The sequence below is a fragment of the Schistocerca serialis genome, chromosome 2 (genome assembly GCF_023864345.2).
Source record: "Schistocerca serialis cubense isolate TAMUIC-IGC-003099 chromosome 2, iqSchSeri2.2, whole genome shotgun sequence".
Lineage (NCBI taxonomy): Eukaryota > Metazoa > Arthropoda > Insecta > Orthoptera > Acrididae > Schistocerca > Schistocerca serialis.
Window position 1 is genome coordinate 275659848 of NC_064639.1, and position 72089 is coordinate 275731936.

The 72089-nt window shown below is 40.9% G+C and overlaps 2 protein-coding genes across 3 annotated transcripts; both read left to right on the forward strand.

The window, feature by feature from the left end:
• The first annotated feature begins 10183 nt into the window (after positions 1-10183).
• LOC126455902 (uncharacterized) lies at positions 10184-10801 on the forward strand. The gene has a single exon (XM_050091660.1). It carries the CDS (start codon positions 10184-10186, stop codon positions 10799-10801), a length of 618 nt encoding a protein of 205 aa, XP_049947617.1.
• Positions 10802-28072: 17271 nt separating this feature from the next.
• LOC126455519 (glutathione S-transferase 1-like) lies at positions 28073-57566 on the forward strand. 2 transcript variants are annotated; one of them, XM_050091270.1, is made up of 6 exons: positions 28073-28117; positions 44908-45096; positions 46481-46539; positions 48444-48582; positions 52436-52597; positions 57397-57566. In XM_050091270.1, exons 2-6 carry the CDS (start codon positions 44953-44955, stop codon positions 57544-57546), a joined length of 654 nt encoding a protein of 217 aa, XP_049947227.1. In that variant the 5' UTR covers positions 28073-28117; positions 44908-44952; the 3' UTR covers positions 57547-57566. The 2 variants fall into 2 exon arrangements, 1 of the variants encoding a protein (XP_049947227.1); XR_007585332.1 differs by lacking the exons at positions 28073-28117; positions 44908-45096; positions 46481-46539; positions 48444-48582; positions 52436-52597 and adding an exon at positions 54410-54520 and having other exon boundaries at positions 57397-57533.
• The last annotated feature ends 14523 nt before the right edge of the window (positions 57567-72089 follow it).

The following is a 72089-nucleotide window of genomic DNA, read 5'->3' on the forward strand; positions in this document are numbered from 1 at the left end:
CACGGTACAAAATGTGGCGATGCAACGGCAGGGTGTGGGTACGGAGAATGTCCAGTGAACGACATCTGCCAGCTTGTGTAGCACCAGCAGTAAAATTCTGAGGCTGTGGTGTTATGGTGTGGTCGTGTTTTTCATGGAGGGGGATTGCACCCAATGTTGATTTGCGTTGCACTATCACAGCACAGGCCAACATTGATGTTTTAAGCAGCTTCTCGCTTCCCACTGCTGAAGAGCCATTCGGGGATGGCGACTGCGTCTTTCAACACGATCGAGCACCTGTTCATAAAGCACGGCCTGTGGCGGAGTGGTTACACTCACCGACCGACATCGATACCTCTCCTCGGTGCAGTATCCGTGAAGAATGGGCTGCCATTCCCCAAGAAACTAATCAGCACCTGATTGAACGTATGTCTGCGAGAGTGGAAGCTGTCATCAAAGCTAAGGATGGGTCAGCACCATACTGAATTCCAACATTACCGATCGAGGGCGCCACGAACTTGTAAGTCATTTTCAGTCAGCTGTCCGGATACTTTTGATCACATAGTGTATTGTATTGTATGTTAACCGGGGGCGTAGAAATAACAGAGATGCTCCGTCCCCGCCGCAGCCGCGGTGGTCCACAACCCACGACGACTACCACTGTCCACTTCACCCCTCCGCCGCCTCACACCGAACCACCTCTTTCAGGCTTGTTGTGCGGATTCGGCCTCCGGTGCACCCCCCGCCCCCCCTGCAGGGGACGTCGCACACCAGGAGAGTGTACCGCCTATGTTGGCGTGGTAGAGTAATGGTAGCGTACGCGTACGTGGAGAACTTGTTTGTGCAGCAATCGCCGACATAGTGTAGCTCAGGAGGAATAAGGGGAACCAGCCCGCTTTAGCCGAGGCAGATGGAAATCCCCCTAAAAACCATCCACTGCCTGGCCGGCTCACCGGACCTCGACACAAGTCGAGCGGATTCGTGCCGGGGACCAGGCGCTCCTTCCCAATCCGGAAAGCTGTGCCTTAGACCGCACGTCTGACCGGGCGGGCTATCACATAGTGTACTATCAGCAAGTATTGTTTTACAATAGTGCAGATTATCCGTTAGTATGTTTACAGTCTCTGTCTTGATCTACAGCTTTTGCGCTCTACAGCTCCCTCTAGCACCATGGAAGTCATTCCCTGATGTCTCAACAGATGTCCTATCATCGTGTCCCTTCTCCTTGTTAGTGTTTTCCACATATCCCTTTCCTCTCTGATTCTGCGCAGAATCTCCTCATCCCTTACCTTCTCAGTCTGCTTAGTTTTCAACATTCGTCTGCAGCACCGCATATCAAATCCTTCGATTCTCTTCGTAACCATCAATCCTGAAGTTAAGTTTCTCACTCTCAGTCCGTATTCTGTACTCATTAGACTGTTCATTCCATCCAGCAGATCATGTAATTCTTCTGCACATTGACTGAGCATAGCAATATCATCATCGAATCATATCATGGATATCCTTTCACCTGGAATTTTAATTTCAAAATGTTCAAAAAATGTGTGTGAAATCTTATGGGACTTAACTGCTAAGGTCATCAGTCCCTAAGCTTACACACTACTTAACGTAAATTATCCTGAGGACAAACACACACACCCATGCCCAAGGGAGGACTCGAACCTCTGCTGGGACCAGCCGCACAGTCCATAACTGCAGCGCCTGAGACCACTCGGCTAATCCCGGGCGGCTTTTAATTTAACTCCTGAACTTTTCTTTTATTTCCATCATTGCTTCTTCACTGCACAAACTGAGCAGTAGGGGCGAAAGACTGCATCCCTGTCTTACGCCCTTTATAATCCGATCACTTTGTTCTTGGTCGTCCACCCTTATTATTCCCTCTTGGTACTCTCCTTATAGCGTACCCGTATTTTTCTCAGATTTTCGAACATCTTGCAGCATTTGACATTGTCGAACGCTTTTTCCAGGTCGAAAAATCCTATGAACGTGTCTTGATTTTTCTTTAGTCTTGCTTCCATTATCAGTCGCAACGTCCTTTCCCTTCCTAAAGCAAAACTGATCGTCATCTAACAGATCCTCAATTTTCTTTTCCATCTTCTGTATATTATTCTTGTAAGCATCTTGGATGTATGAGAAGTTAAGTTGATTGTGCGATAATTCTCGCACTTGTCAGCTCTTGCAGTCTTCGGAATTGTGTGGATGACATTTTTCCGAAAGTCACATGGTATGCCGCCAGACTCATACTTTCTACACCAAACCGTGAATATTCGTTTTGTTGCCACTTCCCCCAATGATTTTTGAAATTCTGATGGAATTTCATCCATCCCTTTCACCTTATTTGATCTCAAGTCATCCAAAGCTCTCTTAAGTTCTGATCCTAATACTGGATCCCCTGTCTCTCCTATATCGACTCCTGTTTCTTCTTCTATAACATCAGGCAAATCTTCCCCCTCATAGAGGCCGTCAATGTTATTCCTTCCTCCTATCCGCTCCCTCCTCTAGATTTAACAGTGGAATTCCACTATTAATGTTTCCACCTTTGTAATTTCACCAAAACTTGTTTTGGATTTCCTATATGCTGAGTCAGTCCTTCCAACAATCATTTCTTTTTCGATTTCTGCACATTTTTATGCGGCCATTTCGTCTTAGCTTTCCTGCACTTCCTTTTTATTTCATTCCTCAGATACTTGTATTTTTGTATTCATGAATTTTCCTGAACATTTTTGTGTTTCCTTTTTTCATTGATCAGCTTGATTTCTTCTGTTGACCATGGTTCCTACGCAGTTCCCATCTTTGTATCTACGTTTTTCTTTTCAACTTCTCTGACTGCGCTTTTTAGAGGTGCCCATTCCTCTTAAACTGTAGTGCCTACTGAGCTCTTCCTTACTACTGTATCTATAGCCTTAGAGAACTTCAAGCGTATCTCGTCGTTCCTTTGTGCTTCCGTATCACACTTCCTTGCATATTCATTCTTCGTGACTAATCTCTTAGACTTCAGCCTTCTCTTCATCGCTACTACATTGTGATCTGACTCTGTATCTGCTCTTGGGTACACATTACAGTCCAGTATCTGATTTCGGAATCACCGTTTTACCACGATGTAATCCAGCTGAAATCTTCCCGTGTCACCCGGCCTTTTCCAAGTATATGTCCTCCTCGTGTGATTCTTGACCAGGGTATTTGCTATTACTGGCTGCAATTTATTACTGAAGTCAATTAATCTTTCTCCTCTCTCATTCCTTGTCCCAGGCCACTAAAAGGTATCAGATAGATTATATAATGGTAAGACAGAGATTTAGGAACCAGGTTTTAAATTGTAAGACATTTCCAGGGGCAGATGTGGACTCTGACCACAATCTATTGGTTATGACCTGTAGATTAAAACTGAAGAAACTGCAAAAAGGTGGGAATTTAAGGAGATGGGACCTGGATAAACTAAAAGAACCAGAGGTTGTACAGAGATTCAGGGAGAGCATAAGGGAGCAATTGACAGGAATGGGGGAAATAAATACAGTAGAAGAAGAATGGGTAACTTTGAGGGATGAAGTAGTGAAGGCAGCAGTGGATCAAGTAGGTAAAAAGACGAGGGCTAGTAGAAATCCTTCGGTAACAGAAGAAATATTGAATTTAATTGATGAAAGGAGAAAATATAAAAATGCAGTAAGTGAAACAGGCAAAAAGGAATACAAATGTCTCAAAAATGAGATCGACAGGAAGTGCAAAATGGCTAAGCAGGGATGGCTAGAGGACAAATGTAAGGATGTAGAGGCCTATCTCACTAGGGGTAAGATAGATACCGCCTACAGGAAAATTAAAGAGACCTTTGGAGATAAGAGAACGACTTGTATGAATATCAAGAGCTCAGATGGAAATCCAGTTCTAAGCAAAGAAGGGAAAGCAGAAAGGTGGAAGGAGTATATAGAGGGTCTATACAAGGGCGATGTACTTGAGGACAATATTATGGAAATGGAAGAGGATGTAGATGAAGATGAAATGGGAGATATGATACTGCGTGAAGAGTTTGACAGAGCACTGAAAGACCTGAGTCGAAACAAGGCCCCAGGAGTAGACAATATTCCATTGGAACTACTGACGGCCGTGGGAGAGCCAGTCCTGACAAAACTCTACCATCTGGTGAGCAAGATGTATGAAACAGGCGAAATACCCACAGACTTCAAGAAGAATATAATAATTCCAATCCCAAAGAAAGCAGGTGTTGACAGATGTGAAAATTACCGAACTATCAGCTTAATAAGTCACAGCTGCAAAATACTAACACGAATTCTTTACAGACGAATGGAAAAACTAGTAGAAGCCAACCTCGGGGAAGATCAGTTTGGATTCCGTAGAAACACGGGAACACGTGAGGCAATAGTGACCTTACGACTTATCTTAGAAGAAAGATTAAGGAAAGGCAAACCTACGTTTCTAGCATTTGTAGACTTAGAGAAAGCTTTTGACAATGTTGACTGGAATACTCTCTTTCAAATTCTAAAGGTGGCAGGGGTAAAATACAGGGAGCGAAGGGCTATTTACAATTTGTACAGAAACCAGATGGCAGTTATAAGAGTTGAGGGGCATGAAAGGGAAGCAGTGGTTGGGAAGGGAGTGAGACAGGGTTGTAGCCTATCCCCGATGTTATTCAATCTGTATATTGAGCAAGCAGTGAAGGAAACAAAAGAAAAATTCGGAGTAGGTATTAAAATTCATGGAGTAGAAATAAAAACTTTGAGGTTCGCCGATGACATTGTAATTCTGTCAGAGACAGAACTTGGAAGACAAGGACTTGGAAGAGCAGTTGAATGGAATGGACAGTGTCTTGAAAGGAGGATATAAGATGAACATCAACAAAAGCAAAACAAGGATAATGGAATGTAGTCTAATTAAGTCAGGGGATGCTGAGGGAATTAGATTAGGAAATGAGGCACTTAAAGTAGTAAAGGAGTTTTGCTATTTGGGGAGCAAAATAACTGATGATGGTCGAAGTAGAGAGGATATAAAATGTAGGCTGGCAATGGCAAGTAAAGCGTTTCTGAAGAAGAGGAATTTGTTAACATCCAGTATTGATTTAAGTGTCAGGAAGTCATTTCTGAAAGTATTCGTATGGAGTGTAGCCATGTATGGAAGTGAAACATGGACGATAAATAGTTTGGACAAGAAGAGAATAGAAGCTTTCGAAATGTGGTGCTACAGAAGAATGCTGAAGATTAGATGGGTAGATCACATAACTAATGAGGAAGTATTGAATAGGATTGGGGAGAAGAGAAGTTTGTGGCACAACTTGACCAGAAGAAGGGATCGGTTGGTAGGACATGTTCTGAGGCATCAAGGGATCACCAATTTAGTATTGGAGGGAAGCGTGGAGGGTAAAAATCGTAGAGGGAGACCAAGAGATGAATACACTAAGCAGATTCAGAAGGATGTAGGTTGCAGTAGGTACTGGGAGATGAAAAAGCTTGCACAGGATAGAGTAGCATGGAGAGCTGCATCAAACCAGTCTCAGGACTGAAGACCACAACAACAACAACAGGCCCATATTCCCTGTACCCTTTTCTTCTACTCCTTTCCCTACAACTGCATTCCACTTCTCATTGACTATCAGATTTTCATCTTCCTTTACGTACTGTATTACTCCTCAGTATCCTCATATACTTTATCTCTTCACCTTCAGCTTGCGACGCCGGTATGTATACCTGAACTATCGTTGTCGATGTTGGGTTGCTCTCGATTCAGATAAGGACAAACCTATCACTGAAGTGTTCACAGTAACATCCTCTCTGCCCTACCTTCCTATTCATAAAACAATCCTACTCCCATTATACCATTTTCTGCTGCTGTTGATATTACCCTATACTCATCTGACCAGAAATTCTTGTTTTCTTTTCATTTCACTTCACTGACTCCTACTACATCTAGATTGAGCCTTTACATTTCCCTTTTCAGATTTTCTAGCTTCCCTACCACGTTCAAGCTTCTAATGTTCCGCCCCAACTCGTAGAACGTTATATTTTCGTTGGTTACTCAATCTTCCTCTCGTGGTCACCTCCCCCTTGGCAGTCCTCTCCCATGGATCGGAATGGGGGACTATTACGGAATCTTTTGCCAAAGGAGAGATTATGATGACACTTTTTCATTAGAGGCCACAAGTTCTGTGGATACAAGTCGTGTGTCTTTAATGCAGTGATTGCCATTGCCTTCTGCATCCTCATGCCGTTGCTCATTGCTGATTCTTCCGCGTTTAAGGACAGTTTCCAACACCAAAGACAAGAGAGTGCCCTGAACCTCTGTCCGCTCCTCCGCCTTCTTTGATCAGTTCGTATGAGGGTGACTCCTTATGCCAGAAATCTTCCACCGCCATTGCTGATTATTAATCAAATTTTAAACGGGGGGAGGTTTCGAAGCCGCGTCCTATGACGTTTTGATTGTTAATTAAAGACGCAATCCTAGACCAGGTGGGAAATCCAAGAATATTATTGTTTTAAAAACTCCTCAATCTGTTGCAACCCTCTTTGACTATAATGCATCTGACAAGAATGACTGCAAGAAACCAGTTAATTTAATTAAGTTAACGACAGTGTTATTCGAAAATATCAGCAAATGTGCATACTGTAAAACAGTTTATTACTGTTGCATGGTTCAAATGGCTCTGAGCACTATGCGACTTAAATTCTGAGGTCACCAGTCGCCTAGAACTTAGAACTAATTAAACCTAACCAACCTAAGGACATCACACACATCCATACCCGAGGCAGGATTCGAACCTGCGACCGTAGCGGTCGTTCGGCTCCAGACTGCAGCGCCTAGAACCACACAGCCACTCCGGCCGGCTACTGTTGCATGACATTAAACTAATTTGACATAAATAAATTGCTGCACTACACAACAGATAACAGTCTTCTGTCTCAATGAGGATACTTCAGCTAATTCTTGGTTCAAATGACGTTCACTAGCTGTTAAAGTTTCGGCTTCAACTCTGATAAACGTTGTAAGACTCGTTGGTTCCTGAGATGTTACGTTTTCTCCACGCTGCTGAGTCCAAAGAAGTGGCCGCAGTACAAAGACATGACCAATGAAGATAGAATTCTAACCTCCTTGGACATAACGCACCTTCAAACGGCATCTGTATTGTGCGTGTGCTCGTTTTTATGGTATAATGTCTTCATCTTACACTAGACGGACGAAGATGGCGTAGTCCCTCTTGCTATATTAAAGTTAATTACATGTAAGAAATTACGTCATGGTAAATTAGTGATGTAAAGCTGACACTGATTCTGGTCCCAACTTATTTAAGGTATCTGTAGTTATAGGAAATGTTAGAATGGGATTTTTAGGTTTGGAACAGGTGAAACACTAAAAGCTTATTAGTCCGGAACATGCATATTTACTGATCTTTCCATCAGTAACACATAAAACTCACGTTTGGCCTTTATAATTAAATTATAATGCTAATATGCTGCTACGGTGCTCATAATCACAAATCTTTTACGTCTTCTGTTCTTCTGTAGCACAGTTTTCGAAGGTCACAGGTTATAGACGAGCGCCTATCAGTGCAGCAATATCACAGTCCACACTTTTCACCTCGTTCTTCTATTAACTGACTTTCTCTCTCTCTCACAGTCCAAATCTGAAATCTAAGTTGCCAAATTGGTCTCTTTTAAAAACAGAACAAACAGCCATTTGCTTAAAGATACAACACACTGAAATCGCGCGTCTCCACGGCCTCCAAATTGACTCATTTCGGTAAAACATGACCCAGCTCTTCTTTTCCATGTCTTTCAAAATACTTCCCAGCTATTACTAAGCCTTGACTTCAAATTCCTGCTCAGCCAGATCAAAGTTTTTGAAATTGGCGTGCACAGTTTTATTGATGTTATGTGTTGAAATAAGGGTGGAAGGTGATTTAGTAAGAAACCGAATTTTGTCTGGCTCTGATAACTTAGTCTTTCTGATACTGTTCATGTGATTGTTAACGCTGAATACATCTGCACGGTTGAAAGATGGCCTGCCTTGAGCTCTGTTTCATTTGGTAGCATAGGCAGCGCCTCAGGGGCTCGATGTTTCAGTGGGAATGAGACTTCCACAGCTGGGGCAGTGGTTCAGACTCCGTAGGCTCTGGACAAGTAAGATAGTCTTAGTGATAGGACAATTTCTATGTAAATCGAAGATGGAGGAGGGGAGAAAGTAAAGGAAAGGGAAGGGATTACTGATGTCAGCTGCATCGGGACATTACGCGGAATCGACAACGAGTGAAAATATCTACTGGACCAGGATTCGAACCCAGGATTTGCTGCTTACTAGACAGGGGTGTTAACCACTGTGTAATAAGGAGCAAAGTGTTGTTGCACCTGCGATGACTATCTCAGTATGTCTCATGGCTGATCACATTCCCACCGAGCGTCATCTACCAGTAGTCTTTGTCTATTTCCTTCATGCTCGCTTCTCTGAGATTCCCACAGAAGGTCAGACATACTTGTGCATCTTCGCTGAAGAAGGTGGATCCATTACCCATCTAGGCGAATTAATTATATGTATGCATGGTGCCCATTCTTTTGGACATGTCCGAAAGAACAGATACCACGCATACATATAAGGACAATATTCCTCGCACCTCACAAAACCACTCAAAAAAGCGGGTAATAAACGTCACGTCTGTCTCATCTAGCTACGTATCTCTCTGTACAAAGAGTATGAATGGTCCTTTACCGGAAATATTATTAAAAGGACTGGAATTCTAGGACTCTAAGACATCATTTCTAAATTGATCTTAGTTGAACACATTTATTCCATTGATCTAATGTCTAATAACGTATCACCCACTTTTAATCGAAACTTGTTAAGGTGAACCGGCCGGGGTGGCCGAGCGGTTCTAGGCGCTACAGTCTGGAACCGCGCGACCGCTATCGTCGCAGGTTCGAATCCTGCCTCGGGCATGGGTGTGTGTGACGTCCTTAGGTTAGTTAGGTTTAAGTAATTCTAAGTTCTAGGGGACTGATGACCTCAGAAGTTAAGTCCCATAGTGCTCAGAGCCATTTGAACATTTCTTAAGGTATTATGCGGGTCATACAATATTTCCTTTTGTGCAGTGTTGCTGCCTTCATGTAAATTATCGTATCTCACAGTCTTAATGTAAAGAAACGTAACAGAGTTGAATGGATGTCACACTCTGTGAGGAGGAAGAGTTTTTTAATAAGAATAATTAGAAGTAATAAGGTAAGAGTGGTATGATACTAAAAAATGATATGTGTACTCTGGCCTAATATACTTTATGGAAATACCATTTCAGGCAGACTGCGCCACCAGCTGTTGTGAATTGATTTCTGAATTGTTCCTCTTCTGTGCAGCCAGTGATTTAAGTTTGTATGTGTACTCAGAAGCATCCAACAATGCCTAGTAAACGGTCATACGTGTGATGGATAATCGAAAGTTCCAGTGAGCTGCATAGCCAGTATGTCGATTAATTTCATAGAGTGTGGTAGGAACGAGTGCTAAATGGGTCATGACAAATTTACGGCAGAGAACATTCTCTGATAGACAACTTCGTGCATTGCGTGTATGTCTGTATTTCATTGCCTAAGAAGACACTGTCAGGCTCACATTACTGTGCTTGATAACAGCATCTTTTCGGGTGCATAGCCGTTACTGACGATTTGCCTCCACAAGCACTATCGGATCGATGTTGATTTACAAGGTATGGCAAGTGCTCGGTTTGGCGCCGTTAGATGTGATTCCACTGTGTAGGGGAATGGAAAACAAAAAATGGCACTGGAGGAAACTTTTTAGTCCTTACAATATATGGTTATCATATGCATTATTGCTATATATGTTAATTTTGTTAAATTATACTCCATCTTACCATTATGCATCATTTCTGAGCAGACTTGCTTACAAAACTATGTCGTTGAATGGAATGAGCTAATTAATCTGTGTTTTTGCAATGAACAGTAAAGAGGGAGAGAAAATTTTCAGTTTATTCTTTGCTTCAATAAATCATGTAAAAGTCCACTTACACAGTGACACAGGCAGCAAAACAAAGAAATTGAGAGTAATGCTATGTGTGTTCCTGTGCATCATATGTACAGCATTGCTTGTATTCATAGACTACCGTGTCGATGCAGTGGGTGAATTCAGTAATGTAATGAAACCTATACAAAATGTATACCACATAATACTCGACCCGTTAGTAATGCTGCAATTAATTGTACTCATGTTGGAAGTGTGGGCTGGATTCAAAGCACTGAACAGTAGCATTATACAGACAGTAGTGCCAAGAATCGACTCGTGTGTGGTGGGTACACTTCTGGGTCTCTCAAGGTCACCAGCTACTACATCCAGCAATTTCCAAGACCTGCGACAGGCACATCTGTTACTTCATTGGGCTGCGGAAGTTCTGCAGAATCATTTCGGAATGACGGTAGTTCTAGACCTCACTTTTTCAATTTCTGGAATCATCTGCAGCTCGTACGAGGTAATTGCCGCTATCAGCCGCCAGGAAGAGGCGGGAAACATCCTGTACGAAGGGGCTACGCGCGTGTCTCTGGTGTGGCTGGTGCTGCACGCGTGGAAGTTGGCGGCGCTGACGCTGAGCTGCTCGGCGGTTTCCGCAGAGGCGGCAGCTACGCAGCTGCTGCTGCAGAGGGCGGTCGGCCTCCACAGCAGGTCGGGTCCCCAGCTGGGGTCGCTGCTGCAGCTGGTCGCCCTCAGTCCGCAGCTGCGCTTCACCGCCGGCGGGATCGTCACCGTCGGCCGCAGCCTGCTGGTGTCTGCCCTGGCTGCGGCAGTCACGTACCTCGTCTTACTGACTCAGTTCAGTGGGAACTGCTGAATACTACAACATTTTATAAATGTACTGCTAATAACTTCACCAGATACGATATTATCCACCCCCTCCAAAGGGCACAGTGATCGGTTTGGAGCACTGTTAGCACAGTAAGATGGGTCAAGTGGGACTTGACAGAGAAATAGAAAGGAGTTATTGTGTTTCGGAGTCCCCACGACCAAACCATGACTGAAAGTGCCCAATTTGTTGGAGTATCAACAAACACTGTCCAGAGTGTCTACAAGAAATTGTGTACCACTCGCAGCCATGTCAGATGTGCAAGAACAATGGTCATGAAAAGATTGTAAGTAGGCTGTTTAGGTTTTTATGTTGGTAACGCCACATACCGCTCTATATGAAAATCACTGACTGCTATGTGAAGTCTGTGGCTGGTTGGCATTGTTGGAATAGTCGCTATTGTAGTGTTGGGCAGTTGGATGTGAATAGCGCGTAGCGTTGCACAGTTGGAGGTGAGCCGCCAGCAGTGGTGGATGTGGGGAGAGAGATGGCGGAGTTTTGAGAGCAGATGATCTGGACGTGTGTCAATCAGAGACAGTAAATTTGTAAGACTGGATGTCATGAACTGATATACAGGCTATTACGAAAAGGTACAGCCAAACTTTCAGGAAACATTCCTCACACACAAAGAAAGAAAATATGTTATGTGGACATGTGTCCAGAAACGCTTACTTTCCATGTTATAGCTCATTTTATTACTTCTCTTCAAATCACATTAATCATGGAATTGAAACACACAGCAACAGAACGTACCAGCATGACTTCAAACACTTTGTTACAGGAAATGTTCAAAATGTCCTCCGTTAGCGAGGATACATGCATCCACCCTCCGTCACATGGAATCCCTGATGCGCTGATGCAGCACTGGAGAATGGCGTATTGTACCACAACCGTCCACAATACAAGCACGAAGAGTCTCTACATTTGGTACCGGGGTTGCGCAGACAAGAGCTTTCAAATGCCCCCAAAAATGAAAATCAAGAGGGTTGAGGTCAGGAGAGCGTGGAGGCCATGGAACTGGTCCGCCTCTACCAATCCATAGGTCACCGAATCTGTTGTTGAGAAGCATACGAACACTTCGACTGAAATGTGCAGGAGCTCCATCGTGCATAACCACATGTTGTGTCGTACTTGTAAAGGCACATGTTCTAGCAGCACAGGTAGAGTATCCCGTATGAAATCATGGCGGTGAATCGAGGGAGTACAGTACATACTGACGAAACTAACATGAGCTCTAACATGGAAATTAAGCGTTTCCGGACATGTGTCCACATAACATCTAACATCTTCTCTTTATTTGTGTGCGAGGAATGTTTCCTGAAAGTTTGGCCCTACCTTTTTGTAACACCCTATATATATATAATGACTTTTGAACACTATTAAGGTAAATACATTGTTTGTTCTCTATCAAAATCTTTCATTTGCTAACTAAGCCTTTCAGTAGTTAGTGCCTTCAGTAGTTAGAATCTTATATTTAGCTGACAGTATTGGCGCTCGCTGTATTGCAGTAGTTCGAGTAACGAAGATTTTTGTAAGTGATTCGTGAAAGTTATAGGTTATTGTTAGTCAGGGCCATTCTTTTGTAGGGATTGTTGAAAGTCAGATTGCGTTGAGCTAAAAATATTGTGTGTCAGTTTAGTGTTGATCAGAATAAGCAAAGAGAGAAATGTCTGAGTACGTTCAGTTCTGCTTAGCTGTTTGAAAATCAAATAACGTAAGAGGTTTATCAGCACAGTAATTCACTAATTGTTCTAAGGAGACGTTTCAAGATCCTAACACGGACCAGAGACGAGTGACACGCCTGGACAATGACAATTTGTTTCAGACTGGCAGGAATTCCTGCTGTTGGTGAATTAAGGTCCCTCTTAACAAGTTTCCAAGTGAATCATGCAAAAAGAACTTTAAAAATGTATTACAAACAGCGCGATAAAATATTTATTCAGTGGTTATGGTTTCAGTCAGAATGTGACTATCCTCAGACTCATTTATAACATTTGGTAGGCGGACCTGTGAGACGTTGACGTTTGTGGAATCGTAACACCTGCTCCATTCGCCAACCATCGTGGTATAAAACGTCTGAGGGTAGTCACATTCTGACCGAAACTAGTAACTATTGAAGTAAATTTTTCCTGCGGTCATGACTGTTTTTAATCCATTTTTAAAGTACTTCCAGCCTGATCACTGTTTCTTCATGAGAAATGTTCTCAAAAATTAAATCAAGAAGATTGCAGGCAATGCAATTTTGGAGTGGAGTACTTCACCAAAGAGCACTGCTCGCAGTGGCACATAAAGCTGCATGTTTTCAATACTCCAAATAACACACAAGCATGACAGGATCTGGCTGAAGGTATTAGTTGTGATAGGATGAGTTGCTATTTCGACTCTTTTGAAAATATACATAGTGTCTAGTGGACTGTCACCCCAGTGAGGCATTTAACTCTCAGTGTCTAGTGCTTGTAATTCTGTCTATGAGTGATTCTGTGATGTTTTGGATGTGAAAAAAATGAAATTATCGTACAGCATTTATGGCTGGGAGTCACCACTTGTGGAAGTTCGGCCGTCTAGTTGCAAGTCTTTCAGTTGACGCCACACTGGACGAATTGCCGGTAGGTGATGATAAAATGCTGATGAGGACAATACAACACTCAATCCTCAAGTGGTGAAAATCTCTGAGCTGGCCAGGAACTGAACCCAGGCCCACTGATGGCAGTCGGACGTGCTGACCACTAGGTAATGAGGGGACGATTTTGGAGCTATTCTCGTATGATGTTGGGCCAACTCATTCAGGTTACTTCGAACATGAAACACAATTTTTCATATCAACATACTCAGTGACGAAGTGTTCCCCCTCCATCTGCATTTTCGTCCTGAGTAAGTTGTGGACACTGCTGTCTTCCAAGCTGGTAACAGCCATGTTCACAGAGTTCGCACATACGCTCTTGGTCCGACAAAAAATTAAACATCGTTTTTGCACATTGACTGGCACTCTACATCATTCGGTCTTAATCTAATAAAAAATCTGGGACTATTCGGAACAGCTGGTTAACTGAAGGTAACAATCAATATCCCGTCAATATCTGTGCTCTGTGGGATCTCATCTCAACAAGTGGCTTCAGCTGGAAAAACTTGTGGAGTCATCTGCTCCCTGAACTGAGGTCAGTGTTACACGATATTAGCGCCATGTTTGCAGTGACAAGGTTTTTGTCATTCTTTTGCTCAAAGCCGTATCAGCTATCACCGTTCCAAGGAAACAAGTGTTTAGTGGCTATCTAAGAATCTTGCAACTCTTGAGTGCTCTTCTACATTCACACAAGGACTAGTGTGTCACTACAGTTGTCTTAAGGAATATGTAAATATGTTTCAGCAATGTAAATTTCATATTCACACATCTAGTGGACAGATGTGAAGGACTAACGGGATACATGGTTACTTCAACCATCAATCATCATACACGGGCTCGGTCAGTCACCACAATGATCAAATCTATTAAGGTAACTAAACTGCATGGTACACAACAATATTCCCAATTACACCTAGACAGTATTCTATGTTTCTTCTTATGCTTTTACTTCTCCATCTTCTTCAGCAATGAGATTAAGACTTTGATAATATTGCTACTGAACATGCTGTCAAAAGTTTTTTGCAACTTGCATATAACTCTTTGCTGTCATAATAAATTTCAGATAGGAAAAAAACTGGATAACTAACTTTCTATTGTTTCCCATTTCCTTCCTCTTCGTGAAAGACTTTTGCTTGTTCCAGTTTCATCACTTTGTCATAGGCCTTCTCGTAGACTTTCTTCCTACGTGATTGTACTCATAGAATTTGCTTTGAATTCTTGTGCCTTCCTTTTGTAGAAGTGTTGTTTCCATTTAATGTGTGCTACACAGTATCATCGTCAAGGGCACCAAAAGCTGATGTGAAGAGAGAATGATTCGTTGTGAATAGAATGGCAGGGCAAAGAGTAAGATAGTGTGAATGGTTTAGTGATATAATTACGTTCACCAGCATAGTCATCAAACCAATACTAACAATTACAGCTTGGGTGTACGTATTGACTTTATAGACATAATTCAGAAAAGAGAGAGTATTAAAGAGATAGAGTATTTTAATAGTTAAGTTCAGTTTTCAATTAAAGCATTCATGTTAGCAATGAGCCCATACTTGAACATGATGACTGATACGTAATCAGTTACTTAACCTATATCTCAGTTTCTTATAATTTAATATCATCTGTAATCATAAATGTACCTGTTCATTTAACTGCTTTTTTTGCATTTCTAGTTACTGAAATAGGAATAAATGGACGATCAGTTACGTTCATTTTAAGAATACTTTGACATCACTAACTGGTGTCAGTGTGAATCACCACTAAGGAACTAAGTAGTTAAGAACCTTTTAACTTCCCATGAAATTAGGTTCCATTCCCACATTATAAGAGAGAAGCAAACATCAGAAATGGATTGTATTACATTTTTTAGGTGGTCTTCTACATGATCACTTGAAAGTAACAAAACAAACACTTGAGATTACTTTGTTCAGGAAACATTCATCATTAGTGGTATTAGTTCATTTCACTGCAGAGATAAAAGAAATTCAGAATTATTAATTAATATTCAGTAATTAAGTAATATTCATCAATATTAAGAACGCTCTAAATCCACAAATTGATGTTAGAATGAACTGTCGCCAAGTAATTACATAACTAACAAGCTTTTAATCTCGCATACCATATGGTTTTGTTGCTGTAACATAACTTATTTGTAGGTGCTTTTTCTAGATTGACCACTTGAAAGTAATCAAAACAGATATCAGAGAATACATTTTTCATATAAGATAAAACATTTTCAATCTGTCAAACCAAGTCACTAACCTTAGTAATTTTTCTAAAAAAAACTCCAGATGTCAGGCCAAAAATTCATAAACACACAATGGAACAGCAATATGTTGTTAGTAGAATTCTTATTTTGTTTTTAATTTAATTCATAGGACATTCAGCAATTTTTGTTTTCCAGAACAATGTTGACAGTGAGTGTAGAATTCAGAGGGAGTGTTAGTGATGTAAGAAAGGTATGACCTTTACATCTGAGAATGGCTGTATGTACTTAATTCTCATACACCACACTGTCATGGAAAACATGACCTAAAATATTTGTGTTGGAAAAGCCTCTACACCTATTTCCCAAAATTTTTGCTATGGAAAGTAGAATGAACTTACTCAGACCTATTTCATTTGTGTAGCTTCCCTCATAGAGTTTTGTATGGTTAAATTTTCCTTAGACAAACATAAGTCAAAATGAACAGCACAGTATGCAGAAAAAGTACACTACTTCTTTGCACAACAGTAAAAGAAAGGAGGAAAGAAAACACATTAATATGTTAATGAAGCAGAGAAGGGAGTTCTCATTCTCTGTATATCTAATACTGTGTCTTCAGAGAATAAACTGACAGCAGCATTAACTAATCAATCCAAAAAATGTGGCAATAGGCAGTTATAAATATGATAATGATATATACATATCTGTTAATAGATGCAATGTTACTTTTAACACCATTTTATGTTACCAATTTATTACAAATTTGATACAGTCCTCTGGTCAAAAGTTGCATCACATTATACATCTATAAGATCCAAAGGGAAAAAACACTAAAAATTTGTATATATTATAGTTGTCAAAAAATAATAATTACTTTTTTTACATTTAAGTTGTTCTCAGCAATAAGTGAACACAATAGTTTCCAACAATGATTTAGTCCAACACCCAAAGCTCAGAGATTCTAGTGAGTGAAGACACATCATTAAAACAAAATACATGGTACCAATATTATGGAGGATGTATTATATTTAGATTTAATATTCATTCTGCAGATCTTACTTCTCAAAAATTTGAAAGAAATCAAAATGTTGGACGCACGGTTACTCACAAATTGATAGAACCGTTTTAGTAAATATTTTATTTCAGAGATATGAAAGTGCATTAATTAAGTTCTAGGCTAATTTAAGTTGTATTTCACAGATCATATGATTGCATTATGAACTGTAGAAGTCAAATATTGCATATAACTCCTATTATATGACATATTACACATATTATTGACAATTCATGCATCAGTTACTCATCTCTGAAAGTAACTGACTAAGAAGAAGGAGTCTGCCATTAATGCATTCTTCTGATCACTCTAAAACTATACTCAATTTGTAGCTCATTTTTTTATATTTCCTGGAAAGTTACTGAAGACTTATAGTGTTGTGTAATGGACATTTGACCTAGGATGAAACTCTATAAGCCACAATGAAGATTACTTTTACCTCTGCAGTATGTATTAATTCTATAAATGTATCATTTCCAACAAATTCTATTAAAATATAAATAAACTGAGAATTAATAGTTACAGTACGTAATTATTTAGTTTCCTACTAGATTATCTGTCACTGGTGTAACGAACAAATCGTATCACTTGCTTCTGTATTTTGAAAATTTTAATTTGTGAAGAGTTGTCAAATTATGATGAAAAGATAATAATCAGGTGTGTTGCATTCTTTATTTTGTAATGTTCATTTGGTAAGTACATAGTAAAAATAAAATGTTCGTTTAACAAGTTTACTCTTTGTATGCTTCTTTTACCTTAATTTATTACTAGATGTTCTGTTATCTGACATGGATGACCACACAAGACACCATGTGTATTTTGTTACAGTTCTTTTATCACGTCTACACTAATGGATATAACAATCCAGAAGTAAATAACAAACAGAGTTTTTATTTATAATCTTCAACATTCTCCCCACCCTGGTTAATCTCAAGCAGGATAACCAACCGCACAGTGCAACTAATATTTCTTCAGTCAGTTGTCTGCAGAATTAAATTCTGCACTACTCCATGTCTTTCTGGTTTTCCCTCTGTAATATGGTCTCTCTTCCACATACGGCGTGACTGTGTTTCTTCCTGTAAGAGGGCATTACCTACCACTCGTCATTTACAGTTTCAGTTAGGACTTTATGGTAGTTTCTGGTCTTGAAAAGATATTCCTCAGGAAATCATTTTGCAGCTTTTCCCTTTGCTTTGCCTCTTTTCGAATATCCCTCAATACACTGAGTTCGTGACAAGTTACAATGTAGTCGTCCATTCGCCGGTTAAGAAAAGACTTCGTGTCAGGACTTCTGCGTCACACTGCTAATACATAATGTTCTGCAATGGAAAAATATAGTTGAATGGTTCAAATGGCTCTGAGCACTATGAGACCTAACTTCTGAGGTCATCAGTCCCCTAGAACTTAAAACTACTTAAACCTAACTAACCTAAGGACATCACATACATCCATGCCCGAGGCAGGAGTCGAACCTGCGACCATAGCGGTCGCGCGGTTCCAGACTGAAGCACCTAGAACCGCTCGGCCACATCGGTCGGCAAAATATAGTTGATAATACTTCTCTAGCTAATTTTGCATTTATTACATTAGATCTAGACCTACTTAAGGTTGCATACAAAACTAAATTTTGGGGAAGGATGCGACATCTACCATTCAGAACCATTTTGCCAAGCCCCTCAAAACCGTTTACCAATTGTATTTCATTTCCTTTTCGTAATCAGTTATTAAATAACAACGAACTTTAATCTTTATGTACCAAAATACGAGACGTAAAAAACAAAAGATAGCCAAAAACATACTAACTGTCCAAGAACCATTCTATAGGGAAGAAGGCGTTTTGAAATGATCTTTATTGTGTTGTATCACTTAAACTGCTTATATTCATAATGCACTAATACAACAGTATAATGTTCCAGATACCACGTTGATCTTGTCCACAGTTCCATCATAACAGTCGCAACACTCCATCTCTTTTTTGCTACCCTCTGCGATTGCAGCACGCCAAGTGGCCACGGAGCTATACTGTTGAGTTCGGCGAGTTCTTGTGAAAGCGAAAGCTAATGTTAGCTGCTTATATTGCTGTGTAGAATACTTGTTACAAGCGGGAACATCTATAGTGCAATAAACTGCAGTAACAGCAACAAGGAAACTCCACATCTGACCTTCCTTCTTCTTTTTTTTTTAGGTTTCCTAAAGGCCCTAGGAGTTGTGAACCGCTAGGGGAGAGTGGGGCACTCTGAACCACAGGGCACAATTGATCAGGTAGCATAATTTCAGTATAAGGTGGTAAATTAATTTTTCCTCTGTGCATATGTTGTCAGTACTGCTCTAACGACTGCCATTTGTTTTCTGCACGATCTAGTTCCCGCCATTAGTGTTGTACTGGCGATATGTTAGTTTCACGGCAGTGAAGTCTATTTTTGGAAACCTAGATAATTTGAATTTTGCTCAATCCTTTGTCACTAAAATTTAGAGAAAGTAAGTGATTGTAACAATATCAATACTGTATTTCAATGATATAGATCTTCAAATATTAACAATGTCCATACATAACCTCACAAGAGCTTTGTTTGAAATACGTACTGTTGGGGCACATTGATCCAAGCTCTCCTGGGGCACAATAACCCATGGTTCATTGTGCCCCAGGGTGGTCCATTGTGCCCCATGAATGTTTTAATTGTTTCCTTAGCATGGTTGAAAACATATGTGTATGTATTTAGGGCTTTTAAATTACAGACATTCAGCAGTCCTGTTTTATATTATCAAGTTTAAGATAGTTTTTGTGGATGTCATGGTACATTTCATCCGCAAATCCAGTAGTAGTAAAGACAATCCCGCGCTTCTAATTTTAGACAATCATGAACGCCATCTGTCAATTGAGGTAGTACATGTGACAAAAGCCAGTGAGGTGGTTATGCTAACTATACTCCCATTCACCTCAAACAAACTGCAGCCTCTAGATACAGGAGTGTTCTCTTCATTCAAGGGAACTTATTTCCCAGCAATAAATTCAAAACTCCTACTCAGGAAAGGCACTCCTCTCACTATTTATGATGTACCTGCATGTGTCAAAATTGCTCATGACAGATCAATGACATCCACTAAAATATGTTCAGCTTTCAATAAATGTGGAATATTTCCATTTCATGAAGACATCTTCACTGATGAAGACTTTATGGTCAGAAAAGTAACAGGTAGGGCCGTGGAGGCAAACAGAACAACTTCAGATGTTAATTCTCTCCATCATATCAAGGATGCACAATCTGCAGGACAAGCTTCAGTTGTTGTCAGCCAGTCACAAGATCTGCAGCAAGCAGGGTCATCTGCTGTGCTTAACACCCAAACAGTTTTTCCTAATGGAGTTTTTCCTGAAATAATTGGAGGATATCCAAAAGCAGAGAACAGAAAGAAGAGCAATAAACGTAATAGAGGACGAAGTTTAATTGCAACTGAGACACTGGAGAAAGATTTGTTGCAAGCCACAAAACGTCCCAATAAAAAGACCAACTGGAAGTTTTATGAGCAGATGACAACATTAGCGAGGCGCATTATGAAGAGAGTGATGCCAACGTGGATGTGTCCGGTGAATGTGAGTACAACTTTGAAGAAATGGACAAATTGCCAGAAAAAGATGATTTCGTTTTGACCAAATTTGAACTGAAAAACAAGACACCTGTTTATTATGTGGGGAATATTTTGAAACCGAAGGATGATACAGGTGGCTATCAGGTATCATTTTTAAGGAAAAGTGAAAAAATGGGAAGTTTTATTTTTCTCAGTTAAAGAATGAAGCTTTTGTTCCAGCTTTCAACATACCTTATGTGCTCCCATGACCTATTATACTGACGGTGTGAGAAAGACACAAAAATCATATTTCAAATTTGGAATCAGCTTCGAGTCCATTGATGTTCGGTAATTCCAAACTAAGTTACATGATTGTGTGCCTACAGATTTAATTATATGATTCACACATGGAATATATGTAAACATTATGTTTAAAGTACATTTACACTTACTTTGTATGCTAAATAGGTTCTTTCAATGAACCTGTTTTAAAGTGGTTCACTGTACTCCACATGTGGGGCACAATGAACCATTTACCAAATTTTCTTCAAAGACGTGCAGCTAAAAAACAATTAATGACAATGCAATCATATAAGGCCATTTGATACTTGAATGATTAAACTGTAATATCTGTAAATCACAACTCTGTAATAAAATTATTGGATGAGTAACACGGAGAAATATTTTTTATGGTTCAGTGTGCCCCACTCTCCCCTACATTACAGAACATTTTATTCACAATTTTATTGTAACCTACAGATGTTTACTGAAGAACGTCGTGTTTTTTTAAGGACAAAAAATTGCTAGTAAACAGCTACACTTCCAGTCAAATCAGTGAATTATGAACATGGGTAATGTGTATGGAATGCAAGAACTACATTTTTTAACGTATCAGACAATCTATGACAACTGTACATGAAGCAGAAAACACAAAGACATGATAATAAAAGAACAAAAGAAATTAACTGTTTCCCAACACAGAAGAAACCAATTTCACAGTTGATGCCGCATCTAAGGCACAAACGGCAAGAACCTGCAACACATTCGGTTTTTGAAACAAAAGTAATTACATTTACAAAAATATTTATGTATTAAAAACTTGAGTGAAGTGTAAGACTATGTGAAACATTATGTTCCCTAAAAAGGTGATAAGTGTCAAGGAAAGTGCTGTCATAATAAGAACAGACAACAAAAGAAATATTCGTCTCATGCATGAAATAGATGTTTATATTCTCCTGTTTTCAGTGGAGCAAGCTGCAATTATACACATATTCGAAAGTATTTCTTCGTCATTAAGTTGTAGCTTATATCAGTGAATCAAGGAGATTCGGCTGTTTTACGTGTATTTCATGATCATTCTTATCTCGTCCTAATTTAACAACGCTCGGAAAGCTAGAATTTAATAAATATTTCACTAATTAACTAGAAAAATGATAAAATCCAATTTTAACGTTACGGCTGCTTTCTCAGCACTTGGGGCGCTAGTGTCGCACCTATTGTCAGATTGTAACAATTTTCACAGCAGTGAGTGTCGTGACTGTACATGTTAGACTTTGCTCTTGCCAATTTAGGTGGGGGTGCGATGTGCAACATCGATAGAAAGCTGTGTCCGGAAATGATACTATTGACAAAAGTGTATGAAGAAGTTAACAGAATGCGAAATCAGTAATGTATTAAAGACAAACAGCGCAATGTGACGCAAGGCTTAAGATAGTACTCCTCTACTGGACGAGTAGATTGAAGCGAAAACCTTTGAAGTTGCAGTGTCTGCGAGCTTTGACTTCGTAACTGAATTGTGGTTCCAGCACTGTACAAATGCGGTGGAAACCTTGGAGTATCGGCAAGCGCGTGAGAAGTTGTTATCCCATAGGTGGTACCATATTTGAGGGAGAGGAAGATGGATGTCAGTACTGAGTACTGATTTCCTTGAGACTGCCAGTGAAGATGTGTTTCCACCTGCTGGCAAGCGAAATTTAGAGTATCTTTAGGACGCGTAACAAAGCTACCACACTTTATAGTGGCATCGTAAATCATCTTCGAGAGCGAGGAAGGTGAAGAGCCACTGGTCAGCACAGAAACTTCTGTTCATTTTGTTTTGTGGTAGTAAGTACATTCCGCTTGATTTTTTAAAAGGCTGTCGTGCCATCAACAACGAGCGGTACACAGAGACACTCCATAAGCTTAGAGAAGCTTATGACCACTCAAGAGTCTGCTGGTGATCCAAACGGTCCATCACAGTGTGCAATCACATACCCTTTTGGCAACATATCTGGTGACCAGTAAACCTAAACAAAGATCGTCAAGGAATTTTAAGGGGGGTAGGACGTGAAACGGATCGACTTGGAGCAGGAGAGGCATCTCAGGACATTTTAATTTCCAGTGTCTACACTTTTACAAATAAATTCATAAAACTTTGTCAGCATCACCAGGAAGGAGTCAGAATTCACACTCATTGCAGTGGAAGTTCGAAAATATAACAAAATATTTTTTTTTACGTGCGAAATTTCATTATTTTTTCACTTACTAATGGCTGCATTTGTTGCTATAGGTTCACTTTTCTTCATAAGTTAGAGAGATTCTTCGATGTATTTTGCACAGCATACATACCACACTCACAGGTGTACGAAACTCTAGAATTTATTTAACGAATGAACTGTTATATTTTAAACTTCATGTTTAGAAAAAACACAAATTTTATAGTTAATTACCTCAATTTTTACCACAGTTTTTAATAGATTTGGAAAATTCTAGAGTTTCATACACATTTAAGTATGGTTTGTATGCTGTGCAAAATTCATCGAAGAATCTCTCTTATGAAGAAATGTGTACCTATAACAACAAATGCTGCCATTAGTAAGTGAAGAAAATGATGAAATTTCACACGTAAAAAAATTACTTGGTTATGTTTTAGAACTTCCACCGCTGTGAGTGTGAATTCTGAATCCTTCATGGCAAGCTGACAAAGTTTAATGAATTTATTTGTAAAAGTATAGACTGTGGAATTTAAAATGTCCTGTGGTGCCTCTCCTGCTCCAAGTCAGCCCGTTTGACGTCCTACCCCCCTTAATCGCAGTCGTCATAAATATCAGCCCTCCTACACCACTACGACCAGTGAAATGAAATGGTCCTATGGCATTGTTGGCCGGGAGGCCCCATGCGGGGAAGTTCGGCCGCCGTATTGCAAGTCCTTTTTAGTTGACGCCACTTCGGCGACTTGCGAGTCAATGATGATGCAGAACACACAACACCCAGTCATCACGCGGCAGAGAAAGTCCCTGACCCCGCCGGGAATCGAACCCGGGACTCCGTGCGCGGGAAGCGAGAACGCTACCGCAAGACCACGAGCTGCAGACACTACGATCAGTATCGATGACGAAATGAAAGAACCCCAACAAAGTGCTTTCAACAAAAGCGCCTGTAGAAATGACAAGGACGAGATCCCACGCCACAAACGATGAAGTAGATAAGTAGATGCGGGAAGTACCTGTATGGAAAAATTACATTCCGGTTAACTTCGTATTACGCACCACCTATCAAGCAGCCTGAACGTTTTCTCAAACCTTCCACAAGTTTTCGGATATTAATTGCTTCTCTCTAGAGTTTTAAAGTTAAAATGATTTCTATTTTTGTTCTACGATTTGTATGTGCTCTCTTTTTTTTAACAGGTTTTAAGGAGTTTTACTTCTGAGTGGACGGTCTTTACGGATAATTGTCTCAGATCTGAAGTCTCCAGCTGCTACACACTTTGTCAGCACTGATGTGCATTTCCCTTTACAGTCAACCGTATGCTACAAGAATCACTTCACTGATGATAGAATTGCAGAGAAAACAATATCCACTCCGAAGCACAATGAAAGTTCCTGTCATCGGAGAAGCTTGGTTTTGTAGGTGAAGCTAGATGAGCGCAAACCTAAATGCATTAGAAAAAGTACTTATGGAAGGTCGTATACAATCTGTTCACAACTTTACCCTTATATTAGGATTATGCAGCTCACTCAAATCACAGGTGCGTCAACCCGTTAATTTTCGCATGCCTATCACCAAATGTACTGTTGTGCACAGGCCGGCCAGTGTGACCGAAAGGTTTTAGGCGCTTCAGTCTGGAACCGCGCGACCGCTACGGTCGCAGGTTCGAATCCTGCCTCGGGCGGATGTGTGTGATGTCCTAAGGTTAGTTAGGTTTAAGTAGTTCTAAGTTCTAGGGGACTGGTGGCCTCAGATGTTAAGTCCCATAGTGCTCAGATCCATTTGAAACATTTTGTTGTGCACAATAATGCGATTCATAAAATGCCAAGTCCTGAACAGGAAACAAACATTCTGCAACACAACCCCTATTCTACCATTGGTATAAGGTGATAGGCCGATTTGCTTTACTGTATTTAACATTGTTACGTTTTCTGGAAACGTATATTTATTTATGTTGTGTTGTAAGTTTCTATATGTCTTGATCCCTCAGTTTCCAAGCAGTCGTTTTGTCAGGATTCACAATACCAGATATTGGCATTGATATGGGCAAGTATGTCGCTAATAGAGTAAGCCACTACAAGCGGCAGGAAACTGAAAAATTCTCTGAGGGGGCCAGCTCCACTCACCAATGTACAAGTTTAGACGACCACGTTTCCAACTGATGATGACGAACCTTAGTAAATGTGCGAGAGCATAGTGGAGTTGTTAAATTACACGAAGGGGGATGAAAATATGATAATATTCGTTGATTTGAAGCCAACAGTAAATGACGCTGTATATAGCTGAATTTCTGGAGAATGTGCGCTGAGGTCAAGCAAGAAAATGGAGAGAAGCTTCTAGAGTTCTACTATATGCTGCAGCCTTTACGAACTAACCTGCTCCCTCCATCCCTTCTACGCCCTTCTTGCCTCTGAAAATCATAAGAGAAAGATATAAGTGGAAGAGCTTCGCAGCCACTTGGCTACAAACTACGGATTTAGAAATCTACTTGTGAATGGCAAAGAGCTCCGACATGGGAACATAGCTTCAGATCACACCCTCGGTGCGCTGAACAGTAACCTCAAATTCAACAGCATGAAGAATTAAGAACACACAAGCAAGCAGAAAACTGGAAATTTAGAACAGAATGACGAAGGAAAAGTATCGAAAGGTAATGCTGATCGGGATAAGTAAAAACACAGTCCAGTCACATTAATGTGACCACCGGTTATATTCGACGCCAACGTGCAATAACCACCCAAGACCGCAGGCGGCAGCACTATCAGTGGACGGTGTATTATAAAGCGTGTCGGGGGGATGTGGAAAACAGTGCAGCCGTTGTCGTAATGCAAAAAATGTTCTAATGTGTGTGAAATCTTATGGGACTTAACTGTCATCAGTCCCTAAGCTTACACACTACTTAACCTAAATTATCCTAAGGACGAACACACACACACCTATGCCCAAGGGAGGACTCGAACCTCCGCCGGGACCAGCCGCACAGTTCCTGACTGCAGCGCCTTAGACCGCTTTTTTTTTTTTTTTTTCGCTCATTTTGTTCGCTTTTGTTCGTTGCAGCTGCTCGGGGCGGACGTCGTAAGACATCCGTTTAAGTTCGTTGTTGACGGATTAACTCAGTTTTTTTTATTACAGAGAGCAGCTAACCCTCTGACTCGGCTAATCCCGTGCGGCTGTCGTAATGCAGAAACGGAGCAATTTATATGACATCCAAGAAGGTCGTGATAATTGGCTTTTGGGCCAGGAGTGGAAGCATTTACGAGGTGGCGAAGTTTGTAAACTGTCCACGTGCCGCCGTGGTTAAAGTATACCCTGCACGGCAAACGGCGCTATCCAAAACCGGCGCCGTGGCAACTGTGGCGCGGTATGAGCCACAGATATCAGGGGTGACTGACGGCTGTGAAGATGTGTACGGGCGAACAGACGTGCAACTGTTGAGTAACTGCGGGACGGGGTGGCCGAGCGGTTCTAAGCACTACAGTCTGGAACCGCGTGACCGCTACGGTCGCAGGTTCGAATCCTGCCTCGAGGATGGATGTTTGTGATGTCCTTAGGTTAGTTAGGTTTAAGTAGTTCTAAGTTCTAGGGGACTGATGACCTCAGAAGTTAAGTCCCATAGTGCTCAGAGCCATTTGAACCATTTAAACATGTGTAACTATTGTTTAAAGCGAAAGATTTCTTTTTAACTGTTTATTTGCGTAGTTAGTAGGAGTGTCCTTTGCCCTGACAAACGTAAATTACAAACCTTATAGCTTTCAGTGATTACAGTTGGTGTATTATTTCGTAATATGTATCACTGCTAATTACGTACAGAACACAACTGTAAATAGTTACCAGCTGAATTCTTTAAAAACAAAGGCGCGTGGAGTAGCCACGCGTTCGAAGGCGCCTTGTCACGGTTTGCGTGGCTCTTCCCGTCGGAGGTTCGAGTCCTCCCTCGGGCATGGGTGTGTGTATCGTTCTTAGGGTAAGTTAGTTCAAGTTAGATTAAGTAGTGTGTAAGGGACCGATGACCTCAGCACTTTGGTCCCATAAGATCTTACCACAAATTAAAAGAAAAAAAATTAAAAAACGTAAATAGTTAGCAGATGTTGGACACCTGGAGAAGACGATGAAAGGTATTGTGACTTTATATTATTCTCAGTACCAAATACTGGCGTGGATTTCAGCCTACACAATTTCAGGAGCATGTGACATGTGACATACGTAATTTTCTGTTCACATAATATACAGGATAAAGTGGTATTTTACCTCGAATGTGTAATGTTTGAGAAAGTATGTTATTCAGAAAGTGAAACGTCTGCTTTAACACTGAGAAGTGTTGTAAATACAACTAGTCCTTTACTTGAAAGAAATACGATTTTATTATTTACAAATACACAGCAACAAAGCAACTACTACAGCAGCTAAGCACTCTCGATGGTTATCATGTTTTATTACGGTGATGTTTCGCTACATATTTTTGTAGATAATGACATAAGCTGAAGTAGCGATTAAAATTCGTGCTATGGACCGGGTTTTGCTTACTGAGGCGCATGTGCCAGCCATTATACAACCTTATCAGTATAGCTAACACAGCTGCTCGTACTGGCCTCGTCCAATGCCCCCTCTAACACAAATTTCACCTTCAGTCTATTTTCCCCTTCTTAAATCGTCAGTATTGCCCACACTGTACAGTACTGGAATAGACACACCAGCTTTGGACGTAATGAGGATATCCTGCCTGTACCTCAGGCATAGGTGATCTATTGATCCGATGGAATCAAATTTTCCCTGAGAGATATGATTCTCATTCTCATCTTCAATCATGACAGAAGTTACAGTTGAGACTCATATGACTCAAGAAAAATTTAATTTTTGTAAAGAGTTTATGTTGCTGAAAGTAACATTTTGTGAGGGTATAGCTCAAATATTCCCTCTAGACAATCTTATGTGTATGTGTTGTCCACGTTCGTCCATAAAGTTCCGCAACCCTCACCTCAATGTTGCGACCGTGTACAGTGTTCCGTTATACTCTGCATTTTCTTTATACAACTACAATTATTTTATATACTTAAAATTCCTTTTTTATGGTAGTGTGCATGCTCTGCACACTAGAGAACGATTAGCAGTGGAGTTGCTGAGTACGTACTACACGCCCTTGCCCTCCGAAATTAAGAGAATCCGGTTGCCGATATCGGTCATTTGCAGCAATTAGGTATTCCTTATTAGGATAGATCCGGCTGGAACATCCCAGTGTCCTTATCTAATCAGATTATTTGACTGCTACGCAAGGATGACCCAGCGCTTAACGATGACACTGCATTCCCTGTGGTATAAAATTTATGATGGCGCTGAAGTTGCTTGTACGTTAGTGGGACGCGCGAGAAGCAGAATACAGCATAGTCTTCCTCCTGGTGTAACTGGGTATGTACCATACGCACAAAATATTATATTTGTTCAGTAACTATGTTCGACTACTGTGCTAAATGCTCCAACTGTCATATGCCGTGTGAAATGTCTTACATTGTCTTTATTCCTATTATTTTGGCACGTTTCTTAGATTTTCGGGAAATAATTGTCTTACATAGCACTACTGTTTTCTTCATACTTTGTCCAGTATTTTCTTCATATTGGTTACATGGTATTTGCAATTTCTACTACTAATTTGAATAAATGACTGCTCCAGTGCTATTATTTTCTGCTTATTACGTTCAGTATTTTCTAATATCCTTTGAGAACTGCAGTTCCTCTATTTCTTTCGTTCCGAAAGTTGAAGACTATCCCACCAAATAAGTTGGTTCAGATACTTGCGTTTGGGAGGATTTCGATTCTTTTCGCCGTTTGGCGATTCAGATTTAGGTTTCAGGTCGTCTTCCTAAATCGGTTAAGTTTAGTAACTGGATTGTGCCTTTGACAAGGACATGGCCCACTCACGTTTCCCATCTATGTGCAATCCCATCTACGTTCCGTCTCAAATTACCTCCTCGTCGGCGGGGCGCTATGTTTTAATCTTCCTTCTTGTCATTTCTGATTGGATTAAGGAACGTTGGGGAAAACCATGCAAGAATCGAAATATTCCATACGGTTAAGTGAAAGTTATCCTCTTACGCTGGTTTCCGTAGTTTCAGCCGTTCACTTCGTATCCTAACTGTACTTTTTAGCGTCGTTTCCCACATTATGACATACTGGACAGTAATTTGCATGCAATGCGAGTAGCTCCATTCTCGCTACAAATGGCTTCCCCTATAGCTTGAAACGTCCCCTTTGAACAATTTATATATGACTGTCCTTAAACTGACACAAAATATTTTTAGCGCAACGCAATCTGACTATCAAAGATCCCTGCAAAAGAATGGCCCTGACTAACATTAAACTATACCTTTCACAAATCACTTACCTCACAAAAATCTTCGCTGCTCAAGCTACTGCAATACAGCGAGCGCCACTACTGCCAGCTAAATAAAAGATTCAAACTACTGAAGGCACTAACTACTGATAGGGATAGTTAGCAAATGAAAGATATTAATAGAGAACAAACAATGTATTTACCTTAATATCATCACAAGTCATAATATATATATCAGTTCATGCCAAATTTCAAAACTCCGCCATCTCTCTCCCCACATCCACCACTGCTGGCGGCTCACCTCCAACTGCGCAACGCTACGCGCTGTTCACATCCAGCTGCCGCTGCCCAACACTACAATGGCAGACAACAATGCAAACTAGCGACAGACTGCACACAGCACAGCCAGTGATAAATGACAGTGAAGACGAAGGCAGTGTGTTAGCGCCGCAGAGTAATGAATTAACTGATGTTCAAAGTAGTAATTTGGTAATCGTGCATAGGGAAATGGAGCGGGCGGCAAACAATGGCACGGTCAGTGAAACAATTAGTGAAGAGGGAAGCATTATCGATCGATCGGTCGGCAACAGCTCGCCTCAGGAATCCGAAATGACAGGACACAATTTCGCAAATACTGTAGATTCAGGTTTTGGGTCATCACCGTTTTCTCAAATAAGTCAAGACACATTTTCTGCTTGTCAAAATGTGAATGTTGTCGGTGCAAATGCACTGCCGAAAAGTGTAGAGAAACAGATTCCAGACACTAATACATTATTATTGCAATTAATGCAACAAATGGAACAAAATCAGAGACAAACACAGCAAAAGCTTGAAAAGTTAGACACAATGGAACAAAATCAGAGACAAACACAGCAAAAGCTTCAAAAGTTAGACACAATGGAACAAAATCAGAGACAAACACAGAAAAAGCTTCAAAAGTTAGACTCATTGGAGCAAACTCTTGAACGAACACGTGAGGATTTAACTGCTGAGTTACATCACATTGAATCGAAATGTCAAAAAGTCTGTAACGACGTAAAAACACAAATTTGTGAGCATTTCCAACCTATTTTTTCGCGTCATGAAAATGCATTACAGAATCACGAAGCAGCCATAAAAGAACTGCAAACTATTGTTCATGAAAATCACAACACCTTGCAAGCTAAAATTGACGCAGTTGCATCTACCGATTCGGTTGCGCAACTTGCAAAAAGTCAAGAAAACTTAAAAGACACAGTAGACATGATTGCAACACAAATGGACACTCTGAAACTTGGTTCAGAAAAACATACAGAGGAAATGATTTCACTATCGGAGAAAGTAGCCGAACTTTCGGATCAGGTCACTAACTTATCTACAAAGGTAGATGATGATCTGAATGACACAACACCTGTAGCCTTCACTGACACAGAAGAGTATGAACAAATTAGAAAATTCAAACAAAATCAAAATCAAATCAATACACAGTACAAGAGAGAAATCCGGGAAGTGCAAGATCAGTTGGCACAAGTAGTACAAGAATTACGTATTTCAGAGGACACTCGCGCCCCAATACGGGAAGAGGGACATACAAATACGGAACAGACACAAAATAACACAGGGCATTTCGGAAGTAATGAAAGAAATTGGGAATGTGCACCGAATTTTGAGAGGGAACGGCCGACACGACCTAACAATGACCGATATGCGACTCGCCGACATGATGATTTTGACTATAAGCTGTTCATTACTACACGTAAATTCAAAACATTTAAGAATTCTGGCAACGACATTCATCCACAAGCATGGCTTCATCAATTCTCTCATTGTTTTCCTCCCAACTGGTCGTTGGAACACAGATTAGAATTTATGTGTGGCTACTTAGAGAATGAACCAGCTGTAAGAATGCGATCGGTAATTCACGATTGCCACAGTGAAGGAGAATTTTACCATGCCTTCCTCTCAGCATATTGGTCTCAAGCCACACAAGACCGCGTAAAACATAGCATCATGATGATGAAACACTTTGAACAATCTGAATTTTCCAGTCTTGTGAAATATTTTGAAGACATGTTGCACAAGAATCAGTACCTGTCAAACCCATACAGCCCCTCAGAACTCATCCGCATTTGCTTACTCAAATTGCCTGAACATTTACGACATATTATTTTAGCAGGACGTTGCAAAGACGACATTGAAGCATTTCAGGGACTGTTACAAGAATTAGAAATTGACACTGACAATCGCGGAACGCGAAACCAGGAACACAGCAATTACAGGTCACATCCGTCGCAATTCCGCGATGAAAGAAGTAATAACTTTACACGACAAGGCTATTCTCACAACACAAATCGTGACCAAAACAGACACCACCCGTATGACAACCGTTGGCAGAGTAGTAATAACTACAGGGAAAGATCACCTCTCCGTGGTAGTGACTATCACAGAGACAATAAGAGAAACAGACAATATGGGAACCAAAATAAATACTATCAAGGGAGACAGAATAACTTCAGACGCAACGGTCCACCACGCAATTACGATTCCGGGAGAAATTCTCCACCACATGACCGACAAACAAGAAACTATGTCAACTACCGACATAACGACAGACCTGAATTCCATCAGAACTGGCGAGCTTTAAACAGAGCTGGGCCCTCTGGGCAAGGCGAATTTGTGGAAGTTAGGCCTCCTAATCCCAGTAACGGCGCGCGCCAACAAAGAAACAGACAATGACTCACACCGCAGGCAGCCGCGTGCGCCCGCTGGCTCAGGGAAAAATAACATTGACGCTAACCTTGAGCAAAATTCCAGTATTCTTTACCGACGTATACCACATGATAATTGCGTTAAAGTTGAAACTCTGCGTGCTAGGAAGAGTAAAGGGCTACACCACATTTCACATGTAAAACCATTTATTGGGAGATAATCTGCTTTTTAACTTTGTCTTTGCCATAAAACGTTTCGCTTCACATTTCTAGTATGCTTTGTCAGACTTAAGAAACTGTTACCATGCAACAATGTTTGAAGTTAAATATCCAATCAAGAACCAACAGAACTTATTTAAACAGAAATGACGAATGCATTGTTATAGTAAACAGACGTCACAGTGTTATTGTGTGTGTACATTCTTGCTTGTTTGTTGCACGATTACGTAACGACTATAAGGCTCACATACTTAGAACATTTACCAGTACTGCTAATGAGATTTTAATGCAACATTTTGGTTTATTTGAAAATACATTCTGAATTTAAAGTGCTTTCTGAGAGATACCAGATGACACAGAGGTTAGTTTATGTAACAGCTACACGATTTTTATCACGACGCTACTAAGGAGTGACAATTTACAATGTTGCTTTTGCGGTGTATCTGTCTTATATCTGCACAGTTTTTTCTGAATTCTTCTATAAAGTGAGACATGTTTTAGTGGTGACTTTTGTGCTATTGCTACAAGGAGACAGCCTTTTCCGTAGGACAACAATACGTTACAGCACAGTAATTTCTTCATCACAACAATAAGCGTAATAACTAAGATATCTCTACGCAAAGCATTTCACTTTTGTTTATCATGAGGTAAGTACATTGGCTTCTGCAGAACTTAGCTTTTGGAGGAAAATAACTACGACACTTTCACAGAGATTATGCACATTTAGCGCTACAGGACACGCATTTCAGTGATTAATTTTGTACTTAAAACATTTATTTTTAAAGATTTTTGAATTACAAAGAAAGTTTTCAGTGATACATTTCATTTCATTGCTGTAATCTGTAACACCTGAGGGTATAATTACATTAATCCTCAGGGGGGTACACGCTTACTTTGTGTACCATGTGTTTGGCAAGCACAAGGAGCCCTAGCTAATATGGTATTTGCTTATACAACTTTACACATCGGTACCATATTTCTCTAAAACACAGAATTACACAGCTATCTGATCATTTAACTGAGAGATAAACATTTTTTTACTACGTCAGTGACAGATGTTTACGCAATTACACAGTTGGATAACTTCACACTTATGAAACGTCCCCTTTGAACAATTTATATATGACTGTCCTTAAACTGACACAAAATATTTTTAGCGCAACGCAATCTGACTATCAAAGATCCCTGCAAAAGAATGGCCCTGACTAACATTAAACTATACCTTTCACAAATCACTTACCTCACAAAAATCTTCGCTGCTCAAGCTACTGCAATACAGCGAGCGCCACTACTGCCAGCTAAATAAAAGATTCAAACTACTGAAGGCACTAACTACTGATAGGGATAGTTAGCAAATGAAAGATATTAATAGAGAACAAACAATGTATTTACCTTAATATCATCACAAGTCATAATATATATATCAGTTCATGCCAAATTTCAAAACTCCGCCATCTCTCTCCCCACATCCACCACTGCTGGCGGCTCACCTCCAACTGCGCAACGCTACGCGCTGTTCACATCCAGCTGCCGCTGCCCAACACTACAATGGCAGACAACAATGCAAACTAGCGACAGACTGCACACAGCACAGCCAGTGATTTTCATATTGAGCACTACGTAACGTTGCCAATAAGAAAACATAAACAGCCTACTTACAAGCTAAACATTTGTTGCTGCCAGGGGGAAGTGGTTTCAACGCGTGAAGCAGTATTGTATTGTTTTGTATGCTAACCGGGGACCTAGAAACGACGGAGAGGCTCCGTCCCCGCCGCAGCCGCCGTGGTCTACAACCACACGACGACTATCGCAGTCCACTTCACCCCTTCGCCGCCCCATACCGAACCCATGGTTATTGTGCGGTTCGGCTCCCGGTGGACCCCCCAACGGAAGCGTCTCACACCAGACGAGTGTAAAAATGCTTCAATGGCTCTGAGCACTATGGGACTCAACTGCTGTGGTCATAAGTCCCCTAGAACTTAGAACTACTTAAACCTAACTAACCTAAGGGCATCACACACATCCATGCCCGAGGCAGGATTCGAACCTGCGACCGTAGCGGTCGTGCGGTTCCAGACTGTAGCGCCTTTAACCGCTCGGCCACTCCGGTCGGCCCAGACGAGTGTAACCCCTATGTTTGCGTGGTAGAGTAATGGTGGTGTACGTGTACGTGGAGAACTTGTTTGCGCAGCAATCGACGACATAGTGTAACTGAGGCGGAAAAAGGGGAACCAGCCCGAATTCGCAGAGGCAGATGGAAAACCGCCTAAAAACCATCCACACACTGGCCGGTTCACCGGACCTCGACACAAATCTGCCGGGCGGATTCGTGCCGGGGACCAGGCGCTCCTACCCGCCCGGAAAGCCGTGCGGGCGCGCGAAGCAGTAGTCAATGATATATCGTTTGTCGAACAATTTAAGTAGGGTATACTCACTTTCATGAAGAGGCCACTTGAATGAGAAATGCAGCTACGGCTTCAAAATCTAACGGTTACGCCTGGAAGACCCAGGTTCCCCATTAAATACTATCCCATTTCACCATAGGCAAAGTCGGAGGACATTCCGTGTTCCTTTGGATCGCTGGCATGTGTTAGGTACATGTATTACTGGCCGTAATGTAACAATAATCACATTAACGCCTAAGACACCTAGCACTAGAAAGAAAAATCAAGGAAAGTTGTGCCATAAAGTGAAAACTAAACAAATAAAAGACGCTTAACCTCGCCGGATCTCCGTCGTAGCATGTGCCCATGCACATCTGTAACACACACACATACACACACAACACACACACACACACACACACACACACACACACACACACACACACAGCCTCTCGTAAGTCATTTCTTACTGATACTCTTCCTGTGCTTCTTTTACTTGCAACACAATAACAGTTATTGGTCAATGGAACAAAGCTTTTTATCCTTTAATGCACAAAAATCACTTCAGTCAAATGGTTCAAACGGCTCTGAGCACTATGGGACTTAACATCTGTGGTCATCAGTCCACTAGAACTTAGAACTACTTAAACCTAACTAACCTAAGGACATCACACACATCCATGCCCGAGGCAGGATTTGAACCTGCGACCGTAGCGGTCAGGCGGTTCCAGACTGAAGCGTCTACAACCGCACGGCCACACCGGCCGGCTCACTTCACTCAGAGTAACCAACATTTTTAAAGGCGAACCGTAGCACAGTTCAAAAACGATTGAGCGTTCAGTTAGGAGGGAATATGAACGCTGGAAGAAGAAATTTGGCAGCCCGAGCCGCATTTCCAGAACCACTATTGGTTTGTTTATTCGACCAACCAGAGCGGTATTGAGAAATCAATTTATGGAAACCAGACTTGCGGACCCCCTGTAAGTGTTGTGAATGTAACGCTCAGGGAACAAGGAAATAGCACGACTCCTTATCGTTCTCTTATCAGACGTTATCACGAGATAACACAGCCACGTATCGCTGTCAGAGACCTACCGCTTGTCACCAGAGTCCAGATATGCTTACTCTTAGTACATTAATATAAACATCACATTTCTTTTACAGCCGATTAGGATCTACCGGACGCCTATCATTGGAATAGTAGCTACACAGCGAAGCTTGTATCGTTCAGATTTTCAGATCCATTACTACCATACATTGCGTGAGCTGTAAGTGACGCATGTACTACGAAGTGAGGTTGCTGCAATGTATTGCAGTTGTATACAATGTGTTAGTTTGATAGAACCGTGGGCTAGAGGAATTTAGGCTGGCACCGTTGGATGGTGTTTATATTCAGGTAAACCTCTCAATATTTTAAAGAGGGATTCATGGTTACACTGTCGACAAAATTAATTCTCCATAACTACGAGGGAACTCACTCAAAGTAACACTTTGTATGTAGGACATCCGCAGTCGAAATATTCCATACTGAATAAGAAGGATCATCACGACTGTTAAAAGTCTTTATTCAAAGACACGACTGGTTTCTCTAACTATATTTGATCATCAATTGCTTATCCGTATACATATGTAGAAGACAAGTTATTAGAATTTTGACAACGGCAGGTAATAGAAAATAAAAGCGATTACGTTTGTGTCTACTCACAGTCAATCCATAAATGTGACATGTTTAACACCCGGCAAAAGCACATTCCCCAACATTCTTATAGGGTATTTACAGTTGCTAACTTGCAGATATGGCTTGACACATAGATCTTCCCCTCTTCTGCAAGATTCTGTAGTGTTATCTCCTTTGTCGTCTCTACTGCAGCCCAAAAACGCGTTTACACTTGACAGAAGCAGAAGTCTGTGCTCAGCGCACTAATAACTGTATCTTTCGAGATACGACAGCAACAATGCTTATTTTAATATTTTAAATACAGTGTTCTGTCGCATTTGTCTTTGCACGCTAAAAATATAAAGGGGCAGCTAGCAGCCCATGAAGCCGACAGGTCGCTCTGCAGTTAAAATAAGTCTGAAGATGTTAAGAATATGAGTGAAACTGCTTATCATTGTAAGGCTAAGCTATAATAAAAGCAGTAGAACAGTAATTCGGATCATCTCCACATCATCTCAAACAAACAAACACCGTCCAAACATGCCTTCAAGATCCAACGGTACCCACCGACCGCCAAGTCTTCCTCAGGCATTAGGCGTCACCGGATGCGAATACGAAGGGGCATGTGGAAAGCACACCGCTCTCCTGGCCGTTGTCAGTTTTCGTGACAGGTGCCGCTACTTTTCAATCAAGTAGCTCCTCAATTCGGCTCAGAAGGGCTGAGCGCAGCCCAATTGCCAACTTGGCGGACCCGAACGGAGACCCATCCAAGTGCTAGTCAAGCCCGACAGTACCTAACTTCCGTGATCTGAGGGGAACCAGTTTTACCACTGCGGCTAGGCTGTTGGCGACATCGCCTCAAGTTTTCGTAAACTGTGTTCCGCATTGGGACGATATACCTTAGGACAGCAATCTTCAGTACATGCAAAGAAGCACGTGGTGAAATAAGACATGTCATTATTTATGTGAAAACTACCACAAAGAACGCCAGTAAAGGTGAGGTTGAGATATGGTGGCACATCTCAGTTTTAAACTTCTTGAGTTATGTTTTTCAACAAAATATCTCTGTATCAGTACTGTACCAGTGTAAGTTGGCCTTAGTTCAGCGCATTTGCAGCTAGGTTTTACAAAAGTTCTCTACTTGTGCGATCTGCCGAGTACCTTTCAAAATCACGCCCTTATATTAACAAAAAAATACTTCAGTCCCTTTTGGTTGACATCCGCAGCACTTTGGCAGCACAGCAGTACGTCGACGATATTCTACGCCTGTTTTGTTGCCCTTCATGGCAGCCATCCTGGACTTGCTTTTCAGCAAGATAATGCTCACCCACACACAGCGAGAGTTTCTACTTCTTGTCTCCATCCTTGCCACATCATACTTTTGCTAGCAAGTTTGCTGGATCTCTCCCTAACTGAGAACGTTTGGAACATTATGGGTAGGATCCTCCAACCAGTTCGTGATTTTGACGATTTAACGCGCCCGTTGGACAGCATGTGGTACTATATCGCTCAGGAGGACACTAAACAGCTCTATCAGTCAATACCAGGCGGAATAACCGTTAGTATAGGAGCCGGAGGTGGACCAACGTTTTACTGACTTGCTCAAATTGTCAAGCTCTTTCTCCTGAATAATAAAACTTTTCTCAGCTCGTACGCTGTGCCAAGTGTTATTCGTTATTAAGATTATTTAAAGTTACATAAAAAACAAATATCCGCAACTCGTGGTCTCGCGGCCACGTTCTCACTTCCCGAGCACGGGGATCCGGGTTCGATTCCCGGCGGGGTCAGGGATTTTCAGCTGCCTCGAGATGCCTGGGTGTTTGTGTTGTCATCATCATGAAAGTGGCGAGATTAGGCTGAGCAAAGGTTCGGAATTTGTACGGGCGCTGATAACCGCGCAGTTGAGCACCCCACAAACCAAACATCATCATCATCATCATAAAAAACAAAGGACGAAGTAGTTCCGAATCCCATCCCCATCCTTTTGCAATTTGAACTTCTGTACCGTCTCTAGCGGCCTCGTTGTTACAGTACAAACCCCAACATTCCTTCACTCGTTTTATAATCTGTCTAACCATGTGCCAAACTGACATCATTAAAAGCTCGCAAACTACAACGTTGTCGGTCATTAATGTTATTGCCCTATTACCTGTCCCAAACTGTCTCTTGAAACTCTCAGCTTGGGGGAAATGAGTTCATCCTGACGGACTCTTCTTTCATTTGAATGACTTCGTTGGTGACTCAGATACGATCCTTACAGTAAATCGTTAGACTCTTTCATTAATTTTGTGATGCCGAACTTTTCAGCTGTGGCAAATTATTATCGCCGCTAATCAGAGAGTAACAAAACTTTGAGGCTACTAATGGTATTCCTATATTAAGTAATTGGCTCTGAGCACTATGGGACTTAACGTCTGAGTCATCAGTCCGCTAGAACTTAGAACTACTTAAACCTAATTAACCTAAGGACATCACACGCATCCATGCCCGAGGCAGGATTCGAACCTGCGACCGTAGCGGTCGTGCGGTTCCAGACTGAAGCGCCTAGAAACGCTCGGCCACAGCGACCGACTATTAAGTAATAGCCAGGGCTATTGAGAAAGTAAGGTCCAATCGGTGGCGAAATGGAAATCACTGTGAAAATCAAAAATATTTCATTTGTGACAGTTTGCAGCACGTTCCAGATACTTCCCTGCATAGCGTAGACATATGTAGCAGCGTTGTACCAACTTTCCAGCACCCACGTCACAAAAGGCAGCCGACTGGGCTTTCCGTCAAATCTCTACGCTGGTCTGCTGCTCGTTGTCTGTGCCAAAATGTTGTCTCCATAGCCAACAGTTCATATGAGTAGATCTGAAACTCGGGGGGGGGGGGGGGGGGGGGAGCTAATTACGGGTTGTACTGTCGGCGATCAAATACTTTCCATCGAAAACGCTGCAGGAGACTCTTCATTGCCCCAGGAGAGTGCACCCGAGAATTGCCATGAATAAAGAAACGCATGACATTTTATGTGAGCTGGATGACATCAGGTGAAATCTCTCGCTAGCCCTCATACTTAGCGGCAGACACTACTTTCTAGACATCTTTCCGTGCTCTGCTCACTCTGCTCTCAGAGATGAAATGAGCGACGTGACGCGACCGACGAGAATACTAAAGACACTGCCCAACACACTTGTGCAGAGCTTCATCAGATTTTCAATGTGGTTTCCATTTCGTACCCGATCGGATCTTACTTTACACATAGCCCTCGTAAGTTTGAGTAAAATTTGATTCGCCATTTCACGTTTGGCACGAGGTCGAACAAGAGGTACAAAGTCGACTTTAATGATTCCCTGGTATAGATACATTGTCCATAACGTGTGACGGTGATAATGGCGGTTAATTCAGAAATTAGTAACCAGAAAAGCAGTTCTGGCCGTGTGCAGAAGCGAGAAACAACTTTGCGTAACCAAGGAGCCTGCCCAAAATTGTGTGAATGAACACCGTTAGGTTTTCAAAACCCAAGGTTTTAAATGAGACCTACAGCAAGAGCGCTGCCTCAGTGGGACCCGAGTTCTCCTGCCGTCTTCACGTTTTCCTGTGGCTGGTACAGTCATCAGTCATCAGCCTTCACACTTCCTGGTCCTACCTTTTACGCGATGTGTTGTGAGAGTTTAACTGAGTGTTACGGATATTAGAAGGTCGATAACAGATTGCTAGTTACACGGAGAAACAGTTAATGGTCTCTAGCTGGTTGCGACAATCAGACCATTTGGAAATACAATGGCAACTGTCAATTACGATCACTTCCGGACAACCGACGGCCCCATGTCACCGCTAAGGTAGTCTGTCACATTCTGATGTTATGTGCCGTCAAAAGACAGTATCTTTCTTGCTCGACCTCAGTTGTGGTTCAAATGGCTCTGAGCACTATGGGGCTTAACATCTAAGGTCATAAGTCCCCTAGAACTTAGAACTACTTAAACCTAACTAACTTAAGGACAACACACACATCCATGCCCGAGGCAGGATTCGAACTTGTGACCGTAGCGGTCGCGCGGCTCCAGAATGAAGCGCCTAGAAGCGCTCGGCCACAATGGCCGGCGAACTCAGTTACACGTTTTATTTCTTCATATTGTATGGGCGTGTTTTTTTTTTTTTTTTTATTGCTCGAGCACTGTCACCACTACAGTATAACTGTGTTGTATCCAGGCACGTTCTCCATCTATTTCAGGGCCTTTTTAGCTTGCTCAGTCGTGTGAGGTCAATTATCAATGTATTTGTGGATCTTTTACTTTATACTTAATTGAGTCTTTAGTCAACTCTAATTCAAGTAGTGTTGGACGGCTGAGAAATATAGATGTGTAAGTCAAAATAGCTACTTATTCAATAATGAAGATTTTGTGTTTGACACTGTAGATAAACCAGTGAAGCAAGGAGAGGAACTTTATTGAAAGTTTTTGATGGTTTACATACTATATTAACCTTTTAAACTGAAAAAGAACATTTAATTGTGATCTTTGTAATTTGTACGTATTTTCCTTTCAGGAAAATGCAGAGTTACACCACTGGGTATGCAAAAAAAGACTTACTTCGAACTGAGGTTGGATATTAAAAAAAAGAGATTATTTTCCAAAAGATATTTACGTTTAATAACACATTTATAACAACATAGTCGAAAACTGACACACATTTTAAGCTCATATTTGTTCCTCGCTCTCTTCAGAGATCGCGTCAGGAGATAAGCCGACGTCTTGTGGATTCTGATTGCTTCTTATGTTTCTAAAAAAAGCATGGTTCACTGGGGGGGGGGGGGATGTACACTATGTAATCAAAAGTATCCGGACACCCCCAAAACATACGTTTTTCATATCAGGTGCATTGTGCTGCCACCTACTGCCATGTACTCCATATTAGCTACCTCAGTAGTCATTAGACATCATGAGAGAGCAGAATGGGGCGCTCTGCGGAACTCACGGACTTCGAACGTGGTCGGGTGATTGGGTGTCGCTTGTGTCATAAGTCAGTACGCGAGATTTTCATATTTCTAAACATCTTTATGTCCATTGCTTCCGATGTGATAGTGAAATGGGAACGTGAAGGGACACGCACAGCGCAAAAGGGTACAGGCCAACCTCCTCGGCTGACTGACAGAGACCGCCCACAGTTGAAGATGTTCGTAATGTGTAATGGGCAGACACCTATCCAGACCATCACTCAGAAATTCCGAAATGCATCAGGATCCACTGCAAATAAAATGGCTCTGAGCACTATGGGACTTAACAACTGAGGTCATCAGTCCCCTAGAACTTAGAACTACTTAAACCTAACTAACCTAAGGACATCACACACACCCATGCCCGTGGCAGGATTCGAACCTGCGACCGCAGCAGTCGCGCGGTTCCGGACTGAAGCACCTAGAACAACTCGGCCACCGCGGCCGGCCACTGCAAATACCATGGCAGTTAGGCGGGAGGTGAGAAAATGGATTTCATGGTCGAGCGGCTGCTCATAAGCAACACATCATGCCGGTAAATCCCAAACGACGCCTCTCTTGGTGTAAGGAGCGTAAACATTGGACGATTGAACAGTGGAAAAACGTTGTATGGAATGACGAATCACGGTATACAATGTGGCGATCCGATGGCAACAGGGTTTGCGTATGACGAATGCCCGGTGAATGTCATCTGCCAGAGTGTGTAGTGCCAACAGTGAAATTCGGAAGCGGTGGTGTTACGATGTGGTCGTTTTTTTCATGGAGGGGACTTGCACCCCTTGTTTTTTTGCTTGGCATTATAACAGCGCAGGCCTACATTGATGCTTTAAGCACCTTCTTGCTTCCCACTGTTGAAGAGCATTTCGGGGATTCGACTGCATCTTTCAACACGATCGAGCACCTGTTCATAATGCACGGCCTGTGGCGGAGTGGTTACACGACAATAACATCCCTGCAATGGACTAGCCTGCACAGAGTCCTGACCTGAATCATATAGAACACCTTTTGGATGTTTTGGATCGCCGACTTTGTGCCAGGCCTCACAGACCAGCATCGATACCTCTCCTCAGTACAGCACTTCGTGAAGAATTGGCTGCCGTTCCCCAAGAAACCTCCAGCACCTGACTAAACATATGCATGCGAGAGTGGAAGCTGTGATCAAGGCTAATCGTCGGCCAACACCATATTGAATTCCAGCATTACCGATGGAGGGCGCCACGAACTTGTAAGTCATTTTCAGCCAGGTACACGTAGTGTATCTTATCAAATTCGAAAAGTCGCTCTTCTTAAGAACGGGTATAGCCTGTCGACCTTTGTATAGTTTTTCTTGTTCAGTCAGAGTAAGGCTACGAGATCAACCCTGTTTCATAGGTTTCGCCAAAAGCTCTTCAAACGGCATGTCTTCATTCAGTGTGGATATAATACTCCTATTCCTTATCAAAATGTAGCCGCTGTATTTTCAACCGGTTCACATTGTCTTCATTTACATTTTTTTTCGTTTTGTTGCTGCCTTTGTCAAATTATTAATACTCTGAAACTCATTACCTTCCGTTCTTACTAACAGGAATTTGTTTGTTTTCCTTGTAGTTAGTATTATTCTCTACCAATCATTTGGAGCGAAGACAGTTCGATTTCGTGCTGCTTGTTCTATGTGACCAAATTCAGCATCATTAGGCAGATAGCGCCCCTGAAACCGCGAACTTTAAATCAGTGATGTCTACACTCGTTTCTTGTGTCAATTTCATTGCAGTTAAAGCTACATTAATATTGTATATATTAATTATGTATTTACAGGATTGTTTTTTCTGTGCTTGGTTAGCAAGCAGAGATTTCTTGTGATTTCCTGCTTCCTGTGGGCTCATCCCATACGTACATGTCCCCTAAATTTTTCCCTGTATCATTCACCCAGAGCTTGTGACAGTAAACGTTTCCACAGAAGTATACCTCAGACACTATTAGTTTTGGAAATGGGAGGGCTTTCTGTAAAACAGTAGTTAAGGTGCATATATCTTCATTTTCTTTTGCCAATGAGAATTTTAGTCCTTATCTGCACCACCGTCATCACTATCATAAAGAATATCACGCATTTCATCACTGCTGTATCCATTGTGCTAGTGTGTAATTTGTCTGATTTGTTAATGAAGCTTGAGAACGCTGTGGTGTAACTCAGACTCATTTCACTATTATTCGCAAGGCATTTGACGTTTTGTTGAGTGCTCCAAGGAGGTGCTACTACCTAGCGGGTGAAGGTCTACGTTTGTCTTACTCCACTGTACGCCGTAACAGACTGGTTATGTTAGACGCTGGACAGCTGGATATCTGGAAACTGCAAAACACTGTTTGTCAGTCATCCAGTTCTACTACCCCTTTCCATCTTTAATCCATCATCACACTTGATTTGCTCTACTGCAACTGTGATGACAAGGTCGCATTACGCCTGTAGCAGGAGATCAGTTCGATACTTTAACCAAAGTCAGAGCTGTGGTCAGGGTAGTGGGTGCTCCTTGCCAAGCCAACCAGCTGGGAAAGCTGTTTCATCTTTGCATACTTTCTTTCTTCCTCTTCTTCGTTTTGTCTGGCCATCTGTGGACCACGTTAATTCACGTCAGCTTCATTTCTTGTGGCCTTTCTCCTTGTCCAGTACTTTTTTATTTTCATACTTTGCAACCTTCTTCGCTCTTTGACCATGATGATTTTGTTCTGGGTCTAGTTCTGCCCTCGAAACGCGTGAAAATCTGGTCTTTTTTTTAAATTTAAAAATCACCCTGCTGTACATTTCTGGTTAGCGTATTCCCATTTCTTCCAAATACTTTCGCACCACCGTATTTTGTTTCTCTTGATGATCAGAAACTGTATTATTTGCTGTGTTCCTCTGGTCCATTCTAAGGATGTGTCGGAAGAAACACGCTCCTTCTTTTCCTGATGAGGTCTGATATTTTCTCTAGTGTGGTATACACTGTTCTTGGTAAGTTCGTCTTCTAAACTGACCATCTTCTGTTCTTCACGGTCCCAATATGCACCCGAGAATCTTTCGCTCCACAAGTTCTAGTCTCTTAAGTACTCCTGTTCTTATTAGGTTAAGATTTTCTGCTGCGGAAAAGGCTTCAGGGTGGATCACTGCCAGGAAATTTCTCAGTTTTGCATTGATCGCAATATTCTTCCTATTGTAGATGTTAATAGTTAGTTTGTATGATAAGTTCATTTTGTTTATTCGTTCTTCTTTGGCTTCCTTTTCTGTCAGTCCAAGTTTTATCCGTTCTCCCAGGTATTTAAATCTCTCCACCTCCTGAAATTTCCTTCCTTCTATTGTCGTCCATAGAGAAAATGACACAATACAATCTGGCAAAACCTTTTCTAACCACATTACTTTGCCTGCATTTCCTCTGCTACTAAACTCTGTTAGGGAAATTTTCTTTCTTTAAATTTCAGAGGAAGGCAAAGAGTTTCAAGGAACTAAACGTGGCACATACTGTGTGGACAATACTTTCCAATACAACGACGTTGTTCTTTCCCAATGATTTTTGGTGATTTCAAAGCAGCGAATCCCAAAGTATAATCCGTGTGACTTTATGATTTGTAAGTCTTCCAAGCATCTTGCAATGAAGTCGACGGTTGACTGTTGCAATACTTTGATCTAATAAATGATAATCATACTCGTAATTTCAATTTTTCTGGTAGCAGAAAAAAAAGCAACCGGACATTAGGACAGTAGGTTCAAGAGTTCACAACCAGTGGAGAGAAATTTGTAATAAAATTTCGTGACGAATTACTCCTTTTTAACATTGACAAGACCAATTTAAATAATAAAGTACCGGTAAACCATTCACTTTTATTTCGGTCACTGAAAAAGGTATGTATCATAAACAATGTAAAAGTGTCACACACGACCCCTTGTAAAATACCTGGCTGACATAGATACACACGAATGAATGAAATTCTTTATCAGCAGCAGAACATCATCACCTCTCGCTCTGATCTTCAGGACATCAGAATGGCCCCGCCTACGCTCTACAGCAACGCGCTGAGCACTCCTAGTCGCTTCGTCCGCCTTATAGCCAATATTATTGGAGTGGAGCTGAAAATAGTGAATATAAAAGAAATTACTAAAGAAATGCGAACACCGGAAATGCTCGAGGTAAAGTTTCTTACCTATTTCAGTGATATTACATGTACCCCGTCTGTCCAAAAGGTTTCGAGATTGGATTTTTGCCACGCGGGATTAGCCGAGGGGTCTCAGGCGCTGCAGTCATGGTCTGTGCGGCTGGTCCTGGCGGAGGTTCGAGTCCTCCCTCGGACATGGGTGTGTGTGTTTGTCCTTAGGATAATTTAGGTTAAGTAGTGTAAGCTTAGGGACTAATGGCCTTAGCAGTTAAGTCCCATAAGATTTCACACACATTTGAACATTTTTTTATTATTAAAAAATATAAAAAAGTTATGATGATGGTTTTAATGATTTAAGTGTTCTACATAGTCTTTCCCTTACTTCATTAAACGAATAGAACATTATACAACCATGTCCTTATTCAGGCTGTTGTTCAGCTTGAACATTTTATTTAGGGACGTTTAGTTCTTAGTCCATTGCAAAACAAGTATGTAGATACACTTTTTCCTGACGTTCACTACTTAACACTGCCTGCTCACAACAGATTGGTCGAAGGTGTTGTGTCCCACTTCTTGGCCTCTGAGGCAGCTAGTAACAATACAGTTAATTAGAGCATTCTGAATAAGAAATACTATTAATTACAAAATAGACTTACCTTTGCTCGTCAGGGTCGGCTGTAGCTATGAAGCTGTACATGTGGACTTGCGGTTTAGAACACACTAAAAGAGTCACGATTACTGAGTGGCGAATTGATACAAGTTCAGAATGGCCATACTGTTGCTGCACTACAGACACTAGAAAAGACAAATTCGTAGACACTTGTTGACGCAGTTCTAATAGCATTGGCGCAGCACACAAGAGACTGTTGTCTCTTCACTCCCTGACAGTTGACACGGGCTGCCGCACGGCGAGCTGCACAATGACGTCACTTCGATATGAATTTCCTGGAAGTTGGCAGGATCCGACCTCGAACAGAACTGTCCAGGTCTCTCTTGATGCTAGTTCATGGCAGAGGCGAGGCGGTGGGGCCTTATAACCACGGGAGGCACGGCTTCTTCCTGGCATCTCATTGGCGCCTTGTGATACCGCTCCGCTGTGCAGTATCTTTGCGGTGGTCGATATTTCTTGCGCCGCTGTCGATACTCGACGACACTGCAGAAGGCACATCCATACTCTGAAAGTTGTTAGTTCAAGCTCCCACCGTAATTTATTCACTGACGCCGCTTATTCGCCCAGAATAAATTTAGTCCCGTAACTTTTTGGACGGAAAGTAGCATACTGAAAAATTAACTTCGCTCCCACTTTTCATTGTGCACTAGTTGTTATTACTGGATTGCAATATAGGTATTTCTCAGAGCAATGTCCTTTGATAGTATTTACTTTTCCTCCTATTGTTCATCTTTTGCATCTGTTTCAGAAATTCCCGCAGCACAAAATCCCAGCGCTGGAAGACAATGGTTTATTCATTTCTGAAAGGTGAGCTTGAATTAACATATGTGAGAAAATGAGAGCACGTTGATAAATTTCTGTTATACGATTAGTCTCGTAAAACGGAGAAAAGAACTGCCAAATATTTCTTCTCCGTGTGGAACCTCTGACTAGGTCAGCACTGAATGAGGCAGTAAAAAGTTAAGGAAAAATAGTGTGTATATGTTTCCAAATATGTAGATTCTCCTAGTACTTTATGCGGGCGAAACGAAATGCCCTATCTGGATAATGTAAAACCAGGTTGTGTATAAGGTACATTATCTCAGAAAATAAGCAACAAAAATTTTTGAAATTTTAGGAATAATAAATACACTGTGTAAATGTTGAAGTTGTAGGAATTTAATATTATCACTTATAAAGAAAGATATAAATGTTTTTCTCTGAGACTGATTTTTTCTTTTAAACTTCAGTTCTATTTGCCTGAGATAATGTTAAAAACATCTCTGTTAATATTAAAAAAGCTTCTGCATGCGATGCAAAATGTGTGTTTGATTATATCCTGAAAATTTCAGCTTTCTTTATTGAGTAGAAAGAGAGAAAATGTACCTTTTGTATCGGAAAAATAAACCTATGGAAAACGAAGTCAAAAGTTGAGACATAAAGACATCCTGCCTTGGCACCTTTTTTAGTTGATCTTGCATACCTATCGTACATTTTTAGCTTGTTTTCTGCATTTATCAGTCTCTCGCTATCCAAATCTCTAATTGTCTCAGCAGTGCGACAACTTACACCTAATCCTAGAGATTGCAGCATTTCACGTTTACTGATGTTTCTCTGATTGAAAGTAGCAAAGGCATCATACACCCCACAGTGTAAAGTGGGTAAGACCACAAACACACTTTTGGGTAAACGAATCAAAAAGACATTTTTCACAGACTCGTTTGTATTTTGTGGTCTTCTATACAAACACTTTCGAAGTAGATCAGTGTTTGCCAAGTCTCTGAATACTTGTTTTACTGGCTCCGTAATTGCAAAGGCAGACTCTTTCAGTTATTATATTTTTCACCAGTTACTAAACCCTTATTATATTTGCACTAGCTTTGCACTACTGCCAGGCACAATCCGTCTTGAGATTCACCAGTGTTGGACAGTGTAAGAAAATCCACTGACCATACAGCTTTCTTCATTGGATCTACACGAAAAGTATTTTGGCCTAATTCCTAAACCATAATAATCTTGGAATTTCTTTATAGCTGGTATTGTCAGTCCATCTTTGGCACCAGTTGGTTTCCCATCACTAAGGCAAGTTTTCCCTAGCGACGACTTCAGTTCATGAAGACGAGCCCCCCTTCTCTTCTACACATGCCCCACACACTCAAGTTTCTTTATTTCTAGCAAATCTCCATATGGTTTGGATGCCACAACTTCATTATAGACTTTGCTGTTTCCATCACCTAAGTAACTGATGTAACGGACATCATAATACGTTTGAGTGCGTCCAAAACGTATCTTTACTCTTGCTATTGCCATGGCTCCACTTGTACCAATAAAATTTCCTGTGCAAATGTTTACATGAAGTTGCTTTTGTCTTTCTGGACACCTAAAAATTTGGGCATTATAGAAAAAACAGTCACTTGCCACACTTGTGGCTGTGAGGACACCGTTTTTTTGAAACGTACATTTAGTATTCGTATGTTTGTTTCTAAATGTAGTGTGCCACATATTTATATCCATGGCACGCATTACGCATTATATTAGAAATGACTAATGTAATATGGTGGCTTAAACAATCTCAACCCTTATCCGTGAAGATGGTTCAAGACTGAAACCGGTTGATATTTGGGTTTAAAATAAAAGCAGCTGATTGCTGAAATATGCATTTTATTCATCCCTTTCTTTAAATTTTTACTCTTCCCTTCGTTAAACATTAACATCTGATTTTCTTATTACAGCCGTGCTATTGCCATGTACCTCGTCTCGAAGTATGGAAAGGATGACTCTCTCTACCCGAAAGACCTCAACAAACGTGTCCTAGTTGATCAGAGGCTATTTTTCGATGTGGACCTATACTCTAAAATTACGCAAGTTTTCGTAAGTAATATTCGCTTAAAATATTACTAGAGTAACTACTTAGGTTTCTGTATAATGTTCCTCAGGATGTACACTATTTTTAACTTTTATGTGCTACTGCATGCTTCGTCTCTTTCCATAGCACACCTAACAACATTAATACGGAATGATCCTATGACCCAGTACATTCATCATCTAAACTCATTACTGATTCTCAGCTGAACTTTTTTCACAGTTCTCTTTTTGAATTTCCACCATACATACAACTCCAACATAGACATAATTAAGCGATAGACAAAGAATGATTTTAACTATGCAGACGAACTGGGGAAACCATCGCTGATGAGATAACTAACAAATGAGATCTATTGAATGTACGTCCCTAAGTGCTAATATCCACGCAAGGGTCATTCTGCTTACATCAACCCGAACACTACACCGTCGCGCTAGGTCCTCTCACGTCATTGATGCTATTATGCCGTTAAGTAGAGCTTCTTTCTGCTTTATCTGCTCACTGATGGTTGTCCTGTCCACGACGCCCCATCCATATTCTGTACTCTCAAAAGGCATTGTGTTGCAGGGTACGAATGAATGCAGCAATCCATGGATTTCCGAGCTTACCTTGATTGGACGTGGGTTGTTCCTTATTCTCTGGGAACAACTCCTGCAATTTATTCATATTATTCAAAATTACACTTTGGAATTCAAACGCTTCTGACTATTACATCAGCAAAAGTCTTGTGGAATTTTCAGTAACTCTCTATTCCATAAAATAAGCAATACAGTAGAACCAAGCTAATCCGATCTCAGATGGTCCGACTTCTTTCTTGCTCTGACCATCCCATTTCTGGTGTTGTTGACATACACCGGCCGCTGCTACAGTCAGGTCTGGAATCGTCGATGACCCACCGTCTGCGAAATAGATCAGTTGCCAGTTGGTCGTTGTTAGGAGCGTTAGCTCAGTCAGTTTTAATATGAAATAACTGGTTTCTGACTCGGCCATAAGTGTTAATGTGCACACGTTTGTTTTGAAATTTAGTGACAGTGTTCTTCTTACACATTAAAGCGTGTAATAATAAATCATGCCACCATCTAAAACTTAAACATGTGACGCTGTCTTTACAATTTGACGTTGAGCCCAGTCATATAAGTGGGTGGTCAGTACAGCTGACGTTGACTGGAAAACAGAAGCAGAATTAAATGACGACCAACTCATTGACGCTGTAACTCAACAACCGATGAGAACGAGAAAGATGCTGACAACGAAGGAAATGAACCTACGGCTCGAGTATAAGGGGCGTTCAAAACGAAACGAGCCGGAGGCGCAATTACAGTTCCGCACGTACTGCTGGACGTCGTCGTCCGAGGTGAATCGTTTGCCCCTCATAGCTGACGTTCTTCTTTGGCCAAGATGGCCCCCTTCTGATTCATTTCCTGCAGCACGGGACAACAGTGAATGCCCAGCGTTACTCGCAAACCTTGACCACCCACCGCCAAGCGATCAAATCAAAACGACCAGGTAATCTCAGCTGTGGGGTCATTCTACTCCACGACAATGCAAAGCCTCATACGGCCAACATAGTAGCGGCACTCCTGCAGAAATTCAAATGGGAGGTTCTCGGTCACCCTCCATGCAGTCCGGAACTCTTTCCCTGTGATTACGCCGTTTTTGGCCCCGTTAAAAAGGCTCTGAGGGGCAAACGATTCATCTCGGACGACGACGTTCAGGTGTACGAGCGGAACTGGTTAACATCGCAGCCCCGGGAATTTTATCAGACAGCCATTTACCGCCTTGTGTCACAGTGGGACAACTGTCTCAACAGCCAGGTTCAATACCTCTATCATACAGGCACTGGTTTCAGTGATTATGCCTCCGGCTCGTTTCTTTTTGAACGCCCCTTGTATCACACACAAATGCTAAAAATGCGTTTGATGTCCTTTAAAACATCAAACAAAGTTCTACGCCTAGCCCAAGAGGCATTTCGTGGATTAGGAAATAGCGGAACATCGCGGCAAAATCAAGGTTGTCGTCTGCTAAACAAAAGAACATAACAGACTTTTTTCGTCTTCCTTAAGAAGAGAACATTTTTTACTGTGCGATTCCTCATGTTTTAAACAGTTAAGTGCCAATCGGTTGCATGTCAATGCGGCACTTATAATAAGGTATGTACAGATGTTAAACTTCACTCACAGTAACAATATCTTACCGTGCTATACATATGTAGTTTGCAGTAAAGTCACTAGTATAAATTACACTTTCGTGTAAGATTTTTTAGTGTGTGAACGTTTTCTTTTCGTTTTGCTACTTTTTTAACACGGAACAGTATTTCAGACAGTACTTCCAGTAGAAAACTGAAGTCGCACTGTACTGTATTGTGATGTTGTGGGTTTATTAAAAGTGTTCCTCTGATAATTTGACATTTTTTGGGTTTCAGCCATGCACCCGGTCCCATAGGCAACCGATAAGCGAGGTTCTACTCTACTGTCAATAACTGACAGTAGAATTATTGCAATAGAACAAGAATTATTCTAGTTGCTTCTACTCATTTACTTTTACTTGGGCATAAAACCCTATGTTGGAGCTAATTTCTTCCGTTCATAACAAACGTCGAAGGACCGTGTACCGAAGACGGAGTATTTCTCCCCACACTTTCCCCCTCTCTCATCTCAAAAAGTCAATTGTATGTTTATTTTCAGTACTTTCATTTTGGAGAAAGTATATATCGTCGTTAGTAGGACCTTGTTTCAAATATTATTTAAAAGCCAGTAGCTGAAAATATAACCACCAGCGTTATTCTCTGATCCTATAGTGTCTACAATTAAAACGGTAGGCAAATGAGAAGAAACTTTCATCAACATCAGGGTTTTCACTATCACTATAGAAAGAAGTGTCTTTTCGTTACAACTGTTGATTAACGACCCACTTCGTTCTCGATTTTATTTAAAGTTTTTTATCATGTTAAGAGGTATTAGTTCTCAGATTTCGTGGAAGTACTCACAATAATGGCCAAATACATATTCATTGTTTATATAAAAAAAACGTATCTGTGAACTACTAAAGAAAATATTTGAAGCTGATAACTGAATATGGACAGTACGATACTCTGTGAAAAATCGTTCCTGTCTATAGCTCCATATGCGGACAACTGAAATTTGCGCAATTTTTAAGTGATTTTTCACTGCGCGAGAGTTTAATTGACCAAATTTCTAATTAGCGCTTATGAATGGCATACAGCCGTGCAGTTTATTCTTAGATTAGTAAATTCCAGGTGCATAAAAAGCTATTCATCATTTGTTCTTGAGAAATTGTAGTACTGATTGCCAGATATCAATGCACGCTGCAGGACAAGACAAACACACACACACACACACACACACACACACACACACACACACACACACAGAGAGAGAGAGAGAGAGAGAGAGAGAGAGAGAGTTAAGTGCCTACTAAAGGATTAAAAATGGATTCAGGTTTTGTGACAGTAAAGTCATTTGAGAAGAACAAATGTTATTATTAGCATTCCGCTCCAGATCTTTCGCGAATGGAACACTCTTCGTGAAGTGTTTTGGCTCTATTTAACACCTAAGTTGAACTTTTGTGACACTGACGTTAATGAAGTAGTGTCTTACTAGTCGAACAGCAAAGATTTAAAAAAAAATGTGCCTATATTCAAAATCTTTTTCTAGAGTTATTCTAGAGTTAACGTTCACTTGTGCAATATCTTGTTCAACATGTTCTTTGTTATATATATATATATATATATATATATATATATATATATATATATATATATGTGTGTGTGTGTGTGCATATATATCGTATACTTTTTGAGTAGCATCTGAGATTTCAGAGCTGTGATTTTTCTGCCTACAGGTGCCAAAGTTTCATGGAAAGCAGATAGAACCTAATGACATTGACAAAGCAAAGGAAGGTTTGGAGACCCTGGACCGAATGCTTGACGGCAAACAGTGGCTGGCGGGGGACAATGTTACCATTGTCGATTACAGTATTGCTAACTGTCTATTATCGCTAGAGGTAATGCATGCACCGCCGCACGCGATCACTCGATGTTGTGATTCGTGCTTTTCCAAAATAGTTAATAATCGAGGTATTGTGGCTAGTATTCATCATCCATAAAGATAGTTGTAGAAGCTGGAAGGCAGCAAAATAAGTACGGAGTTCAAGACGAGATCATAAAGTTGTGCGGATTTGTTCGGGCGATTGCCGAGCCTCGTACTGTAAGAAACAACGTATCACTATTGCTGGGGTATGTGGAATAATTTTAGGGTGACTGGTCTCTTTGCGAGTGATGTCATTACCGTTGTTGCTGAGGTGTGGAAGTAAATATAGAATAGAGGTAACAAAGTGTAACTACTGCCACTCCATGGAACATACAATAGCAGTTTTACCATCACTTAGAAAAATAATTCCGCACCACCAGATCTGAGAGAATGTGGCTATATTCTGCAGCACTTCGAAAGCCGGACCATTTTTCAGCCATCCATCAAGGAGACTTACTCTCTTTCCTAGCACCCAGCAGTAGAACAGGGATAATTGTTCACCTCCGGACTAGATACGTCCGTAAACGAGAACTTCAAGGAATCGAGAACACTATTGTCGAGAACCAAAAGGAACCGAATACATATGACGGATCCGAGAACTTCATCAAGTACAGCCGATCACTTCTTGTTTTACAGTAATAAACTTGGACATTTGCGTCCTTATAAGTAGTTAAAAAAGGATGTATACTTTCCAGATACAATGCTGCTATATCTGATGTGCTACAAACAAGAGGGAAATCGTACATTATAATGGGTGTTCGGAGAAAGATAAAACAGAATTTCTTTGTGTCAGTGCTGCTATAATCGGTTTCCGTTGTTTTCTACATGTTTTGCAGTTAAAACCACTGCCAAACTCAAATGAGTTTCTCACATTGAAAAATGTGTATTTGCATTGCTATTACGCTGACTTCACCATCGAGATTCGTAAGTGTACTGTTAGTACATTGCAGCTAATTTTCTTTAATCACTCTCACGCAACCAATATAGTACCTGGTGCATTCCTAGACAAACTGAAAATAATGTCCGAGCCATTTGTATGATCTGGTTCTAGTCTTATATTCCCTTATGTTTGCATGTGTATAAGAAGATGAATAATTTCTCAGAACATAATGGGCTGAAAAAAGTCTCGTTTTTTAGTTCCTGACAGATGATCCGAAAGAGTTCTGTTTGTTTCCAAGTATTTACTTAATACTCTTTCCTGCTAAACATGGAGACAAATGTTATCAGGCATGTTATCACTCGGCCTACTTGCCCCGAAATTGTAGATTTGACAATAACATAGGTTGTTTTCGACACATGCAACCCTTTTCCTCATAGTAATTTAGTTCAGACTGGTAATTAGTTTGGTTAATAGGGCTCAAAAACGGCAAGAAATATATATACCTACATTCATTTGAATCTGCTCATCATTACGAGATTGCGCTTCCCCTGGTATGCGCAAGTTCCGTCACAACGTGTTTTCACAAACAAAAAAACATCGAATGAAAATCTGGTGGTGGTTGATACTATTATTCTGATCCGCACAAAGAGTGTACTCAGCACTGACGCGTATTAAATTCCATACCTAAGCAGGATTTGAACCTGCGGCCTCGGCCACGCTAATCGTTGACGTTACCCTGAAACCGCAAACGCGAAAGGCTCACCACACAGTAGAGGCCGTATTCCCCCTCGTTTTCGTAAGCGAGATTGACTAGCGAAAATGCTGCCTGGCAGATTACTGTGTTCCGAGAATCGGTCTTGATAACGAGACGACCCGACACACTCGGCTGGCCGCTTGCACTAACGCCTCGGCCTCATGGGGCGGTTCTGGACCGACGTCGTATTGTGTACGGCTTTCCGACTTACAAAGATACTAGTAAGGAACGCGCACGTGTGACATGTCGTAGTAGTTGTGCTGGTATGTATGGATCCGTTAGGGAAAACTTAAGACACATTTCGACAGAACTAGTCACAATTGAGACATTCGGACGAATCGGAACCACGTAGTTATAAATGTAACACGGCCAAAGTTTTCGTGTACCAGCGCTATTTGTCGATCCATCAATTGCGGCACTCAGGTTACTCAGAAACTGTCATGTAACAACAAGGGAAATCGTGAAACCTTGTGATGGAACGGAAAATGAAGACTGAATATGATTACATGAAGATAAAACTATTGTGGGTCTCACCTGAGCGTTAAAACCAAGTCACTCGTTGCAGCGGCAAGAATAGCTAGCTGAATGTGTGTGGGGAGTGGGGTGTGTATGTACTCACAGCTCTTTTTATATTGACATTTCTTTTGCCAAATGTTTCGCATTTCCTGTGTAACTGCGCATACTTGCTACGGCTTCTCCAAGATTTTCGATGTCGGAAATTTCGCAGTTGCTGTAACTCACAGAAACGTCAGCCTTCCGCGGAATTACTTTTGAATATTTCCTTTGTATTTATTTATATTTCCTTTGTATTTATTTCTTTTATTTAGCTACGAACTTACTCCACTGTTACTTCGTTCCTTGACGAAACAGCCTGTTTAATTGTATTCTTCATGTTCTCCGTTAGCATTAAAATTGCCTTCAACGAGGGCCAAGTTCTTGTCATATTAATGTATTCCACAGCTAATTTTGTAACGTTCGTTTTCAAAGCTAATTGGGTAACTTTTCTCGTTTTATTTTTCTTCGTTGAAGATGTTTCATATTCGCGATGACGCTGTAAAGGAACAATGTTCGAGAAGGCAAAGACTATGGACTTAACGAACACCACAGCGAACAATGTGAGAGAGCTGCTGAACCTATGATTAAAATAACAGTCGAGATCGCAATAACATTCGTTTATTATTATAGGTTATGTTGAAGCCATCCTCACATTTTTTAGGCGCCCTATGCTGGTGCTGGCGATTCCTCGGTTCTTCATGCCACACCACGGTTTTTCGTTGCATCACCTGAAGAACCGAGGAACCATCACCATCAGGCATAGGAAGCCCAAAAAGTCTGAGCAATGCTTCAACATAAGCCGAAGCTGGTAATAATAAACAAATGTTATCGCGATATCGACTGTTGTTTTAATCAAAGTTAGCACCAAATCGCTGCACTCATCAGACAATGTTGTCTAATTTTGTCGATTACCGATGCGATCTGATAAAGCTTATCTGTATTCAGAACAGTGCAGGTCCTGTCACGCTCACTTGGAGCACACTCGACGTTACTTTCGTTTCTGCTGAACGTTCTCCATCTAGTGTAATATACTGGAGTCTGTTAGTCAAATACACTGCCTGATCAAAAGTATTGCGGAATTGACGACCAGATGTCACCAGAGGCGGACTCTCAAATATAGTTGTGTTTCAGTAAGGAGGCAGTAAGAGCAAAATGGATCCGTCAGGAGAGCTCAGTGATTTCGAACGTGGACTTGTCACTGGATGTCACCTGAGTAACAAATCCATAAGGGATATTTCAGATCTTTTTCGTGAATTGTCTGTGAAGTGGAAATGTGAGGGAACAAGCACAGTTAAAGCATGACCTCATGTGCTTACGGCCAGGGACCGTCGAGCATTGCGGACGGTGTTTGTTTAAGATTGTACGAAATGAACTTGAGCTTCAAAAACTGATATCAGCAGTCTAGCTGACACAATGACTGTGCGTTTGTTTTTCTTTTTTTTTTTTTTTTTTGGAGGGGGGGGGGGGGGGGGCGGTCATCAGTCTTCTGATTGGTTTGATGCGGCTCGCCACGAATTCCTCTACTGTGCTAACCTCTGTGCGTAGGGAGTTAAAAATAATGGGGTGCAATGGTCGGGCAGCTCCTCGCAAGCCATACATTTCCATAGTCAGTACTGAGTGACGCGTAGGGCGGTGTATTGAGAGACGCCAGTGCTCAGTGGATGACTGGAAAGAGTGATTTGAAGCGATAAATCTGGTGGCAAACCTCTTGAGGAACAATGGGTTGCGCCGGCCGAAGTGGCCGGCGGTTAAAGGCGCTGCAGTCTGGAACCGCAAGACCGCTACAGTCGCAGGTTCGAATCCTGCCTCGGGCATGGGTGTTTGTGATGTCCTTAGGTTAGTTAGGTTTAACTAGTTCTAAGTTCTAGGGGACTAATGACCTCAGCAGTTGAGTCCCATAGTGCTCAGAGCCATTTTTTTGAACAATGGGTTGCCATTCCCCAGTGTCCCTAGAAAAATTCAAGACGTTATAAATACTAACAATGGACATATCCCATATTAATGTTCACTAATAATTATCTGGATACTTTTCGTCACATATTACATCCATCGGTCCAATCACATATCTGCGGAGAAATTTCGTATAGTAATTTAATTACTCAACGATATGGTAGGCCTACAGTTTTTAACTTTCTGAAATCTAGGAAAATGGAATTAACCTACTTACCTGTATTTATGTTTGAAAGACATAGTGATTGAATAAAGCACACTGTCAAGTAGTTTTCCTTGATTTCTTGATGATGCTTTGAGAAAAATTTCTTTTGTCCCAGGAACTTATAATTTTGAGCTTAGAATGTACTCTAAGAAATGCAACAGATGGACGTCAGCCACTCTGATCTGTAACTCTATCTGTCCATTCTTTTGTCCTTTTAAGCAGTTGTGATATTATTTCTCTGCACATTTTTCCAGTGTAGGAAATATAACCAAATGTTAAACTCTATCGACAACTCTAAATCACAAAACATAGAAGGAATTGCTATATCTCACTGATAGAAACATTTTTCTTTAATTGTGCCACATTTAGTCATCTTACAGTATTGTTGTCTGCAGGAACTGATAAAAAAATTTTATCGTCTTATTTCAGCTAAATCCAGAATCAGGAGTTGATCCGAAGACGTACCCTAACATCAAGCAGTGGCTTTCACGAGTCGAGACTTCTAACCCAAAATATGTGGAGCACCTCAGAGAATTCCGTGAGAATGTGAAGCAGTTACTGCAGCGGAGAAATACATAAATACAAACAAAAGTTGGAAATGTACCACATAATAAACAATACTCTGTTAACGTTTTAATCGAAAAAGACTTTTTCCCTTTTTCCATTTAACACTGTTCTGCCTCGTAGTTTATAAACAAAGATAAAATGTGAGAGGGTTAAACGGTGGAGATAGTCACAACGTACTACTTACTAATGTTCCAACAATGCATCTATATTTTTATAGGTTGCTGTATCTTCGGCAACCTTTCATCATCAGGAAGTATACGATTTTCTTACAATGACATGTATACACCGTCCATCGCTAACGTTCCGAAACTTATTTTATTTCTGGCGTAGAAGCGACCAGCCAGTGTTTAAGTAACGGACGTGCGGCCCTAGAGCGTCAGTTTGTTGTGTCACAAATCGCAAAGGAATAACATAGCTAAATCAAGTGTCCTCAAGACAGCCACCTGAATGTTTTGAGGGAGAGAAAAGTTTGTTCCGCACACCTTGACTCCTGAACAAGAACAACGGCGCTTGGATGACTCCCGCGACTTGACTGAAATTAAAAACGCGGATAATTTATTTATTTTCAGAATGAGATTTTCACTCCGCAGCGGAGTGTGCGCTGATATGAAACTTCCTGGCAGATTAAAACTGTGTGCCGGACCGAGACTCGAACTCGGGACCTTTGCCTTTCGCGGGCAAGTGCTCTACCATCTGAGCTACCCAAGCACGACTCACACCCCGTCCTCACAGCTTCACTTCTACCAGTACCTCGTCTCCTACCTTCCAAACTTAACAGAGGCTCTCATGCGTCACAGGTGACGAGATTTGGTGTTATCGGTCCAGCCAACTACAAAACAACAATGTGCGAAATTGACATAAAGCGTCAACGCTTTGATGGCGTAATAGACGTTCAAGCCAATGTGATGCAGAAGGTGAACGACATCCCAAATACATTTCTGGCAGTGTTACATGGTGCTTTGTACCCAAGTGGGTGCATGGCCGGGGAGGGGAAGGCAGCTAAGTACGAGGACGGTTTGAAAAGTTTTCGGAACGGAATAGAAAAATATTACTTACATCACTGAAACTTTTTTTAATTTTCAGTGTAGTCTCCTTGTGAATTAATGCACTTGGTCCAACGATGTCCCAGTGCCTTGATTCCATCTCGAAAATGAGTTTCCTCCAGGCCTGCAAAATAGTTTGAAGTGAATCATCGTCCACCAAGAAAAATTTTCAGTTTTGGGAAGAGATGGGGGTCTGACGGAGCCATATCAGGTGAACATGGCGGGTGTGGAGACAATTCATGTCTTAGTCCGTGTAATTTTGCCATGGCGGCGGCACGTGTGTGGGCGCGCCTTAAGAGTCGCGGCACCCATCTTGCAAATAATTTTTTCGTTTCTAATTCATCAGTTAAAATGTGATATACCCTTTCAGATGACGTCTGGCAAGTGTGAGAAATATCACGCACTTTCAATCGGCGATCCTCCATGACCATTTTGTGCACTTTTGCAATGATTTCTTGAGTAGTGACACATCTTGGCCGACCACAGTGGCGGTTCATCATCTAAGCTCTCCCGACTAAACTTAAATTTTTTTGTCCACTTGGCAATAGTTGAATATGAGGGAGCAGAGTCCCCCAATGTATTATGGAAATCGGTCTTAATGTCCTTTGCTTTCATACCTTTCTTTACGAAGTACTTAATCACTACTCGAATCTCCATTTTTTCCAGCTTCGCAAATCACTAAGCGGGAACATCAACACAGACACGCCATCGCCACACCTCTCTTCCAAGAGCACTGACGTGGCACGTATTTACAGGCAACAGTCCAATGAATATCACGTGAACAACTCGCTGGGCTAGCGCTGGACTCTCGTGGAAATTCCGAGAACTTTTCAAAAAAAGGTTCAAATGTGTGTGAAATCTTATGGGACTTAACTGCTAAGGTCATCAGTCCCTAAGCTTACGCACTATTTAACCTAAATTATCCTATGGACAAACACACATACACATGCCAGAGGGAGGACTCGAACGTCCGCCGGGACCAGCCGCACAGCCGATGACTGCAGCGCCCAAGACCGCTCGGCTAATCCCGCGCGGCAAACTTTTCAAATCACCCTCGTAGAACACCTGAACCATTAAAAACACCATCGTTACGTTACTCTACATTGTTGAAGTGACACATCTCTGTCTGCTTACCTGTAGTTGGCTGTTGCGGCCAAAGAGATAGAAGACCATAGAGAGGCGACAAAGCGACGACAGTAAAGCAAATTTAACATCCATTACCATTTGCTATGCCGACAAAATCAATGGGCGTGATATAGGATACAAAAAGATAATGTCAAATAATATAGGATACAAGAAGATAATGTCAAATAACAATGAAATAACGATGTTAATGTTTAGCAGTTACAGCTAGAAGCCAAATTACCTCTAATTATGATGAACGAACGCTTGATATATATCGTGCTTCAGCAATTACTGTGATACATAGATATAAATATGTGGCATTCAGAATAAAAAGCACGCTCTGGAAAATTCAGTTTAGGGGCAATCTTCCTATGGTTTAATACATCCTTCGCTATACATAACATTCCAAAATTAGTTGGAGATATGTGGAACACACGAGTCCTGAAGAACAGACTGAAGAGAAAACGTTCTATAAAAAGTTTGCTTTCAAATCAATTTTACGTATCACATGGGTGTATGGATACATATTTGAATTTGAAATCAGTGAAATAAACCATGGCTTACGCGCATCGAACATATAAACTGATACTCGCAGATCACGTACATTACGACCTAATGCATCCAGCCATTAGAAAATACGCGGATGATCGTAAGTATACGAAGTATATGAAATGAAGACTTAAGAAACTGCCTAGATAAACTAGTTTCTTCCTGAATCAGTTTACCGTCTGCTCATTATATAGACCCAGACTTTGCAAAGTGACTAGCCATATATATATAAGCATACCACCATTGTTTCATAGAGTAATTTGTACTTTTAACTTTGTATACAAATGGCTTCCATTAGAGGAGAAGGTGGCACATAACACATTTAATCCACACCTCTCCTCTCCTGTCTTGAGAGAATTTTCCATAACAAAAGATGCAACTTGCTTTGCTTGAGTGTGGCGTATCCCCATCGTTCACATCGATATCATTATCGCTGTCCACAAGGTGAGGGCTGCAGGAGCCTGAATAGTCCGATGATGAATCAGATAGTTTTGTGGAACAGTTTATATTTTTTTTTGAAAGCCTTTGGATTTTACATCTCTGTCCGCATCTCGGCCCCTAACCCGAAAGAAACTCGACGACCTCTTCTTGACAGCACCTTTGTCAAGCGACTTTGTCAACTGGTGTTTGTATTGTCTTCCAGTGATGTGGTAGGCGTTTGCTGCTTTTCTTCCCCTCGTTGTGGTTCTTTTCTTAATGTTCGGGACAGGAGATATGCCGAATGGTGAAACTGCATTTGTTGAAGTCCCTGGAGAACTTCCCGGTGTTTCAATGACTTCATCAACTGGCGTAGCTAGAGCTTGATGTGACTGTACATCACCATAACTCGAGGAAGAAGCAGATGATGTCGATGGTCCAAAGTGTTCCACTGTGGAGAAAGTTTTTCATACAACCAACTCAGCAGCTATGAAATCTGCGTCGTTGAAGATATAACGGTTCATAGGGTACAACCCAGTTTTGCTTTGAATCCGTTTATTGCTATCTCAGCTGATTGGGTACGAAGATAGGCTTGGCGTCGTAAGGTATGGGAGGACGCCCACTGTGATGCAATCATACTCTCACTGCCTCGATGTTTTCACAGGTCCCATTGACGTTGCATCTAGATGCTGCAATTTGTGGGTGCAATGTGGAGGAAATGAGATGATAGTCACGTGGTGTTCTTTCCCCAAGTCAATCACATCTGGATTTCGAACGTCGCTATAATGACCATTTAAGATGAGGAGAATGGGCCTTTGTTGAGTCAGAGATGTTTTCTCAGTGAAGTGAACGAACCATTCGTTGAACAAATTGTTTTGAACCCATCCTGAAGAATGGTGTCTACCAATGGCACCAGGGGGGCAGCTTCTCATTGGAGCTTGGAACATGTTGGTTCAAGAGAAAATTATCATTGACGGGACATAACGTCCCGAAGCGCTCATGCACTCAATAATTGTGATTGTAGCCCCTCTTTCTGCAAACGATAGAGCTGTAATTTGTTTCTTCCCTTCCATTCCTATAACTTTTGGAATTTTGCTTTGAACAATGGACAGGCCTGTCTCGTTCACGTTATACACTTCGCCTGCTGGATATGAGTGTTTGTTGAAAGCGTCTGCCAAAAAACCAAAGAAAACCATCACATTCTCGTTACTGAAGTCTAAGGCTCCAGCATATGAAGTTCCACAAGGTTTGCGAATTGACAGCTGATCCTTGTGTCTCTCAAGAAAAAGGTCAGCCCCATCACGCCCTGCTTTTCCTCCTTTGAAAGGGGTTGTCAAACGGTATCTCTGGGCAAGTAAAAATGTCATTATTCTCAGATCCGCTAAAGTGCACGAAAAAGAATTTTGGCTTCATCTCAAGGTGGTCTGCATTTAAAATCGGTTTCCTTCCAAGCTTTGTCTCTTGAACTGCTTGCTCAGGGATTTTATCAAGTTTAAGAAATCTCTGCACAGTGGTACGAGGCGCTCCAAAAGTTACTGCAGCAGCTTTCACAGAAGCCTTCTTTGCTTTCACAACTGCTATGGCACATACAATATAAGATTTATCCCAATGAGGCCTCTGGTTCTTAGGTTCATAGCGCTTCTTCGTTCTCAGCATTCTGGGAGGACGAACAAAAGCACTAGGGTCTATTATCGCAATTTAAAAATTATGTTTGTTTGTTGCTGTGTGTATTGTATATAAGAACTTTAAACAAAATTCGACTAACCATATCCCCATAAAATTATTTTAATGCTTTACATTGTTTAAGAGAAGAGATGGTGTAATTATCGTCCCTCCTTAAATAGGGGCCCATTTTTACAACAACCCAATGGGCCCATATTTACACCAACCATTCTTAAGTAACATGGCCACTATCAAGTCTCACCTAAAAGCGTGTGTAATGTAAAACTAGCTTCTAAAAGTAGCTTAGGATTTAGTTATTACGGATATTACTAAGAAATTGTTTAAAACTAATCAGAAGGATATTAAAAGAAAACGATTTTACATGCCTCCCAAACGTTTGCAGTCCTGAACAAACACCAATTCACACAATAACCGACGCTATTAACTACACTGCTTGAAATAATGTTTCCAACTGTGCACTGCTACCGTCTATCAACAATAGGCGCCGTTTTCAGTCCTGGTCGTCAGACTGCAGCACTTCCCATACCCTCTTCGTAAGGAGTGCCCATAATTAAACCTGTGCCTATTTTTACACCTTTTCCTCTACAATTTGAAGTTATAATTGAAAACAACGCACTATCTGCTCACAGGAAATTACAGGCCTTTCTGTCTGTAATCCCTATTTCCTAGCGTAAAAGCATACAACATTTAAAATTTCAAGGAAGCAACAAAAACAATCGTTGGGGTAATGTCTAGTGCAACTGCGAAAACTAAATCACTTAATTTACAACTTTTATACAACAAAGATGCAATTCACCATACCTTCCACCATACAAATAAGTTCACAGTCACAATAAAAACTCAACGCTCCTGTCATTCTTGAAATGTTACAAAGTATAATGCAAGTATTTGTCAGGCACCTTCGTCGTCACAAAATTCTCAGAATATGGCTTAAAGTAAAGGCCCGTCCACACGCAACGATCTGTCTGCGCAAATGTCTGCGCACATCACATCTGCGCAGACAGATCGTTGCGTGTGAACAGAAGATTTGCACCAACCTGAGGTGTGTGCAAACCTGGAAGTTGGAGTTGGAGGTTTGAGCGAAACCTCTCAAATCTGTCGGTTCAAACCATATCTGCGCAGACAAGTTGGAGCGTGTGGACAGGAGATTGTCGCAAATCTGGCGCGAAACAGCTGTTTGCTCAGTCTAGTGTTTGTATTTGTGTGCACAGGGCATTAAAATGGCTGATACTCGTCAGTGTTCTCGAGAGTTTGTAAGTGAATTCATCGAAATATACAGAAACTACCCATGTTTGTGGAAGATTAAAAGTAAAGAATATAGTGACCGAGACAAAAAGACAGCAGCATACAATGCTCTAATTGAAAAACTGCGGGCAGTTGGCGCCTCGGCAAACGGAGAAACGGTAATAAAAAAATAATTTCGTTGCGAACTGGGGAAATTATTTGTGGATGGATGTCGAAACTTATAATTATCTCTTAAAGCATGTAACCCCTCATATTATGAGAAAAATACTTGTATGAGAAGGGAAATTTCTCCTCATGAACGCCTGGCAGTAACATTAAGATTCCTAGAAAACAGGAAGGAGCTACAATGATTTGGAATTTTCATCTGCAATATCGAAACAAGCATTGAGTGAAATAATACCCAATACATGTGAAGCTATTTACGCTTTCCTGAAGGATGAGTTCATGAAGGCAAGTCAAGTAAATTAGTCTGTCAGCGAACTGTTTACCGAAAAGAGTTATCCAAAGTTCAGAAATCTAGAAGATCTGGTGTAGGAGTAGATCAAGTATACCAGCCAACGTTATGGTATTTTGATCTACTTGGCTTTCTTAGTGATCAAGAAACGCCAAGACCAAGCAGGAGTACAATTGAAGATGAAATTGGAGTGCCAATGTGCGAGGAAATGGAACACGAGGTTATGTAAAACAAAACAGGTTCGCCCTCCAACTCTCGCAGTAAATTTACGTGACAAAACTGCTTTCGCTTTAGCAGCCACTGTCTGCACCATTTTGACCGCTTTCTCTGTTTCTGCGGTTAGTCTGAATGTTTTTTGCAACACAAGTTGCGAACACAGACCACAACAGAACTTCCTCCATTTCTATTTTTCAAAATAACTTAATTAAATTTTGACGTTTTCGGGGAGCGTAGTCGCTTGCCACTGATATTTCTTTTCTACACCGACAGATGGCGGGTGAGTAGTAGATTGGGGTTTGTGTCGTGTGAGCACACCACATTTGCAGCGATTTTTTTGCATGTACAGACATCTGCGCCGATGTCTGCGCAGACAGATCGTTGCGTGTGGACCGGGCTTAAGAGAGAGTGTGTCCCTAGAGGATAGAATACCTTTTGTTTGGCTGGTTCTTCAGCCTAGCCACAGATTTTAGAACATGAAAGAATGTGCACCAAAGACCACTATAAGCAGTTTCCGACAGTTTTTACGCTTTTAAATGTAGCTAAATATGAGGTTGTATTTAACACAACATTTATAAATATTTCGAGTTGTGTATATTTAAGTTCTGTATAATATATTACAGCTATTTGGAATACACTGCTAATTCTAGAGTAGTTACGGCAAGTAAAATTCTATGCATTGATAAAACTAGTAATAAAACGTGTGGGCAGCTAGGTCATACTCCATCGGTTACGCACCATCTGGTACCTAGAAACAGATCCTTTACCGTGCATGGTATTATCTTTGCAAAGTAACCGAGTTTCTTTGATGTCTTACCGGTTTTATCTGTCTTCCAAATAAGTGTTCTTTTTCAGTAGGTTCTATTTCAAAACGTATTTAACATTTAGCTGGTTTTTAATAATACGTTAGTTTTTGATAACATTTAATTTGATTTCACGTGCCGATTATTGGCGTGCAGTAGAGTAATAATTTAACGGCTAGATTATTAAACACAGTATAGAAAAAAATTTCCTCGATTGCAACGCTTTAAAATTTTAGTTGTATATTTATTCATAGGTACATGATCACATTAACGTTGGAACAACAATCTTAATTTTCCGGATTAATTTTCGTAAGCCTAGAAAATTTCCGAAAATAAATTCGCCAGTTGTTAAGTCTACAAAACTATAAGCCAACACCTTCAATTTCAAAACAACCACAGAAAGACATCCGTAAACATGACGGTTATAGGACAACAAGGCACCACAGAAAACGCTGAATAACGTGACATATCCCCTTTACGTATTCTCTACCTCTTCGGTTGCGGTACATGTACGTACTATTACAGTGATGGATGAAAATCGCAACATTGAGGATGAGTTTTCTGACATAAACGAAAGTTGGTAGGTGCTTTTTTACTTCTGAAAGACGATCTCTGTTCAACAATTGTATAAGATTAGTCCTAATAGCGGCACTATATGGATGCATATCAAGTTTGCTTTAAATACACACTGTAACGGTCGTGAGCGTCAGTTTTCTTTGAATTGGATGTGGTGAGTTGAGCCGGCCTAAGTGGCCGAGCGGTTCTAGGCGCTACAGTCTGGAATCGCGCGACCACTACGGTCGCAGGTTCGAATCCTGCCTCGGGCATGGATGTGTGTGATGTCCTTAGGTTAGTTAGGTTTAAGTAGTTCTAAGTTCTGGGGGACTGATGATCAAAGAAGTTAAGTCCCATAGTGCTCAGAACCATTTGAACCATTTTTTTGGTGAGTTAATGTTAGCCAAAAAAGCTTTTAAGGCGACAGAGACGCCATTGTTAACGCTCCATTAAGTTTGGACGAGGTCGTCTAAGCTGGTGGTAGGTTGTGTTCCAAAAATGAACAGCATGGAGACAGAAGTGATGACACCTTCTGCAGGACCTGACCATCATTTTGCAGGACAATGCTCAAGCACGTACAGTGCAAGCTGTTATTGATTTGTTTGACTGATGGGGCTGCTAAATGTTATACCCCCTACTGCACTCCCCTGACTTACGCCCTCGTGAGTTCAACTCTATTTCTAAACCAAAGGAAACACTTCATTTCACGGCTACAAATTCGTCGGGCAATAGACCGCGCCACTCTAACTGTCAAAACAACTGGCAATGCTGGGGAAGCACCCCAGCGGCCTGTGCAACGCAACGCTGTGTCGTGCCGGCCTTGTACGCCAGCAGAATGCGTCGTCGTCAGGGTGCGGGAGTGTCTCCCGACAGTAAGCACTTGGCTGTTTTGACGTTTACTGAGCGGAAGTTGGTTTCACGTGACGAGGCACCCTGTTCGAAGACGCCATTCATGTTGATGTTTGCCTTGTGTTAACTGCTTTCGTCGTTTGTTGCTGCTTCTTGTTATTTCGTTGCTGCTGTTCCGTTTTGTTATTGTTTTGGTAAACATGAGTGAATCCCACGAAACGCTCTATAAGTGTGAGGAGTGCATTTCAGAGTTAAAAATGCGAAAGAACCTCTACGCCCATATGAGGAAAGTTCATGAACTTCATATCCATGTGTCTAAAAAAGGAAAAGGCAATGAATTGTGTCCGCAGTGCGGAATTGCATTTATGAGATGCAGTTCATTAAAATGGCATCAAATAACTGTGCATGGCATGAAGTCGGAGGAAAACAGTCGGAAATGCCGCATTATTTGCCCACAGTGCTCTCTCCCGTTTCTCACCTATGACACACTGAGAACACGTATTCAAGAGAACCATGATGTTAGTTTTGAGTGCCAGGAGATAGAATTTGGTTGTCTTGCAGGTTTGTTTTTTATATTTATTGTGGTAGTCACGTTTCAGTAAATTTTGTTGGTCCCAAGTACATGACTTAAAAATACTGCCTTAACATTTTTTTCAGACTTTGAAGAGTGGAAAATTTCTTACGAAAAAGTAAACCATGTTCGTTATGTAATGAATTGTTCGGAGCAGGAGCGACTAGAAAAACGTGTTCGATATTACCGCTGCCATCGCTATTTCAATTTCAGTTCTAAAGGAAAAGGTGCCAGGTGTGTCAAAAGTATGGGCAGTACTTGTCCATGCAAGTGGCAACAACAGAGGACAAATGCTGCTTAAAATTTTTTCCAAAACATATGGGACACACGCAAGATGTCAGAAGAACATTTCTGCATAGGAAAGAGAGGGCAGAGTTGGCAGGTAAAATGGATTATGTGACACTTATGTACATGAAACATGAAATAATCAAATTTATTTGTGTGAACAGACGTAGGGTCTATCAATGTGCTTCATTTTTATTTCCTTCTTTTCTTTTTTCAGGACGGCTGTCACAGGGTGTTCCTGTTGGACGAGTTCTACAAGAGGTCCGAAGTGCACCAATTGCTGCAAGTGTGGAGAGAATCCATTTCCTTGAGAAAAAAGATTTGCATAATATAAAATGCGATTTTGATATTGGTTATGCAACGAAGAAGCATGAAAATGATGCAGTGAGTGTGAAATTGTGGGTTGAAGAAAGACAAAGTGACAACCCAGTACTGTATTTCAAGCAGCAAAAAGAAGTGTATCCTAATTTTCAAGATGAAGACTTCATTCTTATTATAATGACAGACTTTCAGGCCGAACAACTTCTAAAGTATGGAGAAGATAAAATATGTGTGGATGGCATGACTGCATACGATTTTCAACATTTTACTATTGTCGTTGTTGATAGATATGGTGCTGGAATGCCAGTTGCATTTTGTTTTTCAAATAGGGGAGACATGTGCTTACTGTCTTTTTATTTCAAATGTGTGAGAGAAAGGGTGGGCACTGTAAAGACCAATGTGTTTATGTCTGACGATGCACCAGCATTTTATAATGCATGGTTAGCAGTAATGGGACCTGTGCCAAACCAGTTGCTGTGTTCTTGGCATACACAACGGAACTGGTCTCAGAATTTAAGGAGAATTGCTGGGGGTAGTGAGAAAAAATCAGCAGTGTTTAGTTCACTAAAGCGACTTCAGACTGAACTGGATATAGATGTTTTTAGTTGTAGTCTGGAGAAAGTGGTGGAAGACTTATTGAATGATCCGGATACTGCAGGATTTGGCAGGTACTTTCTTAAGATGTACTGCCAGCGAGTGGAAAAGTGTGCGTATTGCTTTAGGCAGCGATTGGGCATTAATACAAACAATTACTTGGAGTCCCTACCTAAAGTAATTAAATACAGCTCCCTAGAAGGGAAAAAGTGCAGAAGGCTGGACAAGTCATTAAATGCTTTGTTATGTCTAGTGAGAGACAAAGTATATGAGGGCTTAGTGAAGCTCTCAAAATGTAAACAGTGCTCTAGGGCGTCAAGAGTGAAAGCAAGCCACAACGATAGCTCAGATATAACAAATGGGATGATTTTACGCAGGGGTGAAGGGTTGTGGGAAGTGCTTTCTTCCACTGGTTGTGAAGTGTATGTTGTTGTAAAAAATTCAGAACTGATATGTGAAAGAAAATGTTCACTTAAGTGTAACATCTGCAACATGTGTGTGCATTCATATAAATGCAGCTGTTTAGACAACATTTTAAATTTTAACATATGTAAGCATATACATGCATGTGCCAAATAATTGTCTGGTGCTGTCCAGGAGAGTGAACAGTGTTCTTTGCCCTCTAGTGCAGACAATGAATATGTGTCAGCATTGCTTTCTGGCAATTCAGAAAAATCTGCTGACACATTTGAACAGGATGTGATGTCTCACTGTGAAACTATAGTTGCTCTCAGCAAAGGAACACAGTGTGGACAGCAGACTAAGGCCAAAGTATTGAAGGATCTGAAGAAGATCATTGGCAATCTTAATAAAGATTTTTCTTTCTCACAAGAAAATACAGTAACAACAATATCAGGAAAAAAATAGTTTGCCACTCACTGTAAAGGTGACATGTTGAGTTGCAGACAGGCACAATGTAAAGAATGTTACACATTTAGTTTTTGGCCAAAGCCTTCTCCAGAGAACAAAACACAAACAGATTAACACTAGCAAGCACACATGATCAACATCTCCCAATGCAGATAGTGGACATGGGTGCAGGGAGTGTGCTTCCGTGTGTAAATCTTTGTGTGTTTTCTTTTCTGAAGAAGGCTTTGGCCAAAAGTTAAATGTGTAACAGTCTTTACATTGTGCTGTCTGCAACTCAACATGTCACCTTTACAGTGAATAGCAAACTATCCTTTTCGATATGGTTATAATAGAGGGAATCATTCCACGTAAAAAAAATATATCTAAAAACAAAGATGATGTGACTTACCAAATGAAAGTGCTGGCAAGTCGACAGACACACAAACATACACACAAAATTCAAGCTTTCGCAACAAACTGTTGCCTCATCAGGAAAGAGGGAAGGAGAGGGAAAGATGAAAGGATGTGGGTTTTAAGGGAGAGGGTAAGGAGTCATTCCAATCCCGGGAGCGGAAAGACTTACCTTAGGGGGAAAAAAGGACGGGTATACACTCACTCACTCACTCACACACACACACACACACACACACACACACACACACACACACACACACACACACATATACAGACATAAGCAGACATATTTTTCCTAATATTGTTAATGCACATGAAGGCTGTCTTCTACATTATGGCAATTTTGTGTGTGTGTGTGTGTGTGTGTGTGTGTGTGTGTGTGTGTGAGAGAGAGAGAGAGAGAGAGAGAGAGAGAGAGAGAGAGAGAGAGAGAGAGAGAGATATATATATATATATATATATATTCCATGTAATTGAAGGTGAATAAAAATTTAAATTTACTTATGCATTTTTTGAGTTTTGTTAATCATGATATACTAAAATAATGCTGTTTCACTATCTTGGCTCATTCAAACTGTATTCTATAATTCAGTGATATCTAATTGTGTAAATAAAACTGAATTGCACAATGAAACATTATAATTGGTCTGTATCAGTGTTTGGTAAAGGATTTGAGTTAACAGAAGACAACAAAGAAAGTAATGGAATTTGTCATGATTTTACTACTGTGTTTGAGCACAAAAATCAAGGATTTAGTGTCACACTACAGCAAGTCTTAGTTTATATGTAAAAGAAAACTGGCTGAAATTCTCAAAAGTGCTTAAATGTGATGTCTGTTATGACAAAATACTTTACCACACACAGAGTTTGCCCGTGTTGCGACATTTCTTGGTTTACTGTGGATAGCTATAATCAAATTTGGTGTTGATGATGTGAAATAACTCTTTAAATGCATTAATCACAGCCATTTCTTGTAATCCCACCTGTGAGTCTACTGCAGATAGTGCTGTTTGAAAAGAGTTTAATGTTTCCTTGTTAATGATCCTTTTTGTGAATACATAATTAGAATGCTAGGAAACAGCTGGTTGATTATTAGTTCTCTTTGCATAAAGTCCCATGACTAGTGCTCTGTTGGCAGACGTCATTGGGTCAACTAAAGTCATCTCTTAGTCCCATGTATTTAGATTTGGGATACCAGTGTCAAGGCAGGCATCACCACTGGTTGGTAAATGACATGCTACAAATAGTCCATAAATAGTTAATAGATTCATAAATTTTCCTCCTTAGAACTCTCCTTGCAAAAGCATACATTGAAATGAACACTCAGTGCAATTTCTGATTTCAAGTGCATAAAATAGCACAGCCAAGATTCTATTAAGATGAGAAAATTTTCAAAGTTGCCGTCTGGAGAATGGTATACTAGACAACAATTATTTTAATAAGATTTAATAAGTCCAAATCAGCCAACTCTAAATCTAGGTCCACACAGTAGCTTTTTAAGTCAATTTCTTTAACACTAGATTTTCTGTTGGTATATTTAGATACACCACCAAAGGAAGCAGGTGTTCTGCACCATGCACTTATTAAATTTAGGCATTCAATTCATTTATACTACCCTGCTTCTTGTGCTGATAACCGATGTTTACACAGACACACTTCTATAAAAAGTGATAACACATTAAGTTTAGTTCTAAGCACAGGCACTGCTTGTGATTATGGGAGTAACTTTCTGAGCAGTATGTGACCCGTTTACACTTAATTCTTCTTTCTGTTTGTCACAGAAAAGATTATTTCACAGGAATATTGGCGACACTCTGGAATAAAAAAACTATACACCACAATATTTTTGGGGCATGTAGCATTATCCATTACATTATATCTAAGCTCAGCGTAAACACTTTCAAGATTTTCAGCTGTCAAGTTGTTATGTTTAGGGTTTTTTTATTTTTTTTTTGCTGGAAGCTAATGACATTTTCTAGAGTTGCACAAATTATGACACTGTTCAGGTGTAGCCATGATCTTTTTTCACCATACAGCATTCCTTATGCAGGTTTTCAACAGGGCTGGAACTATACTATGGCTACTTAAAAGCCGCTTTTCGTCGTCCAAAATATTAAAAATATTTCATATTCCCCAGTTTGGTCCCCCTACACGTTAATGCGAAATAAGCCGAGGTAGCAGACTTATGAGCAGTATAGCCTTGTGTTAACTTTTTATCCACATTTATTTTCCATATTTTACACACTTTTCGCTATAACAGCTAAGATCCACAGAAAGAAAAAAAAAATAAATAAATAAAAAAATACCTGATACTAATCGGCAGAATATTTCATATATCAATTACGTAAATTTCAGTATGGGCCTACTGTGGAACTTTTACACTATTCTGTTTATTGAACATGAAGGACGAAAACATAAGATGGAAATTACATCGTGCTTAACTAATTCCTCCAGTATTCACATGTGCAACTCAGTGATCTCCATACTGGTGCAACTGCATGAAAACCATCCTCGCAGCAAAGTGTTTACTGAAGGGACAGTCACATGACTTCCGGCAGCCAAACATCAAAATAGCCTAGTGC

What these genes read in the sequence shown, in the direction of transcription:
- LOC126455902 (XM_050091660.1), top strand. Translation starts at nt 10,184, where the DNA reads ATGTTGGAAGTGTGGGCTGGATTCAAAGCACTGAACAGTAGCATTATA.
- LOC126455519 (XM_050091270.1), top strand. Translation starts at nt 44,953, where the DNA reads ATGGCCCCGCCTACGCTCTACAGCAACGCGCTGAGCACTCCTAGTCGC. An exon ending in CTAAAATTACGCAAGTTTTC is followed by an intron (nt 48,583 to 52,435) that starts GTAAGTAATATT and finishes TTCTGCCTACAG; the next exon opens with GTGCCAAAGTTTCATGGAAA. An exon ending in ACTGTCTATTATCGCTAGAG is followed by an intron (nt 52,598 to 57,396) that starts GTAATGCATGCA and finishes GTCTTATTTCAG; the next exon opens with CTAAATCCAGAATCAGGAGT.